The following is a 72,089-nucleotide window of genomic DNA, read 5'->3' as shown; positions in this document are numbered from 1 at the left end:
AAATTGCAAACCTAACATGTGAAGAACATACACCCTTATTCTCTGACAATGGGAATACAAACACACATAGACACGCAGAGTTGAACCTAGTTAGTTATTAAACATTGTGACTCACGGGAGTCACGGGAGTTTGGGCCTGCAGTTCTTTTTGTGTGTGTGTGTGTTTTCGGTGTGTTGGGGTTTTTTTGTTTGTTTTGAGGGTTTTTTTTGCGTGTGTATGTGGTTTAGTTTTTTTTTTTTTTTTTTGTCTTTATTTGGGGTTTTTTATTTCTTATTTTTTATATATATATTTTATTTTTTTTTTTTAGTGCTACATGCACACCTTGTGGTAGCCGGTACTGGAAAAGCTATCAACAGTGTAAGTCACGAGCCAGCACTTAAAGACCGTACCTCATTTCCTGCTTTTAAAAAGATTAATAAGAGGGTTAAACAGATGCCCTCATACCTCTACCTTTTTTCTCCGAAAAATAGCGATCTACTGGGGCTTGGTTAGGAGCTCTTGCAAAGCTGTCTTCTTTTTCCACCCTCCACCAACCAGCAGTTCAGTATTTCCTAACCTACCTTCACACGCCGCTCCTTATCTCAGCAGCACCGTTCTCCAGCCCTGCAAGTATTTTGGCAGGGACTGATGTGAACAGCCCGGTCAGAAAGGGTGCCTGAGGCAGTCGTGTCACGCTTGGGGAAATTCGCTGCTAAATCGGTACCCTTGGCTCGGGCCCGGGGAAGCTGCTTTAGCGGCCGGCCCCGCAGAGGCTTTCCTCTATTCCTGCATTTCTGGAGCCCTGGGAAAAGCAAGCCATGGGGCCTGAAGGGCGGTCACAGGGAGCACGGCGGGGGGAGAGGGGGGCGGGCTTTGCTGCCTGCGGCTGTGCCTGGGATGTGCTCTCTCCCTGATTAGGTATCTGGAGGAAGAAGGTGACGTGACGAGAAACGCCTGACAGCCAAAGTGGGGAACTGTCCAGGAGAAGGATCCGTGATGAATGAGGTCTGAGCCGTCATAATGCAAAAGCAGAACAGGACAGTGTGCTGGCACCAAATGCCGGGTTTTTTAGTAGAACCAAAAAGAAAAAAAAGGGGGGAGGAGGGGGGGACACCAGTGGGGGTTGAGAGGGAGAGATGGGAGAAGTTAGTGGCTGTCTGAAGTGTAAACACGAGTCCATTATTCTCCTCGGGAGAAGGGGTGGCTGCGTTTGCCAGACGCGCTAGAGCCCAGGCTAGGGGCAGAGGCGCCACCGGACCGCTCCGAGCCACCAGCGAGAAATCCTCACCCAAGACGACTTGAAAGACAGTACGTTACAGAGATATCGGTCCCGAAATCTCCCAGGCAGAAACCCGAGGTTAAGCTAGGCTCCTCGGTAACTGCCGCACAATCGTAGGGAGCAAGATCTGCCCCGGGTAGGGGATCAGATGCGGGGAGGAGAGGTCAAAGCAGGAGAAGCGGGATGACATAAGTCAAACCCCACTAAAATTGCAAACACTGTTTAATTCTTGGGTACCTGCGTGCAGATCTCAGGCTTCTTCCCCTGGCTTGGCGGGGAAGGCTGCGGTGACCGAGCCTGTAGCTTCTTGCATTGTTTTTGACCGTGCACTGTATTGCCATAATGCCAATAAACGCTTTAAACGCGTCTCAGGAGCGGCCGGCAGATGCTCCGGGCTCTCAGGCCCGGATTAAACGCGGCCTGGCTTGGCCCGGGTCTGTGGGTCGCTCCCTGCCCCTGGTTGCTCTTGGTGCGCTTGGAAAACGCGGGTGGCTGGGCGGGGGACGCTCTCACCGGGCGCTGAGTTTGCTTTCCTCGGGGAAGGGGACAGTTTGGCTTGCAAAGGGTCTCAGAGGCAAGGGATCCTTTGTTTCAGAGGGGTCATGATTTCGGGTCTGTAAGCTTAGCGGCCGGAGTCATCGCTGTCAGAATTTCGATCGACTTAGTGGCTGCCTACGAGGAGAAGTAGCTCTCCTTGGTGTGTAGCATGGCCCATATCGCTCTTCCTTCCAACAAATGCCTGCAGATGGATGCAATTAAACCTCGACGGTCCTCACGACCGATACAGGGTGTGAGAGGACTGGCCTGTGGTCTGGTGCTCACCCCCGGCAGCTGCAGCAGGGTGGAGGAACCAAACGTGGGAGTTCCCGGCTTCCGCGTCCCACTGCAAGGGGAGCACGGCAGGAGCCCAAAAGTCCAGGAGAGTGGGGAGCATTCAAATTTCTATGTAATATTATTAATAATCATAAAATCCCAGCAAAACAACGGTTCCCTTATAAAGGAAATCTGAGGAGAGCAGTGAGCTAAGTGGAAGCTCTGTTTCCAAGGCAAGACAGGATTAGTTCACTGCACATAATAGCCAGTGTGTAGGAATTGCAAATGAACATCACCAGCAGTGCTGGAGTTACCCTTCTTAAATTAATATCGAGCTGGCCTGTCTGAGCAACATGCAAATAACAGGAATTTCTTAGCTGTCGAGGGGAAAAAAGATTTAAATTTACATATATATGGATATACATCTTCCCCTAGTTTCATCCAAGAAACTCCTTCTCGGTGTGGCCAGTCAGCAGTGCAGGAATTTGGGGTAACGCCCGGACGACCTGTTTTGCGGGTTAAAACCCCGTCAATAACCAACAGCAGCAAAACCCCAAACCAGAACCGACGCGGGCACAGGCACGGGATAAGCATAGCTCCAGGCCCCAGGCGACGCGCAGCCGTGCCATGGATTGCTCCGCGCCGGCCGCGGGCACCGGCCAGGACCCACGGGCTCGCCCTCGCCGCGGTCTGACCTCCTCCGGCTCCACGGAGCAGGGGGCTGCAGCCACACGCTCTCTCTGTGTCTCTGCAGATGCAGCAGGCCCGCAAAGCTTCTACCCTGTTATCAAGCATACATGGGGGGGAAGCAATACATTTGATCTTCCGCTGCAAAGAAGGGAGAGAATACTGTGAGCTCCAGGGCTCTTTCAAACAGTTCAGGAATTAATGGGGGGGGGGGGGGGGAAAGAGATGGGGAGGTAAGGGGCTAGGAAGGATAGATGCATTAAAAATGGTAAAATAAAAACATGATATGAAGATACATTTACTGTCAGCTCAAAGCCAAAACATTTATGCTCCCACGTCTTTTTTTTTTTTTTTTTTTTTTTTTTTTTAGCAAATCGGAACTTAAGTGATGCATTTTAATTATTTTAGGAAAATAAGCAAGAAGGCTCTTTTTTTCAGAGTCTAAATAAACAGCAGAGTGTTCTGTGCTGATGATGTCTCTGGCTCGTGGTGGCCTCATCTATGCAGCCACTACTGTGAGCTCTGAAATCCTGGGAAGAATGGGGTGTTACTGGCAATTTCTGAAAGGAACTATCCATTATTTGTAGGGTTTTCTGAAACGGAACATGCAAAGAATTTTCTGACAGTTTGAAAGGTGAAAAGGGGGCCAATATGTTCCTAAAGCTGCAGCTCAGAATGATGGGTACCTAAATCTCATTACTGTTTTAAGTGTGAGGTGAGGAGCGATTTTCCTTATTTTTCAAATAGTTATTTCAACTCCTTGAAAGTAGTGGGGAAAAGGTACGTGTTTCCCTGACACAGAAGGAGCTGGATGCCTTGCAGTCTCTCAGATCAGCTTGGTGATTTTTTTATTTTTTTCTTTTCTTTTTAATGTATTTTTTTTTCTCCACTGCTTGATCTAATCCCTGACAACTTTCTTCCTGCATACAATGTGTCCCTAATCTTCAACAGATTGCAGAGACCTTCCTGAAGGAGAGTGATACTCAGAAGAGCAACTTTTTATTTTGGAGTAAAGGGAGGAGGGAAATACTCCCTTTATCTAGAAGCAGAACCTATCTGAGTGTAGTAAGGAAAAAAAAAGAAAAAAACAAAAGCAAGTGAGAAGACTGCAGAAGAGAGTCCCTTTAAGTTCACATTTAAAGAAAATCATGAACTGGTATGCAGCAATTGTAGGGAACACTAAACTGCACACACGGGCAATTTTGTAGCAGAAAATATTAGTCATAACCTCCCTGTGTAAAAAAATCAAAGCAATGATGGGTTTCAGTTCTCTGCAGAAACACCTAAAGCATTTAAGGCCAGCAGGACTTAGTCCACAGTTTTCCTTCCTGACAGGGCATACCTCCATATCTTTACTAAAGCTCTTCATTATGTTTCAGATACTCCTCACCACCACACCGACTTCCAGTTTGGATAGGGTACATTCTGTCACTCAAACTCTGCAGCCAGTTTCTGTCAGCTTAAAATGAGCTCGGTGAAAAGTGTGGAGTACATGTAGGCAAACTCCTTTCTTTCTCTTTGTAGTATGTTCGCACTGTATCTTCAAGACTCACCAATGAAAGTTGTTGCTTTGGAGGCTGTGCCATAGTCTGGTGGGTGAAGAAACTAAAAAAAAAAAAGTGGAGAGCTAGGAAAAGTCACATGGTTTTGGTTCCTTGTTCAAGCAGAACAGCAACATCAGCGACAGCAACATAAGGCCATATCAAGAAAAGAGAACAAAAATGGAAGAAATCCTACGAGCAGTGAAGGCAAGCAAGCAGACATGTTTTACAGAGCAGGGTTGTACTACTGATTTCCAGCCTACATAATTCCTACCCCAAAGACGAAGCAGGCCACAGCTTGTAGTACCCAGACAAGTGATGGCAGAAAATAGTGCTAGTCTATGGGTGTCTGAGCATTGTCTTGGTTTTGAAGCACATGAAGCCACCTCTACCAATGCCTCTAAGAGTTTTCTGACACATTCATGCCCCTAGAAGCAAAGCAGAAAAGTGCTCTTGCTGCCTTGTTTTCATGTAGGTTATAAATATGTCCTGACTTTCCCTGTACAGCTCCACCATGACCTCTATGGAAACTCTGAAATCGTGTCATTGGTTTACAGGAAGAAACTTGAACATCAGGACTTCCATAAGGTGGTGTGTGAGCAGATGCATACAAGAAGTGGCTGGGAAGGAAGTAGCCTAGCTGCCTTATCCTTTCCAAAGAACTTTCCTGTCTTCTCCTGCAACACAATAGAGCTCCTGGCACCTCTTTCTTTCCTCCTCCTCCACAGTCCATTGAATCTTTGCCTCCTTGCCTGATGGTCCTGGATTATCACTTGGAGAAATACACTAACACTGCAAAAAAAGTGTAAAAAGCAGGATTGAATCTTCTTGAAATATTCCTGATTGATGGATTGATGGAATCTGGTGAAAAAGATTCTTCAACTAAATGCTGGAAGCCCCATGAATCTAGCCACTTGATACCAAGTTTGCAAAAAATCTAGAGAATAATGCAAACTGAGGAGCATCCTTTCATTGACAGGAAATACATGGTCTATCATTGTCTTTCATCTGTATGTTTTTAGAGTTTCTGCTTTCAAAAAAGCATAAGCCAGATTAGCATATTAGCTTGGGATACTCACTGAAAAAATCAGTTATTTCATATTTTTTCTGGCACCATATTTAGCTGAACCTGAAAAAGAAGCAGCAGTGTACAGTGTTGCCAATGCTGAACAATGCTGACTTACAGAGTGTTAACATTACACTTCATAAGTAACATATTACTCCCCAAAACTGGAGTTTTTCGATCTGCTTTTAGGGTTGTTGATTAGAAACGACTTTGAAGCTTTCTCCTGGCACATAGAATAGGACCCTGTGTTCACTTCTATTGAAAAGTCTGCTTGATGTTTGGAGGATCTCTTAATTAGTTACTACTGGACTGTTAAGATCTGTGTAAACTGCTGAAGTCATGAGACAAATGATCTATTCCATTTCTTTTAATGACCTTGATCTACTATTGAAATAGCAAAAAAGCTCTACTCCCCTTGCCCATATCTAGATCTATTAAAATAATCCTCAAATCTGGATGTACGTACTTGAGTTTTACTTATGAGGGACTGGAGGTCTTTGCCAATTGCATTATTTTTTTTGTTTATCGGTTCATTGATAACAATAAGTCGTTTGGGGTGGTTTCTGCGAGACACTTGAACTCAGCACCTTGTAGGGATTTCAGATGTTCTTTGGAACTAGTGGGAATTGGTTTTACGGACTGAATAAGAGGTACACTTGGTACAATGGTTTGTACCATAAGATGTACACTTGGTACATTGTAAGATGTACACTTGGTACATTGGCCAAGTTGTACAACATACAACTTGGCCAATGGTTTATAGATTGCTTTGTATAATTGTGTATTTTTCCATAAATAGGATCACCCTCCATGCCATGTAGGTACTCGAATATCACACGTTGTATGCCATAAAAGCCTGTCGTAAGAAACAATGGACATTCCTGTACATGGACAGAGGAAGAAAAGCTGCTCCTGATGTGTGGCAGTCCTTCAAGGTGATAAGTTTTCCAGGATGAGAAAGATGATCGTGGTTTATGGCTTAGTGCTGAAACAAGGCTAGTGCTATCAGCACGAAAGTTCCATGCAAAGGCTTATCTCAGCTTGCTGGTTTGCTTTTCTGCTTGCTTCATGCTTATTATAGTCATGAGTATGAAAGGACTATTGAAATACTGCAAATCCTGAACAATATTCTGTTGCAATGAACTATTGTAGAAAAGATAGTGTGTTGCAAGGCCAGGGAAACAAGAGAGAAATCCATCTTTGTCGGTCTTGAAAATAGAGGTTGGAGTTCATGACGTGGTAGCTCTCCTTCAGTGCGAAGTACCCCAGGTGCATGGCGAGCAGCTGTTGCTATTATTTAATTTCTTCATGTTTTGCATGGTAAGTTCCTTACACAGATGCATGACCATACGCATGCTCAGAAAGACCCTTAATGGTGAAAGTCTCTTCTGGATCCCTAGATATCTAATATATTAGTCTGCCATTCATCTATGAGTGCTCTAACTGGAGTAACATTTCACATATTTCAAACTCCAGCTGTGAACTGAAGGTTAACACTTAGAAGTGGAACACCGAAGGCCTTATAACTCATTCTAATAGATATTTTACAGTGTACAAAATATTGTTGGCCTAATAGACAAAAAAGCATCTCTGTCCAGGACCTGTATAAAGGTGGCTGGAATGGTCTGCTTTAGGCTGCTGCATATGTTAAAGCCTAAACTAAAAGAAATAGCTTCCAATTTAATAAAAGTGCTTTGAAAGTTGCTAAGCAACTTCTAGAAACCTTGCTTTTTAAGAAGTTCAGTTGTTGTTTTATTTCAGGAAAAGGTTGCATATTACAATTAAAGTTCCATAAATCAAAAGAGAAATGCGTAATGGAAATGCAATAGGAGATTTCAACATTTTCTTTGCAATTAAAACCCCTTTAATTGTCTTGTAAAGTTTCATTGAGTATTCAACAAATGTTATTTATGTAAAAAAACTTCAACAGATTATTGAGCATGCAAAAAACCAAAGGAAAAAAATTAAACAGGTTTGTCATATGGTATGTGTTTATCCTAACCTTTCTTCTTCAAAAATCTCATGTACTAAGTACTTTTATCAGACACTAACTATACTCCTCCTGAAAATAATTTCTCCAGCACCCTTCAGTGCCTACACCCTTTAATCATATCTCATTACATCTACCTAATCCATCTCTTTTTTGCATTGCCAGGGCTCATTAATAGTTTTAAAAGGCAGTCCTGGATATTATTTTTCCTTTCTATAGAAATATAAATAATACCAATACTGTTTTATTCTTAGATTTCATAGGCACTTATAATTAGATCAAAGTTATTTGGCATTATTGAAATTTCCTCTAAAAATAACTTCAAAATGTGTACTAGAATAGCAGTAGAAAGTTTTAAGTCTTTTCCCAAATGGTTGTTTTTATAAGTTGTTTTAGCAGTGGATCAATAATCACTTTGAAAGGAAGTGATCCTTGACTAACATTTAGCAGATATTGTGCTTCGCAGATGTTTTATAGGCGATACATGTACCACCTTGTAAACAGTGTGGGTAGTCCAAAGAGTTTCTACATGACTGTGAGTGGGGAAAAAAAAAATGGCTTTCCATCATACCTATGCTGTGTGTGTGCCTTACATCACTGCAGTATAAAAACCGTATAGAAAATTTTTCTTCTATAGTATCAACTAAAGTGAACTGATCAAAGTAGAACAAATAATTGATGCATTAAATTTTGATTTTTTTTTTTTTTCCTGTCTACAAACAGGCTATGAAGTTCTCTACTACTTTTACTCTTTAAAATTATTTGTAAATCACTTCAGTGGTAATCCTCAGTCCATAGACCCTTCTTGTTTGGCATGAATTTTTGCAATTTGCAGTTTACATTGTATTACTTAATTAAGTAAGCTATGTGAATTTATTTGTGGTCTTATTTTCAGGATGGATAGGTCTACATTTTCCTAGCTTACCTCAGATGAAAGTTTGAGTAGTGACACAAAAGCATGCCATATTGTTTTATTTTCAGTACTAACATGTGAGTAATAACATGTCACAATTGTGGCCTTGAGGTAAAAGCAGTTGCCAAATTTCTACTAGGAAGATTGTTCTTCCCCAGATTTGACCAGAGGGACTTCTGAATAGTATTTTTTTGTTTGTTTTTTTTTCTTTTGTAATGAGGAATATGATTGTATTCCATGGGTTATCTGGGAGTTTTATTTAACATAATAAAATTGTTGCTATAGGAACCTGTGACATTTGTTCTCAACCTCTGACACATCTTAATTGTAGCTTTTGACTTCCTAATATAAATCCTAAATTAAGTTAATCCTAAGATTTGGAGAAGTGTTTTCCTACATACTTTGTCAGAGGGCATATATGTTCCTTGGACCTTTCATGCCCTTGACCATTGTGAAGAACCATGGACACGGTTTGCAGCAAACACTTGTTCACACTATAGTTCCTTAGAGGCAAGGGAAAGCATCCACAGCTTCCTGAATTTTAGGGAACTTGGTCTGACCAATGCAAATTCATATCACCCTTGCACATATTCAATGGGTACTTGCAATTATACGGGCAGCCTTACAGGTCAATTCAGTTCCATCTTCTTATCTAGCAATGGAAAATTAAAAAAAAATTCTTTTTACTCCTTAAATCAAAAACATTTGTATAAGCCAGTATAAATGTAAAATTAAAATATATTTGCATGCAATATAACAGATATGTCATACACATACAGTCAATATAACTGACATACTAGCTGAAATGTAATTGAGCATAATCCTCAGAGTCATCTATGTATATGGTACTGGTTTGTTATGATTTGTTATATTTGTAAGTACTGCTTCTTTTCTCTAAAGAGCTCATTTCTATAGGCCAACACAACCTATGTAAAAGAACTGTAGACATAAAATTACAGGCAAGTAGAATTTCCCTTTGTGACTACTAATGAATGCAAGCTGAAAAATATTTTTGTAAGTATTCCTTATTACAGACCTATTGTATTGTTTGCAGGAAGCAAACACAAAATGTCATACCTAGAGCTCACCTAAGGGTAACAATTTATTTCCCAGTTTGTGAAAATATGTATGGTTTGAGATGTCTTTTTGTTCCCCACTCGAAATAAAACAAAACTCTTTGGAACATTTTTATGTAAAAAAATTGCATATATCTGTTTCATGGCCAAAAAAAGACAGATTTTTTTTTGTGTGTGTGTATTTCTCTTTCCAACCCTTTCTTCGTTTCACTCTCTCATTAGGAAATGACTAAATAGACAAGCCAGGATATTTAGAACATCCCCATTGAAAACTTCATTAAAACTCACACATTTTTATGAAACATTCTGGCTTCAATGGAAAGACATATTTAGATGAGGAAAAAGAAAAGTCAAATAAAGTATAACTACTTACAAATGCAGTCAAACTGATATTCATATTCAAATTTGAACTAATATTTACATGACAATTTTTCTAGAGATTCTTCAGACCAAATCATTTGAATAGGCCTGAGTAATGCCAACAGCTCGCTACCCAACAAACAAAGCTGTTGGAAGACAGGTATCTTCCACTGCATTAAGAAAGGTTTAGGCTCCATAGGAAATGGGAAGCCATGGAAAGGTAAATAAGAATGGCTGATACCAAACTGATCTTCCAAACTACACACATGTTCACAACAGGAGTTTTCTCAGAGTTTTAGGACATCCCCAGCCAATTTTGGTCTTTTTCTAACCTACTTTCTCAGTTTAAATCATAAGGGTTTCAGCAAAGTCACCATATCTTGTCACACAGAAAATGCAGGAATAACAAACTATTGGGAAATCCCGTCTTTCTAAAATAAGCTTTTTTTTTTTTTTTTTTTTTTTTTGGCACTAGAAGTTTGTGGAAAGTAAATGAAAATACTGACCCATAATAAGAAACCCTTATAATTCCAGTAAAGAACATCTTACCTGCTTTGCAACTAGAGATCAAACTCAATTGCTGCCTTTAGAAGGGCATGTTCTACTAGTATGAATGGAATCTTAAATTAATGAAACTTATATTTTTTTTTTTAATTCCAGAATGATCATATTTTCTTTTAGAAACCAAGATTTCTAAGGGATAGCATAAAACATTAGAACCCAATCAGAAAGCTGACCACTAAGTCAAAGATACAAGCTAAAGTTAAAATGTTACTCCACAGATCTGATTCTACAGTTATCCTGTATTTAGGAGAGTTAAGAAGTTATTCTACATTTATAAGTCCATTTACCTGCTTGCTTTTCAGAACACAGGATGAATCAGCACAAGGCCTTTAAGAATGGATTTTTTATAGTTGTGAGTGTTGTGGACTACCAAAAGTGATGTCTGTGAATGTTACAAATCTACAATATCTACATGTATTTTAATGGAACAAAGTTATTGGTTTTTAAAATACAGGTTACAACAGACAGAATTTATCATGTTTCTTGGAAACCACGTTTGTTCAGATGTAAGTTAACATTTCACCTCTCTTTTAGAACCACATATTTTGGTCCCAAGGTTGCTTCAGTTTAAGTTGATGGGCAAGACAAAAACCGTAAAAGTGGCAAAAAAAAAAAAAAAAGGGAAAAAAAAAAAGTCCATAGTGGGGTGTTTTTCAAACATATTTGCAAGTGGTGATTAATGAGAGTAAATACTTGTGAAGCTGGCCAGGTACTCTTTGAAAAATGAGTCCAAAAAGGAGGCTGGCACCATGGGACAGACATAAAGTCATATGCAAAAGCAGCAGTGTCAGAAAACTGCAGGGTAACTGATCCAGCAAGGAGTGTGACAGGAGAGGCATAGTATGTAATTGTAAAGCAGGGTAGTGTTAGGAAAAGCTTCAGAGAAGCTTTACTTTTAAGTGGAAAGTCAAACTGAAGGAATGCAAAGAAAGGAAATTTTCCCAACAAATGGTGAAAAAGATGGAATAGAAATATGGATGAGGTAGGGAATAATCAGTGCAACGAAAGACAATGAAGATATTAATATATTTCTAACTGTAGTGGTGCAGGGTAAAAGGCAAGGCAAGAGGATTGCAAGGATTAACTAACTGTACTGATTTACTGAGAGAAAAAGGGACAAGAACAAAAACCCAAAGTGGTGGTGTTGGTTGAGTGCAGGATGAGAGTAGTCTTTCCAGGTGCAACAGAGAAATGGAAAACACACTGCTTTCTCTGTGTTGTACTGCTGCTTCTTATAAGATGCCTAGAGTACCATTGATGAGCATGGTTAGGCACTATAAAATGACAAGATATGGTGACTTTGCTGAAATCCTTATGATTTAAACTGAGAAAGTAGGTTAGAAAAAGACCAAAATTGGCTGGGGATGTCCTAAAACTCTGAGAAAACTCCTGTTGTGAACATGTGTGTAGTTTGGAAGATCAGTTTGGTATCAGCCATTCTTATTTACCTTTCCAAATTATGGGGCTCAAAGGATTGGAAGCCATCCCATTATCCAAAATGCATGGTGTGTGAAAAGGAGTGGATGCTACTTAGAGCTCACTTGAGTACAGGGACTCCTCAGGATTAGTCACTTTGACTATCAGGGAGAGGCACACAGTTTGCAGAGAAAAGCAGATTAAATTGCTGTTAAACTTCTTTGAAGGTAGAAAGAGCAGCCACAATTTGTTGAATTGTGGGGTTGACCAAAGAAAATTCATATTGCCTCATGAAGATTGATGATTTTCAGTATCATAGTTTAAACAGAAGTGCAGAGGAGGCCTTTGGGGTGATAGACGAAAAAGCCAGTGGCTGACTTTTCTTGTCAACTCCACATGTAGGCTGGGGATCACAGGTGTTAATAGAGGTAGTTTTCTTTCTCAAAAGAGAAGTAGGTAGAGCTCGATTCAGGAACAACTGCAAAATTCAGCTGAGGATGCACACAGAGAGATGGAGGGAGGGGCTGAAACAAAGAGAAGGGAAGAAGTAAAGGTCTGAAATGATAGCAGTAGAAGCAGAGTCATAAGTTGAATGTGTAGCTTGAATCAGCAAAGCATTTTACAGATTGAGTGGAAGGACTTTCTATCTAGAAAGAGGCATTGCAGAGAAATATTAGAAGGTTACAATGAAGAGTTTGGATGTTAGTTTTGTTGTCTCTTCCATCTCCTGCAAACCAGTTGTTTCTATTTATCTGTTTAGTGCTGACTGTCTGCTCAGCCTTGTACAAAGCACAATAGAGGCTGCTCTTCTTTCTCTTCCACAGGCTTCACAGGATATATTAGCAAATGTGAATACTTGCTTTTGATTTCTTCATATCCTTTTTAAAATGATGAATCTTGATGAGATATGTCATGGAAGACTCTAAGGAAATCTCCTACTATCAGGAAAATGAAAAATTCATCTTTGTTAACCCATATACATTACCCCCCTCCCCAGTAAATTAACAATTCAAAATCTTGCACTAAACTTCATTAACTTTCATGAATAATTCCACTGACATCTAAGCAATTTCTGTGTGAGAGGATGAGAAGACTTGTCCTTTTATACTGCACTTGCTTTTATAAAGGTAAATAAATTAGAGGGAACTAGGCTACTGTCCACATTTGACAAAGGAACATTGCTATACAAAATTGTTACATAATACTTTTGACACTTGTTGGTGTTTTTAGGTTACTTAAACAATGTTCATGTTAAACCTAATTGTGATGGGAAATATTCTTAATGAGCATTCTACAAACTGCTAGATATGTTGAATAATGATACAATCAACTAGTATAATATACTCAAATCCCCGAGGAGTTTCTTTAGCTACAGCAGGAATAATATATGAAGACTTTTTGTAAGAAAAGAAACATGTAGTCTCAGATGTGACATTTTTGCTTTTCAGGGTAAGCTTAATTTTAAGCCAGTTATTAACAAAAAAAATCACATCTTTAATGATCACAACTTGCCTATGGACATTACTTAGCCTTTTGCTTAATGTCTAGCTAGCCTTAGAGTAACCATCCTAAATGCCAATACAACATTACCTAAAGTTATATGTCAAAGCTGTTAATTACCTCTTAATTTTTGTTCTTTGGTCATACAGTGCCTAAATCAGTGAGTGTTTTCTTTAGCACTTGAAGTCATATTATGTTGGAACTTTAAAGATAATTAACATTCATTGGCAGATCATTTCAGGTTGTATGTAAGTTGGCTTAAAGACATTTCTTCCAAAATAGTTGTTACATTTTTTCGATGTTGCCTCATTGTGGTTTTTGTGCTTAGCATCTGACATGTTTTCTCAACTGCTGCTTTTTAATGAAAACATGAAAGTACTCGGGGGAATGTGATAAAAGCAAAAATTCTATGATCTCTGCAAGGTAAATGACAGCATGGAAATTGTCACATCTGGATCAAAAATATTGCATCTGTTTACCTAAATAGACATATCTAAACATGGGTAATTAGGATTGTAGTTCAATGTATGTTTCCTTTAACAACTTCTCCTTTCTCAATGCTAAATTCATTTGGTCATAAGCACTTAAATTATGCACATCTTGCTTTTCTTCATTTCAAAAAAGCAACAGAAGATTTAAAAAAAATATTTTTTTGTGCCTCATTCGTTTTCCTATTAACACCTTGTAGCTTCTTTCTCTTAATAGAAAAACATGATAGGATGCATGGAAATGTCAGAAACTGTTTTCAATACAACAGAATAAACCCAGCAACAATGTCATTATTAGTGATTAGTGATATTTAAAAAAGAGTATTTGTTATTCAACGTAGGTGAAATTTTGCTCCTTTACTCATGCTGGTGAAATAATTTATATTAAATGGACTATGTGAGCAAGTCATGCGAGCTTAAGCATTGGTTCTCTGTCTAGCTACAAAAGCAAGCTTCTAAAATATAAAGAAGACTTGCTATCATGCTTTTGTAGAAACATAGCATTTTAATTCAAAAGTAGCAGTAAGCTGTGGTTCAGTTAAAACACTTTATTAGAGAAATAAACAGCTCTTTGACTTTTATTTAACTGATTTTAATTTCTTAGCCAGCTTGTGATTTGAAGCAAGAGTTATCATGGGAAGATATACTTTGTAAATTGCATTTATTCACTTTTTTACAATGATTTTTTGTATTATTAATTCTAAATACAGATACTTAAATATTTTGTTTCAATTCTAGTCACATGTCTTGCTGTGAAATTAAGATAATCATACCTCCTTGTTGAGCTGAAAATGTTTTCTTTAAATTTGGTCACAGGTCCTACTATTCAATTAATATAATCATACCTTCTTCTGCAGTTGTTTCTTGTTCTGCATATTTCTGCAGAAAATAAAGCAGTTGTTTAATTAAACATGCCAGTTGTTTATAATATAATGTTTCAGAAATACTTGTTTGAAAGAAAGGCTAAAGATTTATATCAAACATTTCAATCTGACAAGTAAATTACATTTCCTCTACCATAAAGAAAGGTAACGCAGGAAAATGGTTGCAGTATCAGAATAACTGAGATTGTTACACCAAGGAAAAGCACACTTGTTCTCATTACTTGGAGATATGATATTCATCAGTCTACAAAGGTGACCTTTTACACTCTGGAGATTAAAGCTGAACATTTTACCTCCTTAAAATAGGGAAATATACATTATTTTGAAATTCTATATCTATTTTAATAGCTAATCAGTTCAGAGATGAGGAAAAAAGTGTAAGATTTTCAATGAAAAAGTGAACAGAGTGTACTATCTGTACATCATCTTTAATAAAAGCAAACCCAATGCTTTCTCTAAAGGTCTAAAAAGGCCTTCTTATCCTCACTTCCTGCCCCAGCCTCAAATTATGATACTGTGTGTCTAAGACCCAAAAAATGCAGGCTGCAGGAATGGTCTCTTCTATATTGAAGCTGGCATGATTTACAGTTTATCCCCTTCTGTAGGCAGGTTTTCCCATAAGAAGCTCTGGTGCTGGAAAGGAAGTACTCCATGATTTCCTAAAAAATCCTGCTTCTGGTAGCTGTGGTCCAGGTTATCTGGCTGATGATCTTCAAGATTTTATTGAAGGACTCCAGTGGCTCTTTAAACTGATGATACATTAATTTAACACAGTTGAAATTAAAACATATTTTTGAAGGGGAAAGGGCTTTAACCGGTCTATGTCATCAGGATGTGCAGTCAGAGCTTCTTAATGCCTCCCTGTCTCAAATCACAAAACATCTCCAATAATAAAACAGATCATCTGAAGAGAAAGGAGGGAACAGTATCAACCTGTCATATGAATCTTTTTCAAAACCTGAAAGACTACTGCAGTTTGCTTTGATAAGCCAGCCAAGGCAAAATGCATGGACTTGTCATTGGCAACTGAAGAAATAGAGAACTTAACTTCTTTCATCTTGTAATTAGCATAATAATAATAAAAAAAGTTAGCTGCGATGTTGTTTTATGCCTACGCTTCAGCGTGACTTTGCGCAGGCATGGGGGCTTTTATTCTTCCCTCATGAGCTACAAGAATGAAGATGGGTATGATTTTTGCAAGGGTGAAATAGGTTGTCTGTCAGTTGGGTTTAGGCGACAGTCTGTCTGCAAGCCGTAAGATGATCTGCACAGTGCCAGAGGAAAGCAGGCAGAATTCCTGGCTTGCAAGCATAGATATTGATCTACCTTAGCCACCTAAACAATGCCTCACCTGTTTGCCTTGTCCATACCTTATTTTACGCAGTCTAATGCTTGTTTTGTTTGACTTTTCTTTTATTTCTGTGGATCTGAGCTTTGATACACTTTGGGGAGTACATAAACACAGTGTTGTACTTGAACATCATCATCCTGCGGAGTACTCTAGTGGCTCTGGACCACCCTTCCCTGTATGAGAACAGTGCTGTTATTGAAGATTATGAGTAAGCAACTAAGTAACTAGGCCACATACACAAACGTTTGATCTACCAGACTAGTGTCCAATGACATTGAATGTGAGATGCTACTAATTACTGCACTACATACTCCCAGTTAAAATTTCCTAAATTGGAGCTAGTAAAAGGCTCTATTTTTATAATTTTTTGTTTTTTTTGCTGATGGTTACGAGATAAGTCACCACAGTATCTAGAATCCTATCCACTTATTTTGAAAACAACTGTGTTATTGTGTACTGTCTCAAGCAGGAATGAAATAGAAAACGGCATTCATTTTCCCAGTAAACTATAACATAAATATTTTACCACCATTTATTATTAGTTTGCCATTTCCTGCTGACAGCAATTCCAACTTTGCCAGCAGGCACTGTGTCTCACAATCATATTGTGTTTGGAACAAAATAAGACAAACATAATTTCTTATAAAATAAATGAACAAAATTTGCAACAAAAACCCTCTACTGAAGCTAAATGAGCATTTCTTTTAAGTGCTGACACTTGGTATTATTTAATTTGCGTACAGCACATTTCACTTTTACTGGAAAACAATTAAGTTAACGAAGAACTAAGTCATCTGTACTTTCAGGGATAATTGAACATTGCTCGATTTAGAACTGTTTTATGTTAATGCTGTGAAGGAGCAGCCTACATCATGGTAAGTTTGTCAGTGGTTTCAAATGCAAGCATACTTTTGGCCCAGCGATATATGAAGTGGATGGATCAAAATGGAATACAAGATAGATTGTAATTACACTTATGTTGAGCTAATATAGAAATACTTTAAGTACAGGGACTGACACTAAGTCTTTTTCCTTCTACAAGACATAGTCCTTTTTCATAAGATTATTTGAGAATTTAAGAGCTAATAAAGAGGGAAAGTTTTTATTTCTTATTAATTTTCTCTTATCTGGGTATTTAATCTCAGGCTTTAAAGTATTTTCCTGGATGCAGTGAGACAAATACAGAGCTTTATGTTGGGCTTGCATCCCAGTTTTTGTTACAGGTGTGGGAAACAGTAGTGAATCCATGACTTTGGACTTGCATCCCAAAAGCTTTGAAGACATGCTTTACTAACCTTGAGAATGTGAGGTGTTTGTTTGTTTGTTTCATTTAGACTTATAGATTAGAAATAGATAATCCTTTTGGATTTCTGATGTAGAAAATGACAAATAAAACTCACTGCACAGAAATAGAAAACTTAGGTTTGGAACTACTGTATTCCTTTAGAGGTGGGAGTTGGTTCAACTCATTTATGCCTCACTTGAGCTGAGTTTGATTTAGAAACGAAAACCTTGAGCATATTTCCTTTCTGATTTTCCCCCCTCTTTGCCGAGTTCACGCTTACTGAAGGTGTCCACCTGATAAAATAGGTAACAAAAGTCTGCAGCTTTCTATGGAGTACATGAACTATGTCCAAAAAAACGTTCGTGTAAAATTCTGCAGATATCCTCCAACCTTTAAATCAAAGAGCCCACCCTTATAGATGAAAGGCTGGTTTAACTTCTCCCTGCTGATTCATTCTTTGACCACTCAGCTGGGAATATCAATTGTGATAGTAATTTTTCTTCTTTAAATAAATTGAAAGGGTGACAAATTATAGCTGCCGTTGAGAAATTTTGTAGTCAGAAAAAACCTGCAATTTTAAAATACATTCCTTTAAAAATTTAAATAAGCAATACAATTAGCTAAGCACTTACATTTTATTAGCAATAGCAAGTAAAATTAATAAGTAAATTCAATGAAAAATGATTATGTGTCACAGTATATAGTTTTTACATTGACATTTCACATAATCTGACTTCACTGAGAGAAGAAATCACTCGTCTGTTAAAATTACTTTTTAAAAGCTGTCAAAATTGGAAAACCTGCTGTCAAAAATATGATGAGAAAAGTTTAAAAATGGTAAAGTATGTTGACTTAGACAAAAAATATTACCTTTAGAGTAGAAAACTTGAATATTGTATCATTATCTTCTACAAAGATGAAAAATGTTATCTTTTTCCAAGCTGGCCATTTTTTTTTTTTTTTTTTGTTATACTTTTCAGATTTATGTTTTGCATTTACATTTCAATATGAATGGTACTTCATCCAATTTATATTGTAGCAGAAGCTGAAAGTAGAAGGTATTTGGACATTTATAGTTTAATTCTCTGCTTGAGTTTTACTACTTTCAAAAATGTCCAGATTAACAGCCCTCCAAGGGCGAAGTCCGCTGTTCGTCTACACTCTGGTCCTGCAAACTGCTGTGTACGAAGACCCTTGTGGTGGAGTTGGGCTAATGGCTGGCTGGTGGGCTTATAGCAGAAAGAGGTCCATGCACAAAATCATCCCCAGATTGCTACAGGGGTGCAGGTTCAGCATCACCAGCAATCACAAACCCTGCTTCTCCAGCATATCTCTGCCCTGTTTAAGGACAGTTTTGAAGAAGGTGACAATTCATTCTCCATGCACATGCAATCTTTGGCCTCTTTGTTGAGACTGCCAGCAAGGATGCCAATTAGCACCATTCAAAAAAGCCCAGATATGCTGTGGTAATAACGAAGTACAGATTTAGAGGGATACAATCCAAAATCATAATTAAATGGAAATGAGACAAAACAGAATCTGAAATAAGATTTGACTAAGAACTACAGAAGTATAGTTCTCAAAGTATGTGTAATTTTTGCTGGTTACTTTTTCAGCCATTGTTGCCTTTAATAGTATACAGCCTTTAATCCTGCGCTGCCTTTTATAGTACATTTTCTCCAAATCACAGTCCCTGCCTGCACATATGCAATACTGACTATGAGAGGAAGTCATGGAGTTAATCGTGATGCCTTGACCCCAGTTCTAAAGGATCCAACTCAGAAGCCATTGGACTGGACATGGGGGACGGAAGGTAAGCAAATTTTTTTTTCTCCTTACTACTGCTTAATGCAGTCTGGCATTATGTTTGTGATGTTTCACTTTCTCAGCAGTGTGCGTTGAAGGGAATTAAGTACTTGTGCTCTCAAATATCGTTCCTTAAAATGCAGCCTGATTTAATCTTGCTGTTCAGCCTGAATTTAGTAACTCTTGAAATATATTTTCTTTTCCAGTTTTAAGAATGGCTACCGAAAAGTGCTAATGGCAACCTGACAAAACATATACGGAAGCCATTTGTGTAAATGATATTTCCACTCAGTTCATGAACCAAAGAGCCCCATGTTTATTTTTTATGTTCCCTCCTGATCTGAGTAGCTCTTTGCCCACAAAACATTCTTCCTCCCAGGTTTTCTATGCAAACAATCCTTTGCAGCTTTCCTCATAGTCTTTCTGGCTCTTTAGTCTGCTTCTGCTGCTTAGACACATTGATTCATGTCCTTCTTTCAAAATTAATTCCCACTGTGATGGCTCAAAAAAATCTTTTCTTACCTAATCCAGTAAGCAGTATTGTCTAAAGGCTTGAGCGTGCTTTGCTATGGCTCACAGGGACCACAGAAGTGCTTAACAATCTTTAAACTAGACTGAGCAAACGAAGACTTTTTTTTTTTTTTTTTTTTTAGCAGAACGAATGGGAATTTAGAGTCAGATGTGGGAGCCTACATCCCTTGCATTTTATAATCAGCCTGACTCACTTCAGGCTGTGTGGGGGCTGCTCTTTTAGTTCATGAATACCACCACATCAACACGAGATTCTTTGAGGTCCATCTATCTCTCTGTGTATCTGAACTCCCACATTATTGCTTGAGTACCTATCTGCATGCCTCTGGTGCATGTTGTCCAAGCCTCTTGGTGCTTATTTACTGCTTCATATAGCTCTGTAGAGGCAGGAGGAATAATTTAACAGTAGCCTAACACCTCTAACAAGGAAGCACGTCTGTGTTATCTGAACCTGTCTTTAAAATAAGTCTAGTTAACACAAGTATTGTTGCCATTGAATAGTGATTAAAACAGAGGTATCTGGCCTCCATTAGTTACCTGTCAGATGCTATCTGACTTTTGCTATTTGCAGAGAAATAAATTTATCACGATGATAATCCATGTTAGATCAAAAGAGAATATACACTCATACGAATTTAAGGCCTGAAATTGTGGCAATGAGAGCATTGCTAATAGAGAAACTCCCTGGAAACTGTGAAGACAACGATATACACAAAGATCCCTGATTAGTATTCAGAGAAAAAGTGAAATACCATAAATGAAGGTTAGTTCTCCCAGCAACAGCAGCAGTTTTCCACACACAGAACACCTTATAACATTTTCTGGTTATTTTTGTAGTATTCTATAGCACAGAAGAAAGTAAGCCTGACTTACTGTGGTGCAGTACAGAATGATATGTCATTGCTCCAGAGAAGTTAAGGAGATAAAGTTTTTGATAAAAATTGTCTGAGTCTATTCTCAAGAGAGAAGAATTTAGGGTAGAATCTATATGGACCTGGGGCATTCTGGGCTGATAATAAAACTATTACAAATTCTGTCCATACATGACAAGACAACACATTAGAACCTGAAGCTGAGGCATGATAATAAGGAAGGGAATCATAATCAAGAGAGAAGTGAGAAAGTACTGTTTGCAAACTGAGGATAGTTTGTGTTCTTTGTTGGGACGAAGTGACCAGTATTTAAAAAGCACGGGTATAGAATTAATATATTGAAAGCCCAGCAGAACCTTCCTTTATATAGGAGCTGATCAGATATAAGAACAATCTCAAGTACTCTTTTGTAAATTATCAGTCTTGCTGGTGATCCTTCGGAAAGGTTGGGCCATGCTGAATATAATTGTAAGCCAGGAAAGAAAATATATGTAGCTATATGAAGAAGCTGGAAAATATGACTGGGAGGCTTTCATGACACTGGAATATTTTGTTGAGGAGGTAAACAGATGTAAATAGGGGATAAAAGGAAAATTTTCTTGGGCTGCTGAAACTCACAAGCTTTCTGGAGAATGTGTCATTTTTAGCTTACTTTTATGTGATAATGATCCAGATTTTATTACAAATGTACCATAAATACATTTTAGCAGAAATATTTCATGATTAATTTATAGAAACTCCTTATTTAATTTAAACAGCTAATTGCAGCCATCTTGTATTCCTTACGGGTAAGATTTTAACTAAGATTACATTAGTTAGGGATCTACTAGAGAAAAAAATACCATGAGTGTCCCTTAATCTAATAATTTGAAGAAAAAAAGAGAAGAGTTTCTTTAAAATATCTCAAGTCTATAATTTTCATTCTTACTCTTATTCTTCCCAACTTCCAGGACCTTGTATGAGCAGATTTCATTTGGATGAGTGCTGAATGTCGTTTCATCAGCAGACTGCAGGTTCTGTTTTTTGATCATCCTAATCATCTCAGTCACTATATACAGGAAGAAAGAGGAATCCATGCATATAAAACCGGTCTCTACTGTCTGTAGACCATCAGATTAGCCAGAATGCACTTTTAAAGAACAGAGAAGCTAATTAAGACACAAGTGAGATCTATAGTACCTCCATGGAAACTAAGGCTCGTTTATGAACTGCTGCTGTTTTTATCCTTGTTATATGTTTTAGGTTAAACAGTGTTTTTAATGGCAGGTTTGTTCATCACTAAGGAAATTGCACAGGCTCATCAGCATTAATTCACCAAGGAAAGAAATACAGGCAGAAATGTCATATGGCTGTATTGCCATACAACAAAAAGCATTCTCACAGACAGAAATAAACCACATTTGCTGGGTTAAAAAAGACATCTATGCCATTTTCATATTGCTTAGAGAGAGGCTGGTTTATGGCCTGGTCATTCTGTGTCATACCAGGGCATTTACAGACTAAGAAATCCTTGTCCCTCCTGGATTATGTGGTTCCAAGGATGTTGCTGAAGGGCATTCGGGAAACCAGGTTCCTTTCTAACCCAAATGCTAAGCAGTACTTGCAACGCACACATAACTTTCTTTACTCGATCTTAAAAAGCTCGAGCAGAAATAATTTTGCAACAAAATTAGCATAATTATTGATTTACCATGCATCACCTGCTCCAGGTTAAGTGTTTGAGCCTTTATGCTTACTGTGAAACTAATTCAAAGTAGCTCACCATCATTATCATGTGTGCTATGGGATTTCTCAGGCATGTTTATTACAGATCAGAGCACATCTGATAACTGATTACTCTGTAAAAATTTCTTTCTGTTTCAAAGCCTTCTAGATTCCGGAATACTATGCACATACTTGAAATGTTCAAGAGCTACATAGTGGGTGCATAAGTCATGAGATTGTCCTTAAAAATGTAATGCAGCTGAAGAGAGAAAGAAAGAGAGCACGAGAGAAAGATACAGAGCAGAGACAGACATAGGAATAAAGGCAGAGATATTTATGGGTTTTTTTGGATCACACTGATTCAATTCACAGTTTCAAGATCTTTTGCCCAACTAGTTTTATAGTACATGGAAGTGAACTTTAAAAAAGTCAGGAAGATTTAAGATTCATGACTTTCATAACTTTTATTCTTGTTTTTAATAAATCACCAAATTATCACAACAGTTTGCAACAAAATCACAACATTCAGCAATGCTGTGTTATTTGTTTTAGGGAACTGACCCTCAGATTACTCTTGGAAATAAAATTAATTTAATTTTTACCATGTTTTTAACATGAAGGTTGTTTTGCACATGTTCATAGAGAATGGAATTTTCCTTTAAGCAGCATTGCAACAAACTTACTTTTGATGGAAAGAATTATTCTCATGTCACCTTCTCATATGGTGCTCAAAAAGAAATTTGATAAACCATCCCTAAAGGACAGTTCTCTATGTTCAGATACTGAAACAAATAGAATGGTTAAGAAAAGAGAATGGTGCTTGTAGTGGGAATGGTTCGAATGTGTGCAAAAATTGTTTTTCTTGTAAGAGATGTTAAAAAAGGAGGCTGCATTGATCAGAAAGATTTTAAGATAGAAGGTTTTGATTAGTAACCCACTGAAGAAAAACTAGGATCAGTAGTTTAGAATCAAGCTATAAACAAACTGCAACTACTAAAGAATGCATTGCCTATTCATTTCTTAAAAATATCATTCCCAGCTCCTAATCTGTGTTGCATTCCAGTCGTTAGAGAGACCCGGTCTGCTGGGTAAGAATATGACTGGAATTCACTGAATACAATACATTCGTATGTTCACACATTTACTTGGATGTTTTCCTTTTGCTCTGTATTTAATTGTAATCAGTGATGAGAGCAGGCTGTGGAAATGAACCCAGTGAGGAAGGGATCTTGGAGTTTACTGCTTATGGAACCAAGAAATAAAAGGTAAACTACCAAAAATAGAATCACATTCTTTTGCCGGTTTCTCCTGACCAGTTTCTGATGATAACTCCTGTAAACCTCCACAATAAATTGAAATGCTGAGTTTAAAAAACTCCAAATTTTCCAAATCCAAGGGTTCCATAAATCTCTCAGGAATGAGTTTGTACTTAAATTTAGATAAAATTCTTACAGTATAATTTCCCTTAGTTTTATAGTGACAGTAGCGGTGACATACCAAAGTTATAATCAGTTCATAGCATGATATATTACCCACTCTTTCAACTTTGCTATCATGAACTTTTGTGTAGGAGGATCAAACATTGGCTATTAATGGTTTCTGAAAGAGGCAAATGAAAAGAAGAAATAGGACAATCCTCTCTGGTATTTCTCTTAAGAGGAAATTAGCAAAAGGAAAGGCTTTTGGTCAAAATGAGTACTCTGGCATTTTAAAAAGTCATGTGCAATAAAGCATTTCTAAAATGTCCTCATAGCAAAAGGATTTTAACAAATGAAACAAGAAATTATAATTCCCTATCAAAAATCTGAAGAGGGAGGGAATATTTTTGCTGTGTGCAAGCTGAATCAAGTTAATGAGGCATCTAACACTGCGAAAAGAGCGTTCTCTATAAATAAATCCCGTCTGATTGGGATATATTAGTCTTCTGATAACATTCTATAGCCTACAGATGCTTTGAATAGAATGTGTATGTGTGCAAATACTCAGATCTATTGGAGTTACTGTTCTCCAAGTCCTTGTCCACCACACATATTACAGTCATTTTCATATTTAAGCATTGAATAAAACCTCAGTCTTACTCCACTGCCCAGTTTGAATAGGTAAGGCTCAGCAGCTAGGCTCTGTGAAGGCTCTGGAGATTGTATTTCACAGACAAAGATGTGGCTAAAGAGCAGCTGTGTAGCCTGTCAGTGGAGGACTCTTCATCTGCTTGCCAGAAGTAACACTTGTGCTCCCAAGAGCTTCAAAGAATCAAGGAGTAGGGCTTCATGCCACAGACTACATTCTCCATCACTAGCCTGGCTGTGTGCTGTGTTATTGAGACTCTGTGGTGACTGTGAAGGCAGCATGGGCAAACAGTCAGGAGAAAAATTATCTGATATGAAGTTACAGGGTCTGGTAGCTTTCTCAGAAGTAAAAGTATGTTATATGCAAAATCCCTTAATTAGAGTGACAATTAATTTTTGTGGAGAGGGAAAGGATTTGGAAAGTTCTTTTGAAAAAAACCAACCCCACAACTTTTTTGTTGATTTGTTTTGTTTTATCCTCCAGGGAATTGAAAGGTCTTTCTTTGTGAAATATGATACTCTTATCTTTCCTTGAAATTGTGTTGTAGTTACCTATGCATGATGTTTCCACATTTTCCTAAAGGATTTGCTTCTTTGGCAATCTTATCTATCCTCTCCCCAGTTTTGAGAACAAAGAGATGTGCGTCGTTGGAAAAGGTGCTCGGGTTGCTTTGTCGTGGTCACCCAGTCCTTTCTAATAAAAACAAACAAACAAACAAAAAAAACCCCAACAACAATTAAAAAAAGAATAAGCTTCAGGAAAGATAACCCAGAGTTTTAGGAGCACTATGGAGCAATTCAGAAGCCTTAGAAGTATTTACTCTGTGTAACAGCTCAGAACAATAGGAATGAGTACCCAACACTTTGATGCCATGAAATGCTTGAAATCAATGGAGCATGACTAGTAATGCAATCTTGAGAACAAATTTATAGAATTTCTGTTTTCATATACATCTTCTTCATATATAATAATGTTGCTATGGTTAGTGCTCTTTTTTATGTCCCCAAGGCTGGACAGCAGGGGGTTTAATTATCTTTTCAACTATGTAAGAGTATACTTGGTTGTCAAATTAACTCTTGGATCAAAATGCAAAAGTTCTTATGAGCTTTTAATTAGATATTAAGACACTGCTAATTTGACATCACAAGAATTTAGGGGAAAGTAATTTTTGGAATTAAGTGCCGCCATGCCTTTTGGGGGTCTAGACCGCTGGTTTCGAAGTGATAAGTCTTAGAGTGAACAGCGATCTGTCTAAAACTATACCAACGTGTCTAGTTAGCAAAATACAGTTGTCCTACAGTTCATGATAATTTAGGGTTATTTTGTAAGAATGTTGCATAAAATTAATGCTTCGAGATGCAGTTTGTCTTTGCTAGTTTTATTTGCACTCAATTTTTATAGTACACAAACTCAAATCAATATGCTGTTTCATAAATCAAATCTTAAAACTCTATGATCACTGCCATTATGCTTTTTGAAAAGACCTCCCTGAAAAGCTGATATCAATCATTCTTGTCTAAGGTCTGAAGCAAATGTAACCTGCAAAGGCTGGTAGCTGGGCTATCTGCCATCATTGCTGGCAGCATAAAGGCTCCGGATACAGCCTTCTAATAGGAGGAATATGGAGAAAAATCTGTCTGGTTTTAATGTGTGTTAAGTTTCCGAGATTAATTCATGTTGTTATGTATGAAAACAGTGATCTAGACTTCAGGGTCTATGGATGTCTTTCCACTACCGTGCCCTCTGGACAGTTTCTCGTTCTGTGAACTCTGGTTTTCCACTTCATGTGAGACCATCCCTGTTTCTGAAGAATGGCCCAGGAGAGAGATATTGGTCCATTATTAAGAGGGGCAGCGTTCTAGGACAGAGATGTCTGTTTTGTTACATGAACGTACAGTGCTAGGACAATAGAGTCTCAATGAAGGCAGGGGTCAAATTACATGAGGATAGGGTTAAAATAACTTTATTATGGCATAAAAGGACACTTAATGGTCATGCAGAATATAGGGAGTGATGAACACTTAATACTCAGTAGTTAGCTATACAGTTTATGATTTCCAGAATCTGCCAGGTTTTTTTTATTTTTCCTTTTTTTGTAGATGAAAAGATTGTACAAAGTGTTAATGGTTGGATAACAAATATTTAAAGAGAACAGAACAATATCTGTTATGAAGCAAACATAAACCCTCGTTTGAAGTTATCACTGGAAGAATGAAGTAAGAGTGTGTGAACAAGAATAGTTATTTTAATTCAACATATATCATTTGCATAAAAATGATGACATTATAGAACTGTTCAAAATATCTTAGAAAAAATATAAATGTGCTTCTTTTCTTTTTATGCTAACAGGTATTGTTGTCCAAAAAAACCCCAACAACCCAACCTGTCAGGAAAGGTATATAAAACTGCTTTTCTTTTGAATGCATATTTAAAATGAAGGCATGATGACAGCTTTCATTTGAGCACTGGACAATTTTTTTTTAGAGTTTGCTGCTGTTCATGCAAAATAAGTTGCTGTGATTGCAACATATGTATTATATGGCACATATGCTACCTCTTAGATAAAAGTGTAACTCTTGTGGTTCCTAGCGTTTTTCTAAGGACATACAGTGTTTAACAGTAACAGATCTTTTTATAATATTTTTGCCATGTTTTTGGCAACTAAATATTTTTTCTTTAACCTTTCTCATTCATAAGTTAAATTTGTTGTTAGAGAAAAATGGAGTGTGGAGGTAGAAAGCAACAGTGTGAATAAGAGAGCAAGAGTGTTTTGACTGGCAGTTTTCTCTTTGGCTACCATTTTGGGTTTCTTTGTTGTAATGCAGGAGGGCAATAAATTGCCAGCTGCAAACAAGGGTCTGTTTAGCTATGTATTATCAGACAATCATATACAATCAATTATGGGTTAAAATGCTGGTGTGGTACTTAAAGAATTAGGAATAAAAACTACTGTTAAGAATAATGTGGGTTTATTGTCTAATTTCTGACATATGCAGTAGAATGTATATCTTTTCTGTCTGTTCGATTATGTTTGGTCCTTAAATCCTTTTCTGTATAAAGGTGTGAGCTTTGAATTGTGGTATATTGAAACATATTTTCACACACATGCTAATGTATCACAGCAAAAAGACAAATAACCAAAACTCCATCCACAGTACCAATGATTAAGTGTTTTTTCTTGTGAATACTCCCATGAAACCAGTGGAACTAAACATATGAATGCCTTTTACTACATGTGAGTGAGGAAGAAAGTGAGTCCTGCTTTAGGCTTGAACACAAAGCAAGCTTCCTTTAAAGGACAGCATTGTTTGTTCCCTACATAAATCCTAAGCACATGGAAGTGGACCTTCAGTCTTCTCCCTCCTACTCCCAGAAATGATCCCATTATACTGGTAGTTCATAAATATGCAGTGAAGCCCATCTGTTCCAGCTTGTGATTTAAAATAGTATCTTGTAATTCCTTGTAATGTCTCTGGGTCTGATCACAAAGGTATCAGAGGCAATGATAAAGCTACCATTATGCTCAGATGTGTTGCTTTAGGATTCCTGAGGAGGTTTGACGTGAGTATTGATCTCTATTGGAAGGGATCCGGTGTCCCTTTCTGTTGCCCATCATTCAGGAGAGTTCACCATCCACAGGGCACTTCCTAGAAACAGGGCTACCTGTGCTCCTGGAGGAGGGAGCTTTTGTAAATCTTTTGAGCACTTGCATAGGGATGTTTTCCCCAAATCAGGCCAAAGCACACAATTACACTGTCAGGTTCTATCTTCAGATGGAGATGACTTTTTAGGCAATCTGTAGATCTGAGTTTACTGTCAGAATTATGAAAAGCCTTGGAAGGAATTCCATAAATGTTCAAAAATAGCTATTCATAAGCAACAACAGAATAGAAGTAACAGTTTGAGAGATTTTTAAACTCCATTACTTGTACATATTTATACAATATAGTGCCTGTCATGGATAATGTACAGCAGATTAATTTTATCATTTTAAATAAGAGTCATTTCTCTGAGTGACGTATGAAATAATTTGCAAATAAACAAGATGCTGCTTAATAAAACAATTAGTTCTCTGAAGGCTCTGGCAGTGTTTTCTGAATTCTTATCAGCCCTGGTTTACAGCTGTAACTTCAGGATATAACAGGAGATTGAATCTTACACAGGCAATGAAACAGATGATCAAATTCACAAGGGATTGTACCAGGCTTTTTCCAGTACCAAAGAAACATATTAATCCTTATCACTGTTTTTTGAAACGCTGTGACAGAAATAAACCTGTACTGTAACTTGGCCCTTTTAATGAGCTTCTGGAGTGTGGGCTTTCCACTCAGCACCTGAAAAACACAACAAAACACCTTTTACATTAAAGATGTGAGGTTTGCTGCTGGCTAAATTTGTACACAGAAGTCTATAAACCAGTGCTCAGCCAGCTGGGAAGCAAGAAAGCAAATTCAGATTCTGCCATGAACTTCACAGACCAATTATCTACTTGGAATCATGGGAGTTTAACAAACAAATACCAGCCCCTGCTGAGCCTTTTCAGTCCAACAGCTTATGGGTGATTCAGTTGCATCAGAGGCTTTTAGACTGATCAATTCTTAATCACAAAGCGCAAAAATTATTCTCAGACTCACGTCAGTTTCTTTGGACACCTTTGTTAACAATCTGCTTCAAATAATTTTTTTTAAAGAACTGCAGACACTGTTTTTATTGACTCACCACTTGTAAAATGTTTATAGCTTGTTAATTTATATTTACCCCTTTACTTTTGCCTGCAAATCAACATCACTTAGCACAGTTTGGTTACACTTTGTCCAAAGGAAATTACAGAAGCCTGCTATGGGGCTAAAATGAAGGAAAGCTGAGGAAAATCAATACGCTGATGATTAAACAGATCGTAGCAAATTCACGGCTGTAAGCTACAGCATGGAGACATCAGTGTGATGCCTATCTAGCAGTTAATGTGCTTTCAGTCAGTTGAAGAAAATTTTACAATGAGGCAAAAAGTAACAGAAAAATACAAGCCACTACAGAGCATTTCTTTTTTCACTTGGTAGGAATGGTTCTGTTATTCCAATTCTATTTTGCTATTTGACTTCCCAGAAACTGTAGAAAATGCTTAGATTTAAGAAAGAGAAAATCTATTTTATGAGGGAATTTGCACTGGGAGTTTTAAAGAACTATCTGGCTTGCAGTATCGTTCACATCTATTGTAAAAGCTCTGTATTTACCGTTATTTTAAACCACTCTTTTCTGTCCGTGAAGTTCAAGTGTGATAATTTCCATTTTAATCTTCCTTTCACTTTAATTAGAAGACAAAAGGTATAAGCATGTTTCTAAATAAGTATCCTAACAACAAGGATAATATTTAGTGTGAATTGTATATTGTCTAACAAAGCGATAATCTGTTTTTACTCATTTTAAGTAATAGAAAAAATTTAGAATAAAAATAGGCAAATGGATGTTTTTTGCAGCTTAAATTCTTGTGTACAATTAATAACACTGAATGAGTATTCATGAAATAAATGTGGAAGGAGGAAAACAGTCTTGGAAATAACAGGCAAAGGCCAATACCAGAATATAGCAAGGATCCTGAGTGGGTCCAGGGACTTCATAATAGTAGAAACTTCTCATTTACGGACAGGAAAGGCTTTCTCTCTACCACCCATGGCAGTACTTCCAAAGCATAATGTGACTCTGTACAATGCATGTTTACTCTACTAAGTAGTAGCCACATAAAAATGGAATACGTAAAATGAACCTGCAATGTTAGAGCCAGTTTGTTATTATTGATAGAAATAGGAATGCCAAAGAAGAATTAATTACAACCAGAGGGAACCAAACAACTCTGATTTGAGCTTTTGCAAATCAACATATGCCCATTCCAGTGGATTTCAAAGGCTCATATGAGGGGATGGCCCACAGAGCCTGGCTCATTCCCTTCTCAGAAAGGATAGTCAGGGAGCAAAGGAGATTATTTCTCTTTCTCACACAGCTTGAGTATCTGCAGAAAATGGTCACTCTGGTGAAGGAACATTGCTGATCTGTTCCTTGATTTTTCTGACTGGCAGCTGGAGCCTTCCAGTCATATTCACCTCAATATGCCAGTGCACTGTCATCCTGCAACATCATGGGCAGAGACCCCTAAAGTTGTGTGGGACATCAGTGTTAGCATGCTACCAACTGCACCTCCCTTTTTCTCACACAATTCACCTCCTACTAGCCACTCCTCATAGGGTCTACAGTGAGAGTCACTATCAGAGCAAAGTAAAGCTGTGCTGCATTCAGGCTTTCTCTCAATGTACTCTCCTCCTTATATGGAGAATGCTGTGTGTTTGTGTACCCACTCAGCCAAAAATCAGTAGATGAAAATACTTGAGTTTTTCTTCTGAACTCTAATGTGAAAACATTGTTCCTCACAGATGCATACTACTTTCGTCTGAGGATTTCCAAAAGAACAGTGTTTTTATAGTTGCAACATAATCTGCAATTCTTTATTTTAATTAGGAGAAGCATAATAAAAACAGGGGAAAGTGAAGTGTCAAAAAAGTTTACCTGTGCGCTAAGATACATTCTACTGTTGATTTATTTATATGATGGACTACATCCTTCATTTAGCTGATAATTTTATTGTTTAGCCAGTCTTAAATAAACCTGTTTTTCTAAGAGGCTCTGTGCCGAAAATGAAAATTTTTGTTTTGGCTTGCAGCAGGTAACTACATAATTCCTTTAATAAGCAGTATTTAATTAGTCAAAAAGCTAATAATCTAAAACTAGTTTTTCTGAATGATAGCATCTTGTGGTCTGTGGTATCAGCTGGGGAGCTGTAGATTCAGCACTCCATTAAGATACTTAAAAATTCCAAGTAAAACATATATAGAAATATTCTCAATATTAACCCCCCCAAATTATAAATACACACAAATACAGATTTCAATGAAAAAATAGTGTTCTCTTAGCTCCATCTGTGTCAAAATTCTGTCAAATTTTGTATTTATAACTACAGTTAAGTTGCAAACTTAGTAAAAGGATGAAGAAAATTCAAAGAAAATACAAATATGATAGACGTTAACTACATAGCACAATAAAAATGATAATAAAATGTATTATTATATGAACATATTTTGTTTCCACAATTCGCATGGCAGCTCAGAGTAAAAATTTCAACTAAATTTTTAAAAAAAGTTTTAGTGGTGTTTTCTGTCACTGGGATCATAAACATGCACTAGAAAATTACCTTTGAAAAAATTTACTGCTCATGAACACTTTAATAGACTGCTAATTTTACCAAAGATTTAACTTCTCACATGTTTTCTCTAATTCTGTGTCTAAACCTGTAATTAATAAGATAAAATAACTGATAGTGAGAGCTGTAGTAAAACATGTCTATATGGTATTGATAGATTAAAATGTGAAACAATACTATTGGAAAATGTGGGAAAAGATCCATGCCAGAATCCTCTTGGGTTTGCCAGTTTAATTGTGCTCCTAGGTATGTAGTTTTCAAGATTTTCTTCAGTTGTGGCATTGAAGGAAAAGTAAAACGAAGTGACAGAACAAATTAGAAGGCGATAATGGAAGGGAAAGTGAATAAACCAAGTGTAAACTTTTGATAAGATACACTTGTGTAAAGCCCAATACTTACATGCTATTTTTTTTTTTTTTTTTTGTAACTCCAAAACTTTGATGAAGATGACTAATGAACTTTTTTGTTATGTAGTGGTTCATATTTAAGACTAAACATGAATGTCCTGCCAAACTATGCTTTTTAAAGGAGCAGATTCTTCAAAGTTACCAATATGCTAACTTTTTCTATTAAAATTGCACAATAGGTTTAGTCTGAAAAAAATATTTTGCTATTTGGTTACTTATACTAATTCATATTTGACTATAATATGTTAATTATGAATGGAATTCTCTTTAATTAGTATCACACAACTTATTTAATTATAGAAAGCATGCAATTAAAAAGAAAGCATAGCCATAATAAATGTTAAGATTTTTCTGATGACAAAAAATCCAAATACAACACAGTGTATTACAATGTTTGATAAAACTAGCAATCAGCAACAAAACTATTTGAAAACCTTCAAACAATGCATTTATTTTTTTTAACTTTGTGGAAGAGATTAGCTTGCTAAAGATCTGATCATTAAAAGTTTGTATTGTTTCTCTGTTAAATCAGATATGCCTCCTACAATTTTTACAATACTTACTTACTTTATAAATTAATTGTTCTGTGGTTATTTTTTAAAGAATCTCCCTCATGTGAAAAAACAAAATCTCAGTAGATGCGGATTTTACACTGCACTAGATCAATCCCAATACCAGTAAATGGATATTATTAAACAGCATGGGGTAGTGCAAACTGGGAAAGAAAACTTGTAGTGTGCTGCCTTTGAGCAGACCTGGCTTGCATGCTGTGACAGGGCAATTGTCGACATGCTTTTTCATGCCAATCTGCAGCTTTTTCAACTCTAGATGCTATGGCAACCAGGGTTTAACAGACTAAGCAGCTAACAAGCTTCCCTGATGGAATTGTCTGGTTGTATGATTGCCTTGTCTTAGTGAAAATATAAAATAGACTGAAGACGCTTGTGGACATTTGTCAAACTGATTATAATCTGGATGCTCAACTCATAATTATCCGTTATATATTGCAAAGTATTGACCAGCAGTGTTTTCCATGCTGTCTGTAGAGAACACGAGTGCCTTTCTGTACAGCCTTTTTCCTGTAGAACGGATGGGTTTTGATTAGACTGAGCTGGTCAACATGGCAGGTGAGATTATGTGGATATAGAAAATAAATGCTACTAGCAGAGGGTTTCTTTCCTCCTCCTTCTCTGCATTTTTGGCCGTTTATTTTTAAAATAAAAAAACCCCAAAGTCAGTTATAAAATAACATATGATTCTTTACAAACATATAAAACCGCAAAGAACTACATTTTCAGGACACATTTTAAAAAGTCTTTATGTTTCTTGGTGGTCATTATCAGGCAGTTGAGTTCTTTTTGTTGGCCCCAGTGAATGGTTTGTGTTTCTTGCTTGCTTGTTTGTTGTTTTTTAATTTGTTCTCAGAAGAAAAGGGCATTCACCATAAAACTTGGGCCTAAGACTACATGTTTCCCAGCACTTTTTACAAGCTGAAATCTGTGGGATTCATTACTTTTCAGACTGCTTTGCTACTTGTATAACATTGCTTTATTGTTTTGAATCTGTTTCAGTTATAATAAAAGCTTAGCAGAATGATTGTTTTTTGTTTGTTTTTGATTGTTTGGTTGTTTGTTTGTTTGGGTTATTTTGTTTGTTTGGGGTTTTTTGGTTTGAATTTATTTTTCTTTTTTTTTTTTTTCCTTTTTGTCCTGAGCAAAGAAACTCCAAACCATACTTTTCTATGAGAATTTCTATGGCAGTATTACCACTCATACTGCACATCTGGGTGAATTGGTCTGGTTCTTTTACAGCAGACTTGAAGGCGGCCCATAGAATACAAATAAGGTTTGAGTTCACAAGCGGACTTTTGTCTTTGACATTTTGATTCTTGGAACTATATCACTGCAGATGCTTCTGACTAAAAGTATCCTCTCAGTGATCCTATTTTAGGAGTTCTGTCTACTACTGTATGTCTACGAGGCCAGCAAATATTCAGCTACTTCATTCTTTTCTGTAGGCAGACGAGTTTCTTACCCAGTTGTACAGATCCATGTGGATCAAGACTTTGTGAGCTAATGGTGCAAACACGCACTATTTCTTTCATAAAGGAGAAGGTGAATGTTATGGATCGGATACTGCAATCAAGCATTCTTGTAAATATGGGAAGGAAGTTAATTCATTTCCAAAGTGAAAGAACAATGGATTTTCTTCAAGTGCGTAAGAAAAAACCCCAAAAACCCCCTCAACCTCACCCCCACAAAAAAACCCCCAAAAAACCCCAAACAAAAAACAACCAAAAAACCCACCCAAAAAACCCCCAACAACCCAAAAACCAAACAAAACCAAAACAAGACAAAACCAAACCAAACCAAACCAAACCACGAAAAAAAACCCAATGAAAAATTTTATTTACTGGATGTGTAAATTTGTTGGGAGTTCCAAAATTTGAGATGCTGAATTCACTCATGGCTCATAATTCTTAGTTTCTCCAGTTTGTACTGATGAAGAGTCATAAGTTCATCTTTGATGGTAAGACATCCATTAAAGGCTTAGTCTTTAATGTCCAATTTAGGAAATCTTCAAGAAATGGATTTCCAGATAACTTTAGAGGTATCCAGCAGAGGCCTATACCTTTTTTTAAGCCACTCATCTAGATTTACACTCTGTTGGCAAACAAGATAAGACCATAGTCTTTACTTCATTGTATAAAACCCAGACCAATCTTTGTATTCTCTTCCTCCAAAGAACAATATGTTCATCATAAAGATGATCTTTTTTCAAAAAAAACAAAAAACCAACGATTTTAGCTTGAACAATATTTTTTTTTTGTGTTTGCATTTTTCATCTCTTTTTACGCGTTTGTTTCTGTGAATGAGCAAAGGAAATAATACCGCTTTTGGAAAACCAAGTTTTAAAAGGTTGGGTTGTAAGTTTTTTTGTTTGTTTGTTGTTGTTGACTGAATGGGAAAAATCCCATGGTGCTAATATTCCAGTGTCCAAATAATTAGCTTTGGCCATGGAAAACAGTAGCTGTAATCTGCAGCACTGACCTCTAATAGTGGGGATTTTATGCTTCCTTTCAACTTCCATTTTTTTCTGCCAGAACTTGTTTTCTTTTTGCCTCTGAGGGGACTTTTGATAACTGCCTCATTTATAGGGGCTTCCAGGTCTCAAATACCATCTACCTGTAGTACAAGCCATTAGACTCTGTTTGACCATCTGACATGGTACATGCCATGTTTAAGTTCACTGTACCTTCAAGTAGAACAGACAAGTTTACCAGTTACAGGTAATTTTGTTTCCTGAGTTTGAAACCAGAGTTGCAATTGAAAATATGCAGAAAATGAAAAAAACCCCAACAAACCAAACCCCCAAACCAACCAACCAATCAACCAAAATCCCCCAAAAACGAAATCCCAAAACAACAAATCACTGTAGGTGTGTTTTAAACCCTTCTGCCTTGTCTATGAAGAATCATGTGGATGAATCAGGTGGCTGCTCCATCCCTGGAAGTGTAAAAGGCCAGGTTGGATGTAGCTTTGAGCAACCTGGTCTAGCGGAACGTGCCCCTGCCCATGGAAGAGGGGTTGGCACTTATCTTTGGCAACCAAAGGAGATAACAAAAACCAAACACTTTGGTTTTTAATCTTTTGTCTGGACATCCTAATTCAAAACAAAATTAAACAGAAAAATATAATTTTTGGTCCTGTCAGGGTAAGCAGACGTCTGGCAGAATAGATTTTGAACTGTGATAAGTACAGCTACAACTTTTTGTAAATTTCTAACAATTTAGTCTTAGGAGAATGAGATGTGGAAATGTCTATCTGTTTTTATCTATAGAATTTACCTGTTGAAAGCTTCACAATGACATTGGCCTTGAAGGAAAAGCCAGAAGGACAACAAAGAAACAAAATGTCCTATAAGAAGGTCCTATAAACCCATCATCAAAATTCCACTGGAAAAATGATAAACACATCATCAACTCATGAACAACTTACAAAGGAACTTCCCCAATATCTTGTGACACAATAGTAACATGGCTTGGGATTTTTTTTTGTTTGTTTTTTGTTTGGGTTTTTTTTTTTTTTCTCATTGAATGCCACAGTTTTTATTCTTGTTAAACTGAAATAACTTTAAAGTTATTCTGGAAACATAAAGGAGTAGGGTAAGAGTAAAGTAAAATGAAGGAAAACCCCCCATATTTAGAATAAGAGAATATTGTGTCTGCTACAAGTTTCTTTTACACAAAAATAATAATAGAAACAAGCTGACTAAAACTTAAACAAAGAAATGCAGCATCATAACATACAACCAGAATAAAGTAGTTAAACATACAAACTGCCTTCGCTTCTGGAATTAATATAGTGTGGCTGGCTAAGATTTATTTGCTTGAATCCAACTTTGCTCCAAGAGCTATTCAGTTTGTATGGTATACAATGAGTACATTAGTGGAAAGAATTGTCAGTAAATGTCCTTCAGTAAAATGCAACAGGACACATTCTTATTTATAGAAATTGAGGTGCTATCTTTTATGAGAAAATTTCAGTCAGGAAGAAAATGTAATTTTTGACATGTAACTTATCCTCATAGTACCCTTAATTGTTAACACTAACTGGAAAACATTTTAAAGAAGTTAAAATTTCAAATTATCAATGAAACTTTTTTGAATTTTTTTCTGCTACCCCAACTACTCTGAATCTCAAGTTACGTACCTTACTCAAAACAACTATTAGAATATATATAATTATAAAATATTTCCTAAGAGAAGGTGTTAATTTATACATAAATGTATAAAACCTCAAAAAACCTAAAGACAATCTGAACACTTCAAGCACATGAAGTATTAGAAAATATTAGTCATTTCAAATATATGCATGTACTCATCGATATATGAATGCATATCAATTCTCCTGTTTTTTCATAGTATGTAGATTTTTGCTTGAAGTTTAGATTTCTGATCTTTGTAACTATGTAACTATGGAAGCTATGTAACAATAGGATCAAAGAGGCTAGCATATGCATTTCAACTGCTCTTCTCATTTAGAATTTTTAACTGAAAATATTGCCTCACCCAAGTTACTCCATTTCTCCTGTGACAGCTATGTAATTCTGATTTCCATGATTTGCCTTTACCTGCCTGCCTCGTGACTTCATGAGTGGCTATTTCTCATGATAACATTCAAACAGTTGCTAATTTTTGCAGGGAAGAGATAACGTAAGCACATCTTTTGCTTGAAATGCTGTCAATACAATAAACCAGTAGCAATGTAGTGCATCCTGTACATCTTGCAAGATAGAATCATTCTTTCTCATTATGAGAGAATATTAAAAGACATTCCTACAAAGGTTCTGCTTCTATGAAACAGTCAGTCTCAGGAGCTTGAAATGGTTGGCTGGAACATGCATGAATTTGTTTGCTATTTCTAGAATATATTTTATCAACATCTTTTCTCTACAATTTACATTTTTCAAAATGTCACTGTTTCTGTGTGAGATACTAAGTATGGATCAATTAACTGTTGATGCTTTCTGCCAAGAATAGATGTTGTAATATAGCATATATACAGGACAAAGTAAGTATTCTATGATGGAAATGCAGAAATTGCCAGGCTAAGGGTGAGTAATGCATCTTGAATGTTACCTGAAGACATGAGTCAAATGTTAATTATTAATGTAGAAGCTGTTATAGAAATAGTTGAAACTTGGGAGAAAAAAAAAAAAGGCAAGATAAAGAAGTCTAACCTTTTAGTTGTTATCTTTTGTAGGGAAAAATGCAGCTTACTTAGTCTGTTTTGAAAATATATTCGGGTAGGAAAATTTTAAAATATGATTTCTACAGTCAGAGCGGATTCAGCACAATCAGTCTAAAATGTTCTTAGAAGCTCATTGTACAGAATGAAGTAGGTGTCTTATGGAATTAGGTCTTCTCTGAAGCAACACAGGCTGCTCCATCCAGGGGAAGCTGTGATAGAGAGTAGAAGGGTGCTTTTGTAAAGTACCTTATCCCCAAAAGGATTTCTTGTGCTTTTTAAGAGATCTAGAGAAGAGGAACTATTTGAAGTGTTGTGGACTCTTTCAGGTTTTTTTCTCGTGACTTTAAGGTAGGGATTGAGGAACATCAGAGCAGCTGGGGCTGAAGGCAGTTCACAGGTACTTGCTGATGCTTCCTATGTCCCTTGTTCTTTAACAAATGGTTATGAGTCCAGAAATGACAGGCTTTGGCAGTAACTCAAAATACTGGTAGCTACACACTGGAAGAGAATGATTGGGCAGAAAGTGATTATTTCTAAAAATTTCCATTAATTGGCTTTTGGTTATTGTTATTGCAGTGTACAGAATTTTTTAAGTTTATGTTTTTTAAGTTTAGCCAATATAGAGTTTACCTTCCTCTCACACAAACCAGAACGCGAACCTATCTGTTTTATTTACCACTGTATGATATCACTGGATGATGATATAGTCCTTAGTAATTTGGAAAATAATAAATTGTTATTGCAGCTGTACTTTGTTTTGTTCATAATGAGGGGATATCTCTATACACACCCATTTAAAACTGTTGTTTTTAGAAGTTTTACATAACATTAAGGTCATCACAGCTGGGTTGCAAGGACCTCTGCATGAAACAGAAAAAAAAGGTGGTAGATTGCAGTTACATACTTCTTTTTTCCTTCCAGAGATGCAGTTTATAAGGTCTTAGTCTCCTGACAATCACGAAGATGAGATGTAGCCCTAAGTGCAATCTTGCCGGAATTCATGACATGAGTCTGCTGCTTCAAAGGAGGAGATTCATTTAAAGTGAGATACTATTAAGGAATTCAGGTGATGACATAGTACATGTAATCTTTCACAAAGATGCTTATTGAAAAACTGTCCCTCATACAGGCACAACCTTTTCTGAAGATCCTTGCTTTCAGCCCACTTCAGTACGATTCAGTACTTCTGCCTGTGCTCAGTTGCGTATTTGTCTCTGCAGACCTATTTGTGGGAGTAAACCAGCAAGGGTATACTCACTCATATAAGTTAGCATGACTTTGAAACTTTGTCTAATGTGGGTATGTATGGCAGCTGCACATACTTGAATTCTCTGAAAAGAGAACTCCGCTATCTCTCCCATCATATTTAGGCACACTTCTATAGGTTTTATGCATGAAGTTTTAAACATTAGGTAAAACATCTGAGGATCAATGAATAGTAGAATGTCAGGAATTACCTATTTGCCTTTTGTTTGTGGTCACCACTTCAACTATTTGCTTTAGTGAGCTCTAAGATCTGTTCTATACTTTGCTTTTCAGATATTTGGGTAAAGCAGAATTGCAATATTAATTGAAATTTTCACTTTGGATAACTGCTTGAAAAATTCTTCAAGATACTATGTGTTTTAAAAGTTAAATGGACAGAATTTTGAAAATTGCTGTACTGCAATCAGAACTCCTTTTTCCAGTACAAGGACCTTCTAATACTATTGGGTAATGATGTATATAATACAATACATTAATATTGCTTTAATGTGTTCAATAGTACAGAAGAATGTAGTAATTAGGCACTAAGGGATTCTTTTTGCTGTGGTTTGATGAGGTGGTCAATTACCTGTGCTGTATGACAGCAGGCGGTACAATCAGTTTAACTTAACTTAATAAGCACATTGACAAAAAAGGCCACTGTGATGTACATTAGTTGCACTGAAAAGGTTCTTTTGAGTTATTACCAAAGTAAAACCTCAAATATCAATTAATTTAATTTGTTTAGAACAGTTTACACTTTACACATCATCAAATCTTTTGCTATCACAGATTGTACAGTACAGTAGGTAAATTATAAATGTCTAACCAAAAAGTGAACATTTGGCCGCAATGGCTACTTAAACAAGATTAAAGGTAACAATTTAACTAGAATTTGCCTTTAACTGAAGCTCTTAAAGTAAGATTGATAGAAAACAATTTTTGAGAAGAAATAATGCATACTGATTTATAGAAAATGCTGTTCACTCTATTTTCCTCTTTGTATTAGATTTAATGAATAGATATGCCTTTTTTATTTTGTGGTACCCTACCATTAAATGATATCATCATTTTTTTTTCTCCTGCCTAAATAAATTTTAATTCTTGTCACCTTCTATCTCTACATGGAGATTTGAGACATTATTCCTAATTGAGATTTTTACTGAATATCTTTTAAAGATAAATTTGTTTTATTCTTTCATCCACTATTTAAAAGGATTTTTCACATTTTTATCTTCTAAAGGAATTGTCAATGAGAAACTAAAACTGCGTAGACTATACATTAAAATCACTTTAGTTTTTAAGCTGTCATGAACTGTTTCAAAAAATGCTAAGTTGCTATTGTTTAATGTCTGTCATTTTATAATGCTTTAGAAGTTATCTATCCTGTAAAATTATTAACTGATGCTAAAATTGCCTTGTAAGTATTAGGACAATAGCAATTTTGTAACAGCTGGGACACTGCCAGTGTAAGATAAGTACATTTTGCTCTGTAGATTCATAAAGTGCTTTGAAATGGTTTGTAACTGATGGATGGATGCATTTTCTAAGTGTAGAAAGCAATATTTTGTAGAGGGAAATGGCTTGAAAGCTGACACACATGCATGCAAATGCCATTCTCTTCAGTAAGTAATTTGCTTTTTCTTTCAAAAGCATAAATGGCATAGTTAGACACATTATTTTGTATATTGCACATAACAATACAAGATGCACAAAAACAGCAAGTACAAAACATTTCATATTGATAGAGGAACCCATGGCTGTAGTATATGATTAGCATAAATGTATACACACTGAAGAAATGCCTTCAGGATTAAAAAGTAAGGCTAAAACCAGGAAAAGTTCTGCTAACTTCAAGAAATTAAAATATTTAGAATATACTTTTTATTTCTCACTTGTACCTTTTATAATTAATAAAGATACCTTGTACCTTTTATAATTAATTAAGCCACGAAGAGCCTGAATCAGATCTTACTTATGCTCAGTACTCCATCTGAATCAATGGTCCCATATCAGGCTTTCACTTTGAAGACAAATCAGTTAAATGAATCCTTACAGTGTTTGTATGTCAATGACAAAACCCAGGAGGATACTACTCTGAAGTACATATAGGCACAGATAGCATAGATGAAATTTGTTTTCTTATAATTTAAGAACCATTAAATGTTAAAACCAATTTCTATCCTTGCAGCATGTTTGTGGTTTGTATCACTGTATCATTTAGATGGTCTGCGTTGTAAAAATAACACCAGTGATGAAAACTTTCAGTCAGCTTCTGTAACAATCTTTCATGGTAAGCTGGTGTTTTAGGTCTTTGCCCTTGGAAATTTCTATGCCTACTCAGCTATCCAACCTTGGGGAACGACAGCCTCACTGAACAGCTGAGAATAATACAGCTAAGTCTTTACTAAGTGAAGGAATCTCAGTCTTAGTCTGGAAAATGGTCCCCAATGAAATCTTTGGAACATCAGCTTCAGCAGGTCTACTCAGTGTGATTAGTGTCAACATATGGCCTTTTTGTTTAAAGAAAGGAACATTTCCTTCATAGAAACTTGTTAAATTTCTCATTCAACAATTATTGTAATCATGACCTCTATTGTTCATCATTTCTACTAAAATTCCTGCTTCTACATCAGCTTCTTCCTTAAGATATATATTCCCATTAGATACAAAACAGCCATTAATCTTAATGGAAACTATGCTCAGAAATGGAGTGAGAAAGATACGCAGGAGGTTTAGTCATATCTTTAAATTCAGTAACAAAAAAAAAAAAAAATTTGAACTAAACTCTGATAATGAATGCACGTTGTTGAAGAATTAAAATGTAAAATATATTTACATACTTCCTGAATTTATATTAAGAAGAATTGAAACAACACTTTTACTGGCTTGTGTGGCAGATTTCATGCTGTACCCTGAGAAATACTGCTCGTTTTGTGATGCTGTAGGAAACAGAGAAGGGTGAATAGCTCATAGAAACAGCTTATCTGACAATCTGGGTCTTATATATATATATATATTTTTTTTGTTCCTTGCTTGTGAACAGATGATATTTGTTTCTGAATTCTGTTTTTACAATATAAAACCATTTTATGTTTTATTTGTCCCATAACTTTATATTCAAAATTCAAAATCCAAGCAGACAAGTTTGCTATAAATGGCATGGTTTTACCTCTCTTTCTGGACTTCATGCCCAAAAAATGAGTGAAACAAAAACTTGAAAAAGAGATTTTTCATGGGAATTAGCAGTTTAAAAAATTTCTGAAGTTTGTTTGTTTATGTTTTTTGAGTATTTGAACATCTCTTTTTACAATTAGTTGTCAGATTTTGTGACTGCAAAATTGTGGCAACATTACAATACATGTAACTGGTAAGAAAAATAAACCCACAATCAAAATAAATAATTCAGTTTGTCCTTCAGAAGACACAGTTATCTCTTTCTGCATTAAAAATTGAATGAACCTATTAAGAATAGGAATGTTTTGTTTTTAATTGAAAATCCTGATTGCAGTTCTTTAAAAGTTTGTCTTATAATACCTCTTTATCTTGAAGGATCGGTTTGTAGGAGGGAATGTGAGAAAAACATTTAATCAGAAACTGGCAAACAGTCAGTAGAGTGGCAAGAATTCGGTGGTAAACAATACTTCTCCGTAAAATTGCCAGATTGAAAGGATCTGATAACTCCCACTTCTAAGAGCTACTTGGACAATTTGCAACTATTTTTAAATGCCTGTGTTTTTAGAAACAAGTTGTAATATAGGACCACAAAAATCATTTTGCTAAGACTAGGTTAGGTGTTTATCTATCTGTGTTGTATTTGCCCTAAGGAGAAAATTCAGAGCATGCCTTCTGTGATTTTGATAGCTTGTGTGACTGGAGCCCATAGGTAGAAACTGTGCCTTGGAAGACACAACATTTTTTTATGTTTAATGCATGTAACTTTTAAAATATCACCAGAGATAAGCTGAAAATATAACCCATTCAATCAAAGATACCTGAAGAAAATATTTACTTTTGGACTGTGTTACAACTTGACTAATGTTATAGTTTTCTTGAAAGCAGTATTCAAATAAAATTAATTTATGATTTTGCATTGCAAAAAATAGGTAACTGATTTTTTTGAAAAAAAGAAAATAAAAATGCTGTGCTTTTGGGGAAAATATATGTGAGAGAATTAAAATACAAAAAGATTTAAAATATTACTTTAATTTTAAAATTTACACTTTTCAGTTTTCTTTATGTAAAAGTCTAATTAATTGGGAAGAATGTGAGAAAAAATGTGTTCATTAACATTTTTTCTTCCATTATAATTCTCCTATGTTTTCCCTAATTAGTGTCACATTTTTTCCTGCAGATTTACTTCCTCCTTTGTAACAAAACAAACAGACACAAAAGCCCTTCCTAAACTAGGTAAGAAATTAAAGTCTGATTTCCCCTCTTTATCATTCTTCTAGAAACTTTTCATAGTTGTGTGTGTGCACATATAAAAATATTTCATGCAACCTTGTATCAGTCCCATTGCTAAGTAATGAACATGACAAAGTTCTTAAGGCACAAACTGATATTAATGTTCTTGAAAAATGATGCTAAAATATTCGGGAATAACATGGGATAAGATTATGCTTATTTGAATAAATAATATAAACAAATATTTTAGGTATTCTGCTTTCCCAGAGTGTGCATATTGACAGTGTGTAGATACCATATGTAGTACAGTGGAGGAAAAGTCTGTATTTAATTTTAAGATGATGAAGCTACTACTTCACTAAGTAATGCTAACTAGAGACAGAAACTAGACATCACACTGAAAACACAAGCAATTCCGTTATCTTAGCTTTCCATTCAAAGCCACTGAAAATTCTTTTACTTAATCTCATAATCAGCTTGAAATATCTGTATACTGCAAAAATCTTCAGACTCCTAAATGCTGGGGTTTTTTACAGCAGCCATGATGTTTGGATTAAAACTCCATTTGTATCTCTTGAAAAAGCAAAAAAATGGCTTAATGGAAATCATATAAATAACTGAGAGTTGCTGTTCCTTAGGGGAAAAAAAAAACTGTTTATGAAGAAAATGCTCAGTGAGCATTTGGCCATGATTTAGGGACCACTTTGAATTCTTCAGTTTGGCCTATTGTGAAGTAGATGGGATCATTTTCTTCTATACAATTTCTGCAATTCCACCTCTTATTTTAGCACATAATTAGGAGTCAAGCATTCTGAGGGAGCAGGTTACACAGAAGCATATTTACAGTAGTGATTTGAATAGGTTTTATGTACTCTAGCTATCAAGGCACAGTAACCTTTAATCATAACAAGGACTGAAGTGAGAAGAAAAACTTGGTGATACTCTGTAGAAAACCCTTGCTTGCCACACTCAAGTCCGTCATTCCCTATTTGTTACTTTCAGGCTGTGACTCAATAGCTAGTATTATGAGATTGAGATGAAACAATAAGATAGTTGTAAATAAATCATTATACACATAATGTTTTATTTTCAAAATGCAATGGTCCTGGCAACAAAAAGCTTTACTTCCAGTGAATCATTGGCAGGTACTTTCACATTCTAAAATTGTGAAACATGAGGTTCTGGCAGGTTTCACTTACCTCCTTAAATTATATTTATAAAATTTGCACATCTGTCATAGTTTTTATCAACATTTTTTTTAAAAAGTATTTTGCATGTATTAAGAAATTAAGTCTGAACACTCTCTGAATAGGTCAACATCTAATGTCATCATCTTTTTGCAAGACAGAGAAGCAAACAGAGGTTCAACACTGATTAGTTATGATGCGCCATCTGTAAAACGGTAAGCCCATTTAGCTTCTATTAATTTACACATGCATTGACATAAATTAAGATGCTTTGCGTAGTACAACTAGCATTCAGTCTTCATAAGAATGGGTCTTATTCAGGCTGAAATAAGATACCAGTAACATAGTTTTAGTATAGTTTACGGTGGTATAGTCTATATACCTGAGGCAGTAAGAACCATTTACCTTTCATTACCTGCCTTACTAGGCAGAAAAAATTCAGAAGCTCCCTCGAGGTTCCTCTAACTTAAATTATATGCAGCCTGTGATCTTGCATTGCCATAGTCAGAGGCAGTAGGTCACCTGGGATTGTTCTTCAGGTGACTATTTAATTTTCAGATACAAAGACACAGAGTAGAACAAGTTATTGATTTCAAGGGTCTTCTGAACTTGCTAGGAAAATCTGGTACTTTCAGCACAAAAATCTTTTTCCCTCCCTCCTTTCCTCCCTCTCTTTCTTCTCCCCACCCTCTCTCCCTCCCTTCCTCCTTCCTGCTTTCTTCCCTTCCTCCCTCCCTCTCTTCCTTCCTTATCTAATACACCTGATGTCTCTGATTTTTCCCTTGCTCCTTTTAAATATGCTCATTTACTATTTGGCTCTTTCTTCAATTATTTTCCCTCTATCCTGCTAAAATAAGTGCGGTTTTTATTGCCCAAACCATATGTCATTTAAATGTATCCAGTAGACAGTTTATCAATAACTTCTTGTAGTTTTACATTTAATCTGCAGTATTTCCTAGCAATTTACAAGTAGCATAATTTAACAAATTATTGAAACAGAGAGGAGATAAAAACATTTTTAGGGTAAGATAAATAATAAAATAATCTATATTTACATGCGATTAAGGATAAGTATCTGTATAATATATTCTTCCACAATACTGAACTGAATTTTCAAAAACAGAGAGAATATTTATTTTTGTAAATAAATACTGTTAATTCTGATACTTAAAAGTGAAAGCCATAAGATATTTCATTGTACTGTATTGCTGATAGAGCTAAACTGAACAGCAAAACAACTTTACTGTTGTCAGCTATATTTGAGGATATGTCATGATCTCAGATGTTCTTATGATGAAAGGGACTGAGGAAAAGAAAGGGAATCCATATATCTCATTTCACTACTGAAATGTCCAGTTTGTGTCTCCAGAGCACGTGGGTCTTCCTGCCGTGAGGGTTGTCAACTCACAGAAGAGTGATGTGGCAATATAATGGAGAGGAAGTGTAACTACTGTGTTAGGTGGCATCAACCACTAAATGAGAAAGAGGTGTCAAGTAGGTTCTTCCTGATTGACTGCTGGGCAGATGAAGCTTAATTTCAATACAGTTAGGAGGGAAATGAAGAGTATGTATATTCTGGGCAGTTAAAAAAACATCCTTAGAAGGCAGAATTCAGGATGCATGGCTGTGTATTTTAATTATAGTTTTCAAAACTATAATTATCAAAAACCTTCCTTTCACTTCCTGCAAATTAAAGGTCTGAGGTGCTGAACCTGACATCATGAAAAAACAAAAAAATTCACTAGGAATATTTTTTTGTTTATCTATCTGACAATTGAATTAGTTCAGATTTTTTTAAATTTTTTTTTTCTGGTTAGATTTTAATTTTTTTTTCCTGAGATTCAGTGATATCTTATGTACCTATAATCATAAATAGGCTTGCAGTTAGAATGCTACTGCTGAAGGCAACGTGAATGCTCTTGTGTGGCTGTGAAATTCTCACTGTCTTTTCAGAAGCATTATGGCTATCTGTAGATAAGGTAAACGGAAAAAAACCACACATACAAGCCCAAAGTTTTCAGTTTTATTGAAGGATGGTTACAGTAAGTAGAGCATCCTCCTATCCATCTCATTAAGCCATTACCACTGTAAAAGCCATAAACACATTAAAAAATTCTGTTTTTTCATTCTATTCAGGAAGCATCTTACTTGAGAGTCTCATGGTCACAGATTCTATCAGTTATGTAGCTTGAACTAAATAGTTAATATTTGCTGAATCCTTTCCTAATTATGCTACTGGAACAACTTGTTCCCCCACCACCCATGTATCTCCCTCCCACACACTATTTCCATTCAATTCCCCTGACAGATTCTATCCGATTGCATGTACCCCTGTGACTTATAATTCTTCTTAAGGTTTCTGCATCTGAAACGTACCCTGCTTTTCAAGAACAGAAAAAAGACAAACTCTGAATCTCTAGAAGGATAAAAACTTCTGGACAGCAGTTCCTATAAGGAACAGAAAGCGGTGGTTAGAAACATATAGCGAGGGGGGGAAGAGCTTCACTTCCCTCTACAAATAAATATATAAATATATTTCATTATATAACAACTGATACATAATAGTTATATATAAGTATACATGTATTATGTATAACATAAAATGTATCATACACATATGTGTAATGTTTTTAAGCACACACAAATGCTGAGAAACTTTAACACTTCATTGTTCTTTCAGAGTCAGGCTTTAATTTCTCAAGTGTGCAGAGAAGCCAAGATAAACTCATACTGGTTAGTTCAGAATCAAGGACAATAACGGGTCCTTCAGAACTGCCCAGTTTCTGCAACATTTGTAAGCTAGATAGCCTTTCGGCTACATGGTGCACAATGTCTTTTTGATGTGTGTTTCGTTCATGCTTGTTTTGAGAAGAAAATTCTTTTTTTGAATATAATTTTCAGTTTTGTTTCCACAAAGGCACAATAAGCAAGATCCACCCAGTGGAGTGATAGTTGCCTGGCTAAAAGAATTTGAGCATGATCAGAGCCATAGCTGGATCTTTACTTTGTGCAGGAAAATATTGATATAATCTGTTGATCTTGTGAAAAGCTGTGGTGAGGGAGAGCAAGCTGAGAGGAGATTGCTTTATTCCTGTGGTTCTCAAATTTTGAATAGGAAACCACATGAGGATACCAAGTCGTAAAGCAATCCAGTATAGCATGTGAATTTTAGAGCAGTTAAAAAGTCACCCTTATAAAAAGAACTAAGTTCTCAACATTACCCATAATAGAGATAGTGTTCTGCTATCACAATGCAGGCCAGACTAGGCCACCTAAGTTGGTATAAAAATCCAAAGAAGAAATAAAGTACCAGACATAGTGCAGCAGCAGGTAAGAGACTCTTATAAAGCAATTTTCATGATATTTAGTATAGACCGCTAAACTCAAAACTGAACAAAAGATAGAAAGAAGCTTTACAACAGGTTCTATATTGTAGGTTATTGTGTTTTCAGCTGCAATGAACCTGATAATGAAGTCAGCTGAGCAAGAGCATAAAGGTCCCACACTGACAAGAAAAAGACATCCCTAAGGATAAGCCGACAGAGATGTTTTAACAATCACTACAAGTACAGTAATACAGACTAGATTGTTACTAGTGACACTGAAGAAAATAATCAAGTAACCAAAAATAATGTTTAAGCTCCAATTATAGGTTCCTGGTGTCTCTGAAAAGGAAAATAAATAGAGAATTTAAGTTTAAGATTCTGAGAGAGTAATAGGGATTGCCAGAAAACACGTGCTTTACCAAATTGCAGCATGCTGACACAAACAACAGAGACAAAGACTATTTCATCTAAACTGCATTAGTGATGCAGGGGAGGAGGGGGAATGGTCTAGTGTCTACCACAGGGAGAGTAGATGAGAATAGTTTTGTTACAGTTTGTGTCGTACCATTATTAAAGGTATCTTTTTCACACAGATGAAGTCAACATTTCATAAAGGTGAAATTATACAATGCTGGGGCATATGTCTGCGAATTTTTACTTAGGAGTAACTTTTTGAATCAGTGTCTTGAATGAGACTGGAGGACTAGGTCTCCTGTGTCCAGTTGGGAATCTGAACTTCCTGAAATTTAAGGCAGGATTTCAGCAGCTATTTTGAAAAAATTTTTACTGAGGGCTTGTGAAACCATGAAATGTAAACTTTTTCTTTTCTCCCTCTCTACTTTTTTGCTTTTTTTCCCTTAAAGTGGAAGTAAGTGTTACCCTTTGCTTTCTGTCTCTTGAAGAACTAGCTCTTTGGAAAAAAAACCCCAAACCCAACAAAACCAGCAAAACCAAAACTTATAGAACTTTTGGTGACCCCAAAATTAATCTTTATGAGAAACTGTTGATTATATGACATGGCCATCTCATGCCTAAAAGGATCTAATTTAGTTAGACTATTTCATATTTTTTCTCCTGAATTCCACCAGTTATGGATTCAGCACACTGTGTGTTTCATATACACATATTATTGGATATAATGGTCCAATCATTACCTGCTTCCTTACCAGGAAGGTAGGTAATGCCTGTTTGTCAAGGACATAATCAATTCTTATGGCCCAACTGACCCTGAGAAGGTGCTGCTGGGAGTTATTTACCTGTGTAGCAGCTGAGAAATCATTTGCTGCTTCCAGTTACCAGCTTATATAAAATATATAAAATATATTTTATGTCTTGATAATCATCAATATCAATATCAGAAATAGCATAGCAAGCAGGGCCAGGGCAGTGATCATCCCTCTGTACCTGGCATTGGTGAAGCTGCACCTTGAACACTGTGTTCAGTTCTGGGCCCCTCCCTACAAGAAAGACATTGAGGTGCTGGAGCGGGTCCAGAGAAGGGCAATGAAGCTGGTGAAGGGTCTGGAGAATAAGTCTAATGAGGGACGGCTGAGGGAACTGGGGTTGTTTAATTTGGAGAAGAGAAGGCTCAGGGGGGACCTTATCGCTCTCTGCAACCACTTGAAAGGAAGTTGTAGTGAGGTGGAGGTCAGTCTCTTCTCCCAAGTAACAAGCGATATGACAAAAGGTAATGACCTCAAGCTGCTCCAGGGGAGATTTAGATTGGATATTAGGAAAAATTTCTTCACAGAGAAAGTGCTCAGGCATTGGAACAGGCTGCCCAGAGAAGTGGTGGAATCACCGTCCCTGGAAATGTTCAAAAACCGTATAGATGAGGCCCTCAGTGATATGGTTTAGGGGTGGTCTTGGCAGTCCTGGGGTAACGGTTGGACTTGGTGATCTTTCTAACCCGCTTGATTCTATGATTCTGTAACAGATTAGCTCAAGCTCTTCTTTCCTGCATATACCTAATGTAGCTGTAGGACCTCTCTACTACCGGCAGCAGCACTTTTACTTGCCTTAGTTATTCTTAGAAGAGTGAGATGCATGAGCCTCTTCTAGTAGATACAATACACACTAGCCAACAACTGCCACATGTAATATGCATGCTCTGAACTGACCTCGTATTAAAAGAAGGGTTTAGGCATCTTGTTAAATGCTATTGTAGCTGTTCTAAAACACAGTGGCTGGCAGCGCTGAAGGCTTTATGTAATAGTTTCATGGCTACATCTCTCACTTGGAACCTGTTCCACCTCCCAGCCATGTATAAAATGGTGTCAGGGAGATTATTCCCTTACACCCTTCCTGATGAACGTAGGCCACTGGATAGAGATAAGCTGTGACACTATAAGGAAATGGAAAATTCATGATGCTAGAAAAGACATGCAAGGAGAAAAGAATGTGGTTGCATGGTCTCTTAGTGGGCATATTGTGTTTCGATTCCTATATTTTTTACCCAATAATATAATTAAAATGAGGAAGTTAAATAGTAGTTACCAGTCTTCAAGATGTCCCGTTCTAGGAAAATTCCTACTGACTGGGTTACAAAATTATGTACTGTATGGCTTCATTCGTTTTTAAATAGTATGAGAGTTTGACTCACACTAGAAAAAGAAGGGCAATTGAGAGAAGTCTCCTGTGTTTCGCATGGGTACTGATCTGGTCATTAGGCATTTATATAAATACAGGTTGGGACCACCATTTTGTCTGGCCTATTTTAAATAGCAAAGAGTTGCATTGCACTCTTCTATCCAAGTCCTATCAGTGGGTCAAGATGATATGCGTATGAGTAAAAAGCACCCTCCTGATGTATTGAATTCGGTAACTAAGCCTTGGAGGGGGTCAGAAGTTCAAAGACAAGCCCTCGAAGGTTTCATATTTGTTAGTTCTTTGGAATTCATGAAGTGTGCAGATTTTGGGCTCAATCTTCTGAAACATCTATTTTGGAGTTAAAAGAGAATTTCGAGATTAGACATGTATAAAGTGAATGCTGCAGTGTATGCATTTTTGCTACAAAATCTAGTCCTTTTCTGTCTCAAACAGTATTTTTAAAAGCGTTATCCCTTATTTTGTGTCATGCTAAAAATAATTACTTTCCTCAGTTTTATTTTAATTATCCTAACAGCTCTTTGAAACAGGATATAACAGGCTATGTCTGAATTCTACCCTGGTAATATATGCAGAGCTTAGGTGGGATGACCACTTTTTTTACAATAGAAAGATTCTGACGCAAGATAATACTTCAAGCCACACATGCAAAACAAAGAGTCTACATATTTTCAATTTTCAACCCACTAAAATTTGTCTCCAAGAATCCTGAATTAATAAAAGTAAAAGCAAAGTATGCAATCAGGCAACTAGGTCCCCACCTAAACCTGATCATTAGAAACTTTTGATATGATAAAAGTGCCTGAATCTGCTGACTTTTATCCCACTCCTGTGTTAGACATGGGTCTCAATTTTGTACCTCTTCAAAAGCTCTTTCATAACCTTAAAAAAAAATGAAAAAAAATTCCTGAGGAATGATAGGTAATTAACTAACTCTACCTGCATTGGACTATTCTACCAAGAAATACAATCACTTCTCTAGTTTTTGTTAAACTTTCATGTTTTAAATTTCCTCCACATCTAAGGGGAAAACATTTTTATTCTGTTAATATTAGAAGTTTCATAGAAATTTTTGATTTGTAAAAAAAATTCTCAAGTGATTTGTCTTCAGTGCTGGGAAAATGCAGCAAACTACTTCATAATTGGATATCTTTGAGTAGGAGTTTGAGAGTAATTTACTTTTTTTATTTTCATTTCATAAATTTTTTCTTTTCAAGCTAAACAAAAATCATATCTGTGAATCCCACACATTACTTTCACCAACCAAAAGGATGGATTCTGACTGTTTAACACTGTGCCACATCCAAGAACATGTGAACAACTTCAACATTCATAAGCTTGAGAGCTTGCAAAGAAAACGTATATAATAATCTTTTAAGTGGACTTTTTTAGCAGGACAGTCCACAGCTTACTCTTTCTTAGTCATCCATTATTATTCCTTAGAGAAGCATCTTGTCCTGAGGCAAAAGCCTGACTCAGTTGAAGTCGGTAGCAAGACTCCCACCTACTTCTATGAGATGGAGATAACATTTCTGGAGCTGTGTTCATTAAATAATGTTTTTCAAGAATAATCATTATTTTTTTTTTCTGTGAAATTCACCCCCAGAAGGCAGTTAATTGCTTTACTGAGTAGTGGAATTTTAAGTTTCAAGGCTGCGTATCATATAAAAACTTGAAACTTCGATGTGAAATAAGTGATTACATAGTTTGGCATAATTGCAATATGTCACAAAAAGACAAGCTGTTAAAAACTGCATTAGAGCTGGCGAAGTGAACACCTCTGAAGTACAACCAAAATGGTGTCATGCTTGCAACAGCAACACATATGTTCCAGAACATAGATTGCATCAGAAAAAATAAATGGAGTTTCTTTGTCAGAGAAAGAAATAATCTGATATTCTATCTAAACACAACAAAACAGTATTTATTATTGGTTATGCTATTTATATTAGGTTTGTTCAGGACATGAGATTTTGTGGTGACATAGACCTCACAAGGAAAAAGTAGAAAACACTAGGAAACTGTAATATTTGACCTGGAACTGATTTCAGACAGCAACTGCTGTTACCACTGCTCAATGGTCAGTACAGCTGGTAGCTGCTCTGTACCTTGCCCATGTAAAAATGTTTTTTCATTGGTGCATCAGCCTCTAAGGAACATGATCCTGTGTGCCACTGGGCAACTGCTGCTTCCACTGCTGTTTCTCAAACTCCTTTTTCACTTCATAATTGGATATCTTTGACCTTTGATTATCTAAACTTCCTGGCCTTCACTAAACAAATTAGCCTTTAGTGTAATTGGTCTTTCCTGGACCTATGGTTGTACCAGCAACTCTCTGTATATGTATATTCACCCAAATTCTTTCATGATCAGTTCTTAATCAAGGACGACATGTGAGTCTGTGTTCTCTATATTGGTGCTTATCAGCTGACTCTCTCAGTGGTCATATTCAACCTCTGCTTTTTCAGACAGCATGTGTGTAGCAATTTCATGTCCTTTCCAGCTTATAGGCTTCCCAAAGTATCCCAGGCGGCCTTGTAGCCTTTCACATTTTTCTGCAGATAGTATCTAGATATATCTACAGAAAGTCACATCTAGAAAGATGCAAAATAGACCTCACATTTCCTTGTTAATGTTTTCTATCTATACTCTCCCGAGTGTTCAGAAGAACCTACAGTGTGCACTGAAGAAATCTGGTTATTAGCCAGCACTTTCAGACATGCATGTGCCAATTTTGGTTACTGTAAATAACACATAATTACTATAGCATTTCAGATAGCACACCATATTGGCTGACTTCTAAAACTGACTGGGAAACAGCATGACAGGAAGCAGTTGCAACATGCCTCATACACCACAGCTCATCTGAAGTGGACTTTGACAATCTGCAGGGGTGGGCACTTGAAGGAGCTTAAGTCTTCGTTCATCTGACTGGACTGTAAAGCAGAGCACTGTCTTAGGACTTTTCCCCAAACAAGCAGTTCCCTTGCCACTGAGCCTGCTTTAGACATCCAATATAAAATGACACATTCTTTCAAACTTATTACCTTGCTTTTTGTGTCCACAGGCACTTGAAGAAAAACACCAATCAGCTGTAAGAGTACTACCAAGGCTGCGAAATTTTACGTACAAGATCGATCTCATTTCCATCGTGGTTTTCTTCTCAGTCTGTTTTGTTCTCTTTGTACATTTATCCTAGCCATTTTCTGGTGATTTTGCTTTTGCAAATTTGTGTCTCCTGGCTTTAATAATATTTCTTTTTCTCCCCAGAGATATGTGATAGTAGATCTTTGAACAGTTTACTCTTCCATTACCCAGGCTGTTACTGCAGGTGACACCACAGAGAGCATCATAGGATATCCTCCCAAACATGATCCACAGATTCTAAAAGATGGTGCAGGTTCCCTTTATTATCAAGTATATAGGCAGGTTAGTCTACGTTGAAAACAAATTACATTATATAAACAAAACTGTGTAGAGTGGTGGTTCACAGTCAGTGGTCTTCAGGTGTTTAGTCATTAATGAAGAAAATGCTCTGAAACAATCTCATATATTCAGAACATCTTCAGTCACCAACTTGACCATGTGGCTTGTAGTGGGCCACAAGAAATATAAAGTTTGGATAGTTGCTCCAAAATGCTCACTCATTTCTGCTGTGTAGAATGTCTACCATTCTCAAAGTAAAAGAGGCATTTGTAAAATTTTACACTCTGTATTCAACTTTTTCCCTAATGAATTAGCATTTGAGTCTTAAACTGAAGCAATGTTAATTCAGTAATTAAATTGGATGAATTAATTCAACTTAACAGTGTTTTATGCAAAAACTATTAATGTCAGGACTGTTTTGAAGCTAAGACAAGAAACTTTTAGAAACAAGACACAGATCTTCACAAAAATTTTACTTGGGGTGAGAAAAGAAACTTTGAGTAACAGTTATATCTTCCAGATTCATTAAGTCATCTGTCACTTCCACTATACATTTGAGAATTGTTTCTCCCTAGCTTTATGATGCTAAAGAAATGCTGCATGAATAAAATTATATGAAAGTTAAGTCAGGTTGCAACTGCTTCACATTTCTGACAATACCCTCCTGAATTCAACAGCTAACCTCTCTCTGTTTTCCTCAGTGCACGCTATTTGCAGATAAATATGTCTGTCCATTTAGAAACTGCTTCATAGAGCAGTTCTGTGACTTCATAGCAAATATTCCCTCTGTTTGCATGATGAAGCCAATACATATTTTGCCAGCTGTTTCCCAGTTGGCAGAGGGGTAAGAAGATAATATTGAGCATGGCGACCAAATGAGCAGATAAAAATAAACGGACTATTGTCATACACGATATGCTAGTGAAAAGTATGTTATTAAACTTTCATATCACAATATATACCTCAAACAATGAGTTAAGCAAGACAATCAGAAACCTCACAGTGTCATAGGCAACAAGTAAGAAATATGCTGGGAGACCACAAAAAGGGCAGTGAAATCAAGGTTCTCTTTATGCCAGTCCAACAAAGCATTCAGGCACTAAAATTCCTATTATATTAATAAGTTAAGGAGTCTTTTGAAAAGAGTTTGGTTCTTACACATTTTATTGGATCTGCACAATGAAAAGAACAGTAGTTCTTCAGTGGCAGTTAGAAGACCAATTTTTCATTACAAATAACATATAAAGAGAACAATTTTTTTCTTGCCAAAAGAAAATGGTTTGCAATACATATCTTACTGTATTTAGCTCCTTAGAGAAGGGAGGAGACATTTAAGGCATGTACAGCAAGTATCTCCTATTAGCTCTATTGGCATGCTTTTTCCTAACTTTGATTTGTATTATTTTTTTCTCTCAGAAAAAGTTGAAAGCACAGGCCTACAAAACTCAAAACCACTCTGTGTCATCCATATTTTTCAGAGACTATTTTCCCCCTATTCATTAATGGAAAATACTTTCCTTATGCTGTATACGTTTCTCTGGCTGATTAAGATGAGCAGAATGCCTTTCTACAAGGCTCCTTATCAAGGAGAGACCCAGCCCTTCAAACAGTTTACCTATTGAATGCAGTTTACCTATTGAATGATTCAAGTTACCTGCACTGTAACATGATAATGTATTCTTTAACTTGTCACCAGATAATGAGTAAAAGTTGGCCATTTATCAGTCTAAATATCAATTAAATGACTAGTTTTGTTCCCACAAAATCACATTCTTTATCAGGCTTGTACAATGTTTTCGTAGGAGTGAGTTTAGCCTGAGATAAGGTGCCTCAGGAATGACCGAGACATAAACACATTATTCCTTCATTTTTCTAAGCTGAGCTATTCTATTTGAAAGCATCTTCTGACATGGACAGTGAGTTCAAACTGTGGACTCCTTAGCACCTGGTGTTTGCTAGCGTGAAATTTGCTGGAGGAATAATTAATCATTCCTTCTTGCCATCCTACTGAGAAGAGATAAAAGTCTACATGTATTCTAACATCTTGTTTCTTTCCATGCAGTTACTGTAATAAAGCAGCACAATAACCATGTAAGAGTGATGGCAATATGTTTGAGAAAACATTTAATGGAGTAATTTGCAGACTGTGTGACTTCATACAGTTTGAATGTGTGCTTGTATGTATATAAGTTGTTCACAAAATCAAGACATTCTGTAAGCTCAGTGGTAGTTCTTGTCTGCTAGAACCTCACACTTGAATCTTACACTGCCTGTAAGATCATACAAGACTCTTTGGAGCAGAAGCCAGTGGAAATGCCAGATGTTCTCAGCAGTGTGCTTCAATGGTTCAAAAGATATGGTTTATCACAGGGCTTCTAGGTTGTTCGAAGTAGAAAGCATGGAAATGACATCTTCCTTTTGTATAGGAAAATAAATCTTTCCAACCATGACCTATGATACTTTGAGGAATGCGTGTTTAATACTTTTTCAACTTCCCCAAATAATTTGTATTGGTCTGACTTTTATTATAGAATTTAAATCATACATGCAATCAAAAAAGAAACTGAATGAAACTTACATAGGATAAAACAATTTATGGCTATATATAATACAGGTCTAACTGTGTAATATTCAAGAAAGTACAGCTCCTGCCAATTCACCTAGATATCTTGTAATCTTTTAAACTTCCAGTTTGATGTATATAACCATTTTGATGGACAATGTTTACAGTATAGAATCTATAAATACAACTACTGTGTGTACTCAGAGTAGGCATTTCCAACTTCAAAATATTAGTAAGATACACAGTTGCTAAATATGATGCCCTATCACATTCAATAACTTAAAAAGATTGCAATGTTACCATATCCATTTCCATATCAATTAACAACACAGAACCTTGGCCCTATACTTTAGATAGCCGAAATTAGAAATTGCTAATATAGGTAACAGAGTATAATTGGAGCATTCCTTGGTGTGAAATGGTGTTGTCTTCTTTTTTAGTCTCTTGTACCTGTAAATCATTCCAGATAACACATCTTAAAACTGAAGTGACAGGACTGACGAACGAATTCACACAGACTTAGTGTAACTCTTCACACTATATTCCATTGAGTGTTGCAATATATGTCAATTAATATTTCCTCTTTACCTTACAATAGTTTGAACATGTTTTGTTCCTTCCAAATTATTTTGAGAATTCTGTCATTTAATAGAAATAAAAGTCTAAGAATATCAATTGTATTTTACATATTTAGCAGGTAACAACTCATCCAGGTGTCAATTCTGATATTTTCCAAAATGGTGTTTTTAAAATAAGTATGATTAAAAGGTCAAGTTGGTTCATATTTTTTCAAGAAGACTATTGTAGCACTTAAAGGAACTAGTTTTTCTTTTATCTTAGTGTATATATATATTTTATATAGATATATTTTTTTTACTTCAAATGGGTATTCACTAACTGCTGTAAAAGCATTGGTTCATGTTTTTCACGTTTTGCTAATTTGAACACTCCATAACTGGCACATAAAAATTCTTAGCAAAGGCTTAATAGAACAAACTTACAATGAGGTTTTTCCTTAAAAGATAAGCTACAAGTTTAGCTAGTATAAATAAAAAGCAGTATTCTAAAAGTGTAATTTATGTTATTAAAGAAGTTACTCACAAAAAACGAAATGACATTTTACAATGCATTATAATTGTTTATTTAATTATTAATTTGCAAGATCTGTAATTTTTTTTTTCCAGAAGAAATGCAGCCTAAAAGATTGAGCCAGTGGAAGACAGGCAGAACATTTAAATTCTATATAAGACCTTAAAATAGCTCTGAAATAGAACACTTTCTTTATTCTCTTCAGGAGTTATCAGAACTAGTAACAGTCTACTTCATTAGATATACATATCAGTTAGTAACATTTTATGCCATAGAGTTGCCTGTTTCTAAGATCGTGTCAGGGGTTGTTCTCTGTGAAAACTGGTTTTGCTAGGCAAGATCATAACATGTTATACTTAATTATTATAAATAATTTCTAAGGAGAGATAGCTGAATGATGAAAAATTTGAAAAGTGGATGAATCATGACAGCTACAGCAATATTTAACTGAGGATATATAGATTTTTTTCAGCCTGTAGTAATAAAAAGCAAATATTAGGAGCAAAGGTGTGCAGTAAGCACCCTCTTCAAAAGAAATGAGAAGAACTGTAACTCAGAATCTTGGCAGAATCAATAAACCATAACATCCAGCATACAGTGGGGGCATAGAGTCTGCAGGTTAAGTCTCACCATCTTTGTCCATACCAACACAGTACCCTTTGAGATGCCTAGGAGTTGCGTGCATTTTATGGGTAAACCGCATTGATCTAATATAGGATAACATACAGGAAACTGAGTGCATTAATGATAAAATTTAATAAATGAACATCATAATAGGGCACTGACAAGATCTGCACATTCGTTTATATGAAAATATTTTTAACATGTTATGCATAAGCAAAGTATCTGTTATTTCATGATGTCTACATTTTTCAATATTTAAAGCATTAAATATTTTAAAATAAGGACAAACACTTTTAACCTTTTTTTTTGGTAGTGACTGATTGACTTTATAAATCCTGTCGCAAAATGACATCTATTTTTCTACTTATAAACTTGCTTATATGTTTACAAAAAAATAACATTTCTTTGCACAAAAATATTAATTATATTGACTTACCATTTTTGCAGCTGACACCTACTTGCACTACAGCTTTGATTTTTCAGGCTCTCACAGTTCTAATGATAACCAGAGGGACTAATTTGAGTAACACTTTTAAATCAGAAGAAACATAAGTAAGCAATTAATAGAGATATTCTCTTCCTATAATACAAAGCAATAATATAGTATTAGCTGTTCTAAAACTCCTCAGCGTGTATAGATAACAAACGTTATGGTATTTAGATAGGTTTAGCAAGTATTTTAAAATGTATTTGTCTGCAACTGTGGCACAAATAGTAATGGTTTGGTTAAACATTAAGATAGTTAAATAATGTATATGATAATACTGAATATACATGTAATGTTAAATGTTAAGTTACAGTAATTTCAAACATTAGCACATGCTGTATAAACCAAAATTTCATACTCATCTCATCTCAATCCTTCATATATTACACTAATATCACTATATGTGTCATTTTTTTAACCCAAACTCAAAAGAATAAGGAAATTAAAAGCTAAATACTTCGCACTGTGCTTTTTCCTTCATCAACAAGTACACTCATTCTGAACGTAATATTATTTCCTCTCTTCTCAGGAGCAGATGACTGTTAACATGGTAGGTACTGGTGCACAGAAGGATTGCTGAAGGGTCAGTGGAAAGCTGAAATCCCTTAAGCAACAGAATTAAGGGTGCAGAAAGTTCTGTAATACCTTTAATTTTGATGACAGATGACTTCTTATCCTATCAAAGCCATACAACACTGACAATATCTTCTAATATCTATTTCCAATATCCAATTAACCACAGAACTCTTGGTAAGACAGAACATTATATTTACAATGATAGCTCTTTAATTCCTTCTTAGAACAGCTCAATATTTGGTCTTAAGAGTGTGCCAATCAAATATAGAAAAGGCTGCCTTCAAGACAGCTGGGTACCATTTCTAAAGAGACTAAAAGAAAACACTGTAAGTACTGCTATCAAAATAGATGAGTATGCTCTACAGTCTATGAGAAAAAAATATAAAGGAATAATCTTTGCTACAGCTCTTGGCTGAGACTGGAAGAAGAATGACTTGGTGTTGCTATGTTTGGGTCCATGAAATTTAGTGTTTGGCAGGAAAGGAGAGATCACTTTTTCTCAGAATTACAGAGCTTTGACCATGGCTTCTCCAGTTTGCAAAAGAAGGTCTGGCTGCTCCTCAGCAGCACCTCAGAGAGACTCCTTTCTGTAACTAAACTGCATTTTCATTAATTTCTACAATGCATCCATTGTGTTTTCCCAAACCTTCCTGTTTGGGGTAGGAAGGCACAAAGGAGGTAAAGACTTCTTAATTGCATTCAGTGTACTAATAAATTGAGATGTATAGTAGAAAAATCCCCAAGTTCTTGTCAAGAACACAGAATACATCCTGTTATTAATCTGAACGTATGCCAACATTCCTGAGATGACATTAGAGACATATAAGGTGTAAGGGAGATGATTGTGCGTGATTGATACTGATGTGCTGGAGCAAAATCCTGTATGAATACTTAAGAACTCTCACATCTATCTTGTTTGTATAAAATGAAGAGATGTCTTGTTAATTAGCGTTACCTTCCTTTTAAGTATTTGAAATGGGAGCATACCATCCTTAATTATTACAAATGAAGTTTCTGTTCATTAAGCATAAATTAATATTTTCCTTTTCTTTTCACTCATTACTTCCTCACAAATATTTTCCACCTTGAAATTTTGTTCAAGTTATACACTTTAAAATTACAAGCAATTTTTTGTGTATTTAATGTTCCATATTAAACAAGTGGAATTTAAATTCTCGTTTCCTTGATGTTCTGTTTTATGTTAAACAAATTGAGGATTATGCATTGATGGTATAAATATACATATAATCACTTCTTTAATTATGCATATGATTGCTACCTAACTTCGTAATACTTTCCTACATTTACTGCAGACCTAAAATATTTTAATTTTCAAACTATTTTTCACAATATTAATTCTCTTTCATTTCAAGGCTTTCTATTAAGTATATTGAAGAAAAGATCCATAGTGGACTTCACATTTACTTATCTGCATATTTATTGGTTTTCCTTCTGTTTTCTTTAATGTTCTTTTAATAATAATTTTTAAGCTCTTTGAAAGATGGAAATGTAATCTAGAAATAGTAGTTGGTATGTCTTCTGTTCTGCAAATACTAGAAGAGGGGACTCGTAGTCATAATGACTGTTTCTCTGTACCACAATGGAAAGATTTAATACTTAATTAAAAAAAAAAAAAACCCTTACAAAGACACCATCAGCTTTTCAAACCTGATAAATGTGGCCATCTAAGGGTGTTTGTTTCCTGTCCCCTTTGTCTGTCATTTCTGAACTGAACTAAATGGTTTTCAATCTGTAAAACTCAAGTCATACAATAAACTATGACAATGTGTTTCTGTGCATTATGTATAAGAAGTGTGTCTTGATGGAGCACCACCATGGCCCCTCTCCTGAGGTATCAGGCACCCACTGCAGGGTGGGTGGAGGGCAGGAGGGGGACAGGGCTGTGAAGCAGGAGGTGTTGAAGGGAGGGAAGGCCACCCTAGGAGGGGTGAATGGGGATAGTGCCTTCCCTGTGACCTTCAATGAGGGAGGGCTTCTGAGCCTTCTTCTGCAAGGGACTGAGGGCTACAAAGAGGAAACAGGTCTTGAAGTAGAGGGCTGGGTGATGCAGCTGAGCAGTGACGTTTCAGCAGACATAGCGAATCTTAACCGACCATATCTCAGATAAGGCGTGTGGGACAAAAAATTTTAGTGTGCTATGACTAGCAGGTGCTAAGCTGTGTTGCAGGATGCTATTAGTCTCAAAAGGAATGCTGCCAGTTGGGTATGTAGAACCGCATCCCTTTTGGCTTGTTTTCCATTGGCAAGCCAGAGCTGGGCAGCTGCCAGCCGGGTGGCTAGAAGTGCAGTGGGATGAGATGGCTGATCTGACCTGCCTGTTGAAGGGCTGCTGCTGCTGCTGGAGGGGCAGTTCTGTGTCCTCCTCTTCTCCTGGCTGTGCATTTGCCCTGCTTCTGCTTTGTTGGCTGATGCTTCTCTGACCTCTCTCTGAGCCAATACAGTTCATTAAACCACTGGCAAACTAACCCCAACTGAAAAAATCAAATCACTTTCTGCTGGATTAATGAGCTGGTTTACTGAGGGGCCAAATAGGTGCCAGAGCTGGAATGCGAGGGAGAGGAGAATGGGACTGCTCCTTTTTGGCATCAGAAAGCTGTTACGTCTGCTCAGTTGCTCCTGAAGCACCCCCTCCCCAACTGCAGTGTGACAATGCAGATAAGGCCAATCAAAAGCCAACCCCTGCTGAAAGGGATGTTCCTACTTCCTTCCTCCCAGCCTGGCTTTGTGCTTCTCCTGACGCTAATGCTTATTTAATCCTACCACCAGCTAGTCTGGGGGAGATTACAGCATTCTTTTGTTTGTTGGGGTGGCTTTCTAACCTACTTGCTGAGGGGTCAGATAGTGGTAGGGAAGTAGTGGGAGTGTGTGGCCGGACATCTTCTTAGCATGTCAGTTGGCCTTTGAATTGCCTTAACTGCTTTGTTAGTCTGCACTCTGTGGTTCTGTTGGTTAATTACTGGGAGCAGCTGAACCCCAGAGGAAGATGAAAGCAAACTGCACAGGACTGCAGGCTCAAGGGAGCTCTGTCAATGTGCAGGTTGCTGACAGATAATGACTTAGATGGTTCCCCAGACAGGTTGAGGAGATTCAAGTGATAAAAACTCTCATCTGAGTGACTGAAAGCTAGTAAAAGGAGGTCATGCAGCAGAAATGACAGCAGCTGTAATGGATAAGAATGGCTTCATTACCAGCCAGCAGTCGTACGGTAGCAATAGCTCACTTGAGTGAAGTACGAATGATTTGTAAAGCTGAACTTACTACAAGTATGTGTGTGTATACACATGCATGTATGCCCATGGGAAACCCCATGACCAGAGTCCCAAACCTCAGTAACTTTCAACAGTAATGAAATATTGCTGACCAGTGAAACCATATGTCTCGCCTATGTTGAAGTGGCTGTGGAAATACAACACAATAGCGCTGGGAGCTATCTTTCTAACTTGAAGTTGATTACAGACTACTCTTCACATCTATGTTTAAATTATTTGACTATAAATGAAATAAAGCCTCATGCTTGCATGCAAAGGTCCAAGTGAAGCCATGAATAGTGCTGAGCTTATGTTCACTCAAGTTCTGGTTGGGGGTTATGCCAAAGGTATTGTTGCCTTGTTTTTTTTAACTGGGGAAAACCACCTTGCTACAACAGGCTCACACCTTGTTTCACAAAGCCAGGGATAAATTCACAAAACTTTATATACTAGTCTTCACCTTCACATTCTGCTTCTAAGCATCTAACTTCTTTTCCCTGAGGTATTTTTTCTCCTTTGGTCTTCTACTGCATAACTCATGAAGTTGACAGACTGGGCAGACCTACATTCAGCCACTCATCCCAATCATGCAATAACAGGCCAACTTAAAGAATCAGGTGTATATAACACACGGAGTAAATGTGGTCTTAAGTTTCTTTTTATCTCTGCCAATTGTTTATAAAAAACTTGTTAATTAGTGATTAATAATGATTAGTTAGTCATCATTAGTGATTCTAATGATGGATAAGATTTCAGATAATTTGTAATAAAGCTATAGGTTACAACATACAGGTTCTTCCCTAGATAAGTTACTATGGGACAGATTAGTTCTCCACTTTCAGTCTGTAATGACTGGCTTTAAAGAGGAGAAGCTCAGACTGGTGAGCAGCAGCTCTGAAAAGAAGATCCTGACAGCACAGGATCCACTTCTGCTCTTGCAGGCTTGCAGTTCACTGCAGAATGGGTGAGCAAGATTGAGCTGCTGACCTGCAGAAATTGGCAAATAATTTTTCAGATCTGTGAACATGCTGACCCTAGAAAATAGAAGACTGCCTACTAACAGAAAACTGCCTACTAACTTTGGATTAATTATTTTCTTAGGATTCTAGAGAGGTAAATCTCCTAATAACTAAGCTGTAGGACAGACTTACCACTCTGACTAGTAAAGACAGAATTGATAACAAGCACTGAAGTAAGCAAGCAGGCCAAGCACACCCCGAGAGGGTGTTATAAGAATCTTGTAACAATACTCTTGTTAATGTTTGAGACAGATGTGTTGGGGGTGGATGTTCTGTGGATAGGTTAATTTACCTTGGGTTCAGATAAGACCTATAATGAGGATAGATATGCAGAAAATAAAAGCAGAGCTAAAATGGTTTGCTTGATTGCTACTCTAGCATGCACAATCTGTACAGATTTAAATTATGAACAGATTTAATGTCCCTGTATCCAGTGCATTTGCAGAGCCCAACAAATTGATTATTTTTGCATTGAGTTGATTTGAATTCAATTCAGTTCAGTTCTTTTACAATGAAGTTTGGTTTATGTTTAGGTTGATGTAGTGGTTCTGAACCATAAATGCCTTTCACATAGCACCACAATAAAAAAATAAATGTCTGCATGGCATACACAGTAATATCTGGCATTTTCAAATTTACTGAGGCTGAGCATGATCATCAAATAGAATTTTTAGAAAACAAAACCTGTGCTTTGGCTAGTTATCAATATAACACAAGCAATTATATTTGGAAACTAGGAAAGCAAATTTAGCCTTGGCAGAATAAGACTTGTTTGGAAGCTACTTTTTGTATTCTTTGTGGCCCATGTGTGGTTTATCATCTTTTATCTTGAAATTTAATTGGCGTCATATAGAAAAGGTTTAACTGTCAACACAGGACAATAGTTACTGGAGTGTCAAAATGAAGTTTGAAAATGCGGGTGACTAGTGAAAAGGTTTCACATCTCTCCCCAAAACAGGTACCTTTGCAACTTTCAGAAGTACATAAATGACTTGAAGTTTCACTCCTATTACTTTCTACTGAGTTTATGCTTCTGGATATATTACCGGTCTCTGTAATAGAAGCATGAGAAGTGGTCTTGCTCCAATGGCAGTAAAGAATACACTTATTTTAGTGTACAGATAGCTGTTTCTGAAACCTGCAATGGTGGTGTGTGCTTTTCATTAGTGTGGAGAGGACGCAGTGGATGAACCCTTACCGGTGCAGCTCATAGAACTAGGAAGATTTCAGAAATGCAAGACGTAGAAACATCAAGTCTTCCCCAAACTTCTGCGACATGCAGACTGTGAAATGAGTTGCTGGAGAACATAGTGCTTTCTCATGTTTCAGCAAAGACTTGACAACTAAAATGTGTCAAATGACTTAAAATGTGCACCTAGCACAGGTATCTGATGACTGTCAAGAACTCTCTTTTATTCAAACCTAAAATATATTAATATTTATTGGACAGGTTTGATGTTTGGTCATTTATTTCAACACCTTTTGGTTTACCTTTTATACTGATCCCATGAGAGCAATATACTTGCCACACAATAACAATTAAAAAAAAAAAAAAGGAAGAAAAATGATAATATGGCATTGCTATTTTCATGGTAGTAAAGTGTTTGCATATATTATCTGTGAATCACTAGGGAAATTCTAGGTGAAATAATTCACATGCTGGAATTTAGAAGGGAATAAAGCTACTGTGGAGAGGGAGTGAAAAAATAAGGCCATAGGACTGTTGCAAATGAAAAATACTGGATGAAAAATAAAGGCATCTCGGTAGATGCAAATACAGTTTTCAGAGTTCATATTCAAACTTTGCAAATAGTTGATTTTCAGGTTATCATTCAAAATTAAAATTCAAGTACTTTTTATTCAGTGGCTTATGTGATTAAAATTTTCTTTCTCAAAAAAACCCAAGCCAAACAAAACCAAAACCGAACCAACAAAACCCAACAAGATAAGTGTTTTGGAAAAGAGTTAACTGTGGTTATTTAGACATCCAGAATGTATATTTTGCTGCACTTGCAGTATTACCAGAATGAAAGACTGTTTCTACTACAGGAATAGATGCTTTCCCCTTTTCTTCATAGCCCAGTAATGATATCAGTTTTGAAGTGATAAATGTCTGATAAAATTCCGCTAAGTGGGTACTAGCTGTAGCTATAGAAAGTGATGGAGACTTGGATTCTTCTTTCAGGTCCAGCAAATACCTGCCTACATGACCTCTCAAAGAAAAGATTGACAGTTTTTCAGGACACCTCTGCGGTTTGATGATTTGGGTAACCTGCCCCATGAGGCCTCTTTTGTTTGACTTGCTGTTCTGAATAGAGTGGACAACTTAATTGTGTTTCCCACGTTTAAAGAGACGATTTGGTTGTGAAGGGGAAAATGTTTAGAAGGAGGTGTATGAATATGAGTAATCTCTTTTGCCTTTTCTGATGAAGCTCTACCATTTTTCTAAAGCACAAGTTGAAGTTGGACCTAGAAGCTAGATTAGCCCTGTTTCAAATGGTTCATGACCTCAAACATCCTACAACCTGTTTTAAGAATTTATGACAGTATGGGAAAAAGACTCTTTTCGTTTCTGTTGATTTCACTATAGGTCCTAATTTACTTAGTTTAAGTATTTGAAGCAAAATAGTATATCACCTCACTGTCTTTTCTCATTTTATTCTGGTTTAAACTATTGAGTCACTTTGATCTTTGTCTCACTGCAGTGAAATGGTGTACTGCCATGGTGTAACTGCTGCTCTCATTTCAGAGTAACTGCAGTGGTACGCAGCACCAAAGAAAAAGAAATTTCCTGTACAGTCTATCCACCTGAATTTTAGTGGGTGCTGGGTCAGACCTGTGGATTATGGGTGCCCTACAGAGACTGAAGTCCAGTGAGGTTCATCTGTTCCCCTGGGGAGAGTTGCTGAAGCCTGAAAGCTCAGACAGCAATCGCTGCAGACAGCTTCCTAGTAGTTTAATTGCAAGTTGCTGGGGCGTATCTTCAGATTGTCTTTTTGAATAGGAGGTTGTACTAAATGTGGTGTTATTTTTATACATTACTTTTAAACACCGACAAATGAATGATTTCTCCAGTCTGGCAACTTGAAAATTTAAAAAAGACTTTTGGATTGAAACAGAATAAAATTTTACACTTTAGCTTATCATTTTCAGAAAACCTTGCCTGGAGTTGTTCTTAAAAATGGACCATTTTTTAAAAACATATTCAAAGAACCAATTCTTCAAAAGGCATTTTTATGTTTTGGGGAAGAGAGTGAATGTGGCAAGAAAATATTATTCAATATCTGTAGCTGAATAATTGATATAAACATTCATGGAAAACTTCTACTTCAATGATTTTTTTCCATAAAATACATTTTTGTAAAAAAAATCCTGGCATCATCATATATACAAAGCCAGATCATGGGTGTTCATTATGCTCACATATAGGTTTTTTTTTTAAATGGTTCTATTTTTGTTCTGATGTGTCATATTCAGGAAAAATATTTGGCTAATTAAGAGTACTTTTTAGGGTAATTTTATTCCAGGTGGATACTTCATGTATTATAGTTTAAATTTATTGTGTGGGATTGTTGTTCTAAAGCCAGGTAGCTGCCAGTGTATATATCACTTGCGCATATTTCTTTTTAAAAGAGGACATGATTGTAACTTGGTGTAGGCATCATAAATGCTTTATATGTAGTAACACTTTTAAATACTCCACACTTCTGGAATGTTTTGTCTTGTCCTAGAAATTGCAGCAACTGGTCCATTGCTTGCAAAAACCGTGCTGAAGTTCACTTGTAATTAAATTTTCTACTATAATTCTGTAAAATAGTGAAATGTCAACTTACATTTGGATTCTCAACTCAGTTTTTGTTTGCTTGTTTGAAGGAGAAATGACTCGTCTATGAAAAAAATTACTTCTAATAGCCACTTATATGTATAAACTTAATTGTTCTGTACATAGAAAACAGTGAAGAATGCCAGCCTTCATACTTGAATGGCAGTACTAAAATTGTTTGACATTGAAGTAGTCGCTTAAACTGAGCATAAAAAGCTGGTATAGAGGTGTCAATTCAATCGAACAACAAACCACTTGCTTCCAGCAAGTGTTAGTAATTTTTTCTGTTAAGCAAATAAGAGTTTACTGGATGAATTTAATAGGATTTAAGGTTAGTTATGCTCTAAATAATCTAAAAGGAGAAACAGGTCAGAAATTTAGCTGCTTGCATGGTGAGTCGGTCTGTAAAGATTCTTTTATCAGTGGATGATAATACGTAAATATTATAGAAACACAAGCATTGCATGAATCGTAAATGAGTATCATGTTGAAACAAGCTTGAATAGTGGAATGATGACACGGGGAACGAATGTAAGTTTGACAATCTTGCAAGAGATCCCAGTGAATATCCTTAAAAGAGCCCAATTTCCTATAGGCCAGAAATAGTTCCCTGCCACATCATATGCATCCCTTAAACTTCCAAACCTCAGCTCAGTTATTTGGTTTATAGATGAAGGCAAAAAACTGTGGTGGTTTCCCAAGCTAATGGGCAATCTCTGCCGTGCCCATGTGTCCCCATTAGCCTTAGCTGTATAAGCCTGTTGCTTTCCTCAGGTTGGATTCAGCAATGGGGGCAGCGGAGGGAGGTTACAGTGTGGGCCTCTTTCAGTGAGAAAAAAGGACCAAAACCAAAACCACCAACATAAACCAGCTAACAAAAGCACCAGAAGATGCCTCAACCAAGGCTTTTAGGATTTGGGGAAACAATGTCCAGTTGACTATTTCAGGTTTAAAGGCTTGGTGCTTTGTGCTCTCTGCCATGAAGCTCGTCTACAAATGGCAGGGTGTTGTGCAGCTCTATAAGGCTCAGTGCTTCAGACCCTGGAAACCTGAAGATATATTCTAAGTAAGAAATCCCTGCTTTTCCAGAGGACTCTGGAAATATTAAGGCTGCCATCTGGAAATGAGGCAATGAGGATTTCTGGGCTTTCCCTGCAGAGTTAAGTAGCTGAGAAAGCAAACTTCTCTTTTACAGAAAAATTAATCACAAATATTTTCAGTTTTTTAAATAGAAAGTTTTAAGACATTTTATTCTACAGCAAATTCCAAAATGTTTGTTTTCTGATTTGTAATAAAAAAAAATTCTGAGTGTTTTCTATAGCTGTATCTCGACTCCAAATCTAGACAACAAGCAGGCTTGAATCTACATTTCTGAGCTCCACCATCCCTTTTTTCTCCATAGTCTGCTTTGTAAAGAAGGCTTGTGAGACAGCTTTGAGGTCAGTCTTTCTTACTATTTACTGATAAAGAAAGATGAGACTTGGCAGGACAAATCTGAAGAAAACAAGAAAATAAGAATTTTCTAATATTTCAACTGAATATTTCTTAGTCTCTTGGTTAAGAAAGTTCGCATAACAGGGCTGTGAGACACTAAAAGAAATTAAACATACTTGAGGTTCAAAAGTCTGGGAATTGCTATTCCATTTAAAGTAGTAGATGTGTTAAATGAAATTTCTGCTCTCATAAAACAGTAAGAATGCAACACTGAGTTTATTTAAAAACTAACATTTGACGAAGTTCCACTTTGTTTATGCCACTTTTACTGTTATAGTAGTTTAATAAAAAATAAGTTTATATTACTGCTGCAGCTTTAGTTGTGTTTTAAGTGAAAATTCTAGATTTTAAATGAACAATCAATTGCTGGAGTTTCTATTTTAAAAAATTATAAACCATCCATTAAAATGTCTCCCCCTCCAAACTGGTCTTTCTCAACACATAAAAATCTAGGGGTCTAGATTATTACTGAAACAAATCCTCTGAAGTCATGATTTGGTCTAGAAGAGGTTTTTAGCTGATGAACCTAACAGTGCAATAGTTTGCCTAAGACTTGTTTTTGTTGCAACACAGCAAGCTTGATTTTGTGTTACAGGTGTAAGCTCTCTGTGCCAAGAAATTGTACAAGCAAATCTGTCAGTTCTGTCTGTTGCTTCAGAGCTATTTAGAAGATTCAATTGGATCCACCTTTGAGTGCCATTTCTGTAAATAGAAAAATACTTAAAGTCAGTAGATGGTGCTCAAGAGTACATAGCTTATTTCCTAGGTTTTTGTAAAGCTGGCTTAACTTCTGCTGTGCCCAGAAAATGGCTTCTTTTGCTCAGTACTCTCAGAAATGTCCACAGATTTGATATAATTACTTGAAAATTTCTTTATATGGAGATCTCTGCTTTTGAGGAGGTTTGCTGAATGATTCTATTACAATTGGATTGTAAAATTAGTTTTTTCATTGTATGCTGTGCCTGAAATGGACTTCCATATTTGTAGGTGTGGCCATAATACTAGAGCCAATCTTGACTGAATTTGATTAGGTACTTTGTGTTTATTGAAATGAAATTTCCTTTCATAAAATCAGTACTTAGATGCCTTAAATGCATGATTTATCTTCTTACATTGCCTCGAGGCCTTTTTATCAATTGTGGTTGGAGATACCTAATGTAACAATTTACTACACTTTGGAAACATACTTCCACAATGATAGAAAAACATATTACATGAGAAAAGCTGTGGAATAATATTCCTAAAAAGCCTCTTAGAGGGTTAAAAATGAAAATTAGGAGCTCAATGAACTTACTGGGAAGTAAGAGGTATTAATATTTGACAGATACTCTTCTCCACAGTACATTTAGAGGACACATTGAACATTCAAAAAATGTAAATAGAGAGTATCTTATTGAAAATACCATTTAAAAAAATGAAAACTGATTTAATTAGAGTGGTTTGAAAGTTACTGTTACCTTGTATTAACTAAGTCTTTCTATATATTCTTGCTGGTAGAATTAATACGCGAACACAGTAATTCACATTCTGGTCAGACTGTAGTAGCAGGAGTGTACAGATTGACTATAGGCATGTAATTCTCACTAACTTTAGTGGCAGTATTTGCTATCTAACATTATTAAGGGCTCAAGTATTTAACTAGACATGTTGGCTGAGGTGATCTATATTTTGAATGAGATGAAAATGAAACCGAACCAAGTTAATATTAACAGCTGTAATTTAAGACTCTAACAGTATGTTTATGTATTTCTGATTGTCATTTTGCTACATAGTAAAGGCCCTAATCTGTCCATAACTGCATGTGAAGTACTGTGTGATAGATGTTCTCCTAGAACAAGTACTGTTCCCATAGTCCACTGAGGATTTGCAGAATGGGCATCCTAAAAGAATTTGTTTTTTTCAGAGGTGTTGATTACCCTACTGGATAAGCAAAACCAAAATTCTAAAAGCAAGCCAAGTGTTTTACATTCTCAAATTTCTGCTGGGGGAGAAGAGCAGCAACTACTTTCTAGATTTTATATTGCTTTCCATAATTAGTGTCAAGCTTTTAGAAACTTGTGAGAGCACCACAAGATTTTTTATTTTCAATTTGTTTTTTTCATGATGATTTGTGAAATGTATATAGATGTGAAATCTGATGGGATCATGTTGTTTTTTTGGTGGAAATGAAGAGTGAACAACTTGTAAATAGTCTTACTTTGAGGCTTGTGAAGAAAGACAAAAAATATAGAATCTGGCTTTAGTATTTTCCAGAGTACTGTAAGTAAGATTTTTACTAGAGGCTGCCACAATAAAATGTAAGCAATGCAGACAAGTGCTAATGACATTGCTCAAGGAAGCATTTTTCATGCTCTTTGTCCAGCTGGTGGAGTGAAGACATGGCAGGTTGCATGTTTAAATATTCATGTTTGTTAACAAAACAGGTATTCTGGATCATATATTAGCTTTGTGAAAATGACTATAAAATTTTTGACTCTAGCGAAGCTATCTCAGTGGCACCAGATGAAGATCCAGTCCTCTAAGTTTGTATTACATTTCTTACTACTTATTTTAAAATTCTGAAGAGTGTTTTAGGAAATGCTAATGGTGCTTCTCAGTCTAGATTCATATTACTGTGTTGTATGCATTCATTTAGAACAGTAACACAAAAGTAGGAATGCTTCATGCTGCAACATGGAAGTTTGTGTATACAAATATTTTTTTGTTGTTGTTTAGAGAAAACATTTAGAAGTCTACATTTCTTAATGTTTGTCACCCTATAATTTTAAGAGGTTCCCTTTCGTAACTTTTGCCAATAATAATTTTTATTAAGAGCCATGAAAGTTAGTATTTTTTTTTTGTTTGAAATAATGTTAACATTTTACACCCTTCTCCCATAGTAGAGAGAGAAAGAAGGAACTGTCCTTCAGTCTGTTCATGATATAGTTAAAAAAAAAGAGAAAAGTATAAACACTGAATTCCTGAGCTTGCTGTGAGATGGAAGGTCACTAACAGGGCACTTGAGCAGATTGGTATTACAGTCAATTGAGACGCTGAAACATCCTAAATGGCCTAATGCAGCAACTAAGTGCTTCTTAAATTCCAGAACTTTTACTTGAACAGAGCATTCACGACCAAAGTGAATTTCCATTTCCTTTAGTAAATGCTGTTTTTATATAGTCATAGTTGAAGACGCAACATAGTGTAAACACAGCAGTTTGATTCTATCTCCACAGCAGCACTAAACTAATTTGTCAAGTTATAAACAGGAAATCTGAGTCTCTGAGCTAAATATATATTGTTACACATTATATTAATAGAAATGGCAGGAGTTTGTGTGTTGATATACACACACATTGTCATCAGACTACTCAGCATGCAAATTAGAG

The 72,089-nt window shown here is 36.2% G+C and overlaps 1 long non-coding RNA gene across 1 annotated transcript; it reads left to right on the top strand.

Annotated features, from left to right (window-relative positions):
- The first annotated feature begins 33,847 nt into the window (after window positions 1-33,847).
- Window positions 33,848-60,880, top strand: LOC115606803. The gene is made up of 5 exons (XR_003991007.1): window positions 33,848-34,039; window positions 38,501-38,645; window positions 43,179-43,234; window positions 44,544-44,633; window positions 53,419-60,880. It is a non-coding gene; the product is annotated as an uncharacterized LOC115606803 (long non-coding RNA).
- Window positions 60,881-72,089: the final 11,209 nt, after the last annotated feature.

The sequence above is a fragment of the Strigops habroptila genome, chromosome 4, assembly GCF_004027225.2.
Source record: "Strigops habroptila isolate Jane chromosome 4, bStrHab1.2.pri, whole genome shotgun sequence".
Lineage (NCBI taxonomy): Eukaryota > Metazoa > Chordata > Aves > Psittaciformes > Psittacidae > Strigops > Strigops habroptila.
The sequence above is the reverse complement of the archived record's forward strand: the minus strand, read 5'-3'. Positions and strand labels throughout refer to the sequence as shown.